The following is a 69,989-nucleotide window of genomic DNA, read 5'->3' on the forward strand; positions in this document are numbered from 1 at the left end:
TTGATTAAAAAGTGGCTTGTTCAGCTTTGGCTGGGTTCCAGCATACAAATCCTCAGGCAATTAAATCCTCTTGGTGCAGAACTGCCAAGAGGTCCTTAGGCATGTCCTAAGGAACATCCCCCTTGGTCCTCTTCTGGTAATAGGATAGCTACTTCCAAGAAAGAATTCAATAATTTCCTGGGATGGCAGCCTCTCTCCTCTATGTCTTCCATGGGCTCTGCCTATGTCTTGAATTCACCCTGTGGATAGCAAGAAAACAGCCCCAAAATGTAGTCACTTATCCTAAGCCTCATAGACTTAATGCTTAAGGTAATTATAGTTTCAACCTCTCCCAGGAATGGAATTTTAAACCAGTCAACCAGGAATTATCTGGTCATCACTAGTGACATAATCTGCATGGTGAACTTCTACAGCCCCCTAAAGGAAGGGCTTCCCTTGTAGCTCAGTCAGTAAAGAATCTGCCTGCAGTGCAGGAGACCCGGGTTTGATCCCTGGGTTGGGAAGATCCTCTGGAGAAGGAAATGGCAACCCACTCCAGTATCCTTGCCTGGAGAATCTCATGGACAGAGGAACCTGGTGGACTGCAGTCCATGGGGTCGCAAAGAGTCGGGCACGACTGAGCGACTAACACACACACAAGAAGGTGATCTTGCTACAACCAGTCCATGTTTGCCAGTATGTCTTCCCTTTCCCTGCTCCCTTCTGCCTATAAATGTCTTTTATTTGTACAGCTCCTTGGAGCTCCTTTCCATCCACTAGGTAGAATACTACCTCATTCATGAATCATTGAATAAAGCCAATGAGATCTTTAAAATTTACTCAGTTGAATGTTGCTTTTTCACAGCTCACAGGATCTGCTTTTCCATTACTGGATATCAAACAATGCTGGAGCCAATGGAGGGCAGGGCATGTCTAAGACAAGATTTATCAGTGATTTCCCTAACATCAGAGCCATAAATCTGGCCAGCAGACGGTTGCAGAAAATGTACAGAGCTCCAGGAATGGTCCCACCCCTATAAAGCTCAGGCCAAGTCAAGATAAGGGAGGCTATAAATCTGACTTGGCTCAATTAGTGTCCAGGCACCTCTGAGCACCATCTCTGCTACCAGCTCTGTCACCTGGGGGTGTTGCCCTCTTCTTATCTCTGAGGTCCTTCCCTCCAGCTGAGTGCACACGCGTATCTTTGTCCTGCTTCCTCTCTTCTATTCCACTTCTTTCACTTTCTCCAATTCTTGTGGTTTCTCTAGTGGCAGTGTTTCCTCTTACCTCTCTCCATGTATGTGTTCAGATCAGTTTGTGATCTTTCAGATTCTGCCTTTTTACCCATCATAGTCTCTCTGCATGCATCTTTAAAATATGTGTGTATATTTATATATAAATCAATTCAGAAAAAAATAAATAGTATACTGAAGATGACAAGTTAACTAAATACCTGGCTGCAATTTTAACCTTGAGTTTGGTTTTTGCTGGTGCTGTGAACACACAGCTTTGCTCTCTAACGGTGACCATCCTAAGGCCTCATGCCTTTCTTGACAGGTCCCTTCCAACTGGATAGCCACAGTCTATGCTAAGCGCAACCATTTGAGAGAGAAGCAGTGGCTTGTAATTAGAAGTTTGGGAAATCCTGTCCAACATGAAAGCAGGGGTTGAGTAAGGATCAGCTGGAAGAAGGCCAAATGGGAGGAGAGCAGGAGTGCACGCTCCCACCCAAGGGTTTGGTCTTCAGGTGGCGCTAGTGGTAAAGAACCCACCTGCCAATACAGGAGATGCTGAAGACAAGGGTTTGATCCCTGTGTCAGGAAGATCCCCTGGAGGAGGGCATGACAACCCACTCCAGTACTCTTGACTGGAGAATCCCATGGACAGAGAAGCCTGGTGGGCTATGGTCCACAGCACTGAAAAGAGTTGAACACAACTGAGGCAACTCAGCATGCATACACACACCCAAGGGTAAAGGGGCAGGTGGGCTTCTCGCTTCTCTCTCCAAGAAGAGTGGGAGGCTGAAACCACAGCAGCAACACTGAGGTTAGAAGGAGGGAGAGGTGATGTTAGGTGAGGGTCTCTCATTTTCTCCCTAGATAGCATCAAGTCCTAAAAGCCAGGAAGACTTTCAGGCCAGGAGCCTGAATCAACTCCACAATCAACTCCTCTCGCAGCCCCACAATACTTATAAGAATTCCTGCACCACCTCTGGAGAAGACAAGAATGAAATTCCCTCCTGTTGAATATGGAGAGGACCCTGCCTTTCTAATGTTATCATGGAAATCATAAGGAGAAAAGAAAAGCGACAGGGTGGCACAAGAAGCATGTGAGATGAAGCAGCAGCTGAGGAAAGAAGAGTTTGCCTTGTCTTACCAAACTGCACAGCTCTGACCTTTATCCCATCCTAGATCACAATGCTCCTCTGTCCTAAATGGGGGAAAAAAAAAACTCATTTTTCAACCCTCTCTTCTGAACTATATCAATGAATAAGCTGATTCATCCCTGTTGGGCTGCAACCGCCACCTGCCTCACATGGGGAAGGATAAACCACTGCCCACCATTCCAAGTTCCTTGAACACAATGGACAGTCATCACCTCATACCCAAAACAGAAACGTCCAGCATCTTTCCACTAACTCTGGATTAGGCCCTAATCAACCCCAGTCTTGGAGTTCTCATGCTGACCCCAACACATTCACTATATCATATCCTCCACCAAAACACCTCTGACGGGCCCAGTCTCCACTGGCCATATAATTTCAGTGTTTTTGATAACCTCAGAGATTATTTACCCAGTTCAGAGCCACTTCTTGCAGACTGGAACACCAAACCCAGAGAAGCTAAGTTGCTCATGCAATGTGCACACAGCCCCTTCTGGCAAAGGCAAGCCAGTGGCAGCCCTCTGCGGACAGTGTGGTCAGTGCCTTTCAGTCTTGGGTTACATCTTCCCCCTTTCACACTCAAGTCTCCTTTTTTTTTTTTTTTTTTTTTGCCACGTGGCTTTCAGGATCTTAGTTCTCTGACCAGGAACGAAACCCGTGCCCCCTGCAGTGGAATCATGGAGTTCCAGCCCCTGGACTGCAGGTAATTCCCTCAAGTATCCCACTTTAGATCATACATGACCTAGAGCCACTATATTAACATACAGTCACAATGTCTATTGTACTATGTTACGTACTGAATAAGACGGAGTCAGGAAAGACCCCAGGGGTGACATTGGACCAGTTCTGCATTAAGTCATAAGAGCCTTGCGGAACTTGGGTGGTGGGATTAATTCAGGCCTGGTTGGAAAGCTGGGAAATCAGAAAGGCCTTTGGTCAAAATTCCACATGAGCTGGGCCCCAAGCCACAGGCAGAAGTCTAATAAGTTAAGCAGGTGGAAATGCATGCACAGAGGAGCACGAGTATAAGCAAGCCTGTGGGGCAAACGTCTGGTGGAGAGTGCCATGAGCCAGGCCCTGAGAACACCGACATGGGGGTGACACAGGCCCTGGCTAAAAGAGCTCAGGCCAGATTCCAGAAGAGGGAAGCGTAGGGACAGGAGGACTGGAAGGTGGGGGCACGGGGGTGTGGTGGCTCTTCCTGCTATCACCTCCAGCCAAAGGCCAGAGGCTGTTTCAGATCTTGAGTTTCCTCAGCTCCACTAACCTCCCAGAGCCTTCTTGACTGCATCCCTCTTTAATGACCTATTTTTTACTGCCCTGCACCACCTATTAGCTAAGTACACCCCTGTATTCCTTACCTGGATGTCTGACCCACGGTATATTTTCTGTGTTCCTGGCAAGCCCTACCAGTGTTTGGCAATCTGAAAGATCCTGGTAAATACTTCTTGTGCTAAGTTGCTTTACTCGTGTCCAACTCTTTGCAATCCTATGGACTGTAGCCCACCAGGCTCTTCTGTCCATGGGATTCTCCAGGCAAGAATACTGGAGTGGGTTGCCATGCTCTTCTCCACGGGATTTTCCCAACCCAGGAACTGAACTTCCGTTTCTTACATCTCCTGCGTTGGCAGGTGGGTTCTTTACCACCAATGCCACCGGGGAAGCCCAAATATTTCTTAATAAACCACATGTACTTTCGCCAACCAGTGAAATGGTCCCCTTGTTCCCTTAGTTCAGGCTATGGCACAGTGTGGTGGGAGAAGTCAATGGGATTTCCCAAGACGGTAATGTGGAAAGAGGGTAAGGGAGGGAAAGGGACAGGACACTAGAAAGTAAAATAAAAGAAGTGAGCTCTGAGGTGAAACACTAGTATTTCAACAGGCACAGAACATGTGGTCTCAAACGACATGCCCCATAGCAGACTTGACCCAGCTTTCACCCAGTTGCTGATTCCAAGACAAGCCAGAAGGCAAGAGGCCCATGTGGGGACAGCTAGGGTTCAACTCGTGGGTATGGACCCCAGCCCACACCCCACTGCTCCCAGTCCCTGCTGCCCAGTGCCCAGGAGGCAAACGCTGTAAAGCTGCAGGACTAACCCAGTAATGCTGACAGAGCTGGAGACCCAAGAGCTCACTTTGCCGGCTTCCTGGTGGTTGCTGCCCCCTACTGACAAAGCAGGACTATAACAGCCCAAGAAGCCCATCTCCCCTCCACATGCAAGGCAGAGTAAGGCAGACTACAAAAATCATATCCAAATAGGGAAATCCAATGGCACCCCACTCCAGTACTCTTGCCTGGAAAATCCCATGGACGGAGGAGTGGGTAGGCTGCAGTCTGTGGGGTCGCAGAGAGTCGGATACGACTGAGCGACTTCTCTTTCACTTTTCACTTTTATGCATTGGAGAAGGAAATGGCAACCCACTCCAGTGTTCTTGCCTGGAGAATCCCAGGGACGGGGGAAGCCTGGTGGGCATCCGTCAATGGGGTCGCACAGAGTCAGACACGACTGAAGCGACTTAATAGCAACAGGGAAATCCAACCTTCAGTGGGATCTTTATAAAGGGCCTCCTGGTTTGGCACAAGATGGGAAGAGGGTTCCTTTTGTGAATTTCATTGCATTATGAAGCTTCAGAGAACTGCTAACATGGATCACTGACCTGGCATTGTGCTGAACACATCTAGATTTTCTCATTATACAGGTCATAAAACTGAAGCATAAATTTGAAAACTACCCCATGGAGATGAGGAGTTTCTAGGACTATAGATATAGATCCCTATCTCCTAACTGCAATATTAACAAAGTATAGATCTTCCTAGACCTACAATGGAGAATACATCCTGACAAACCCATAGTAAGTAGAAAATATCCTGTCAAAAATGCACTTAATACACTTTAACCTATTGAACATCATAGCTTAGCCTGCTGCTGCTGCTGCTAAGTCACTTCAGTCGTGTCTGACTCTGTGCGACCCCATAGACGGCAGCCCACCAGGCTCCGCCGCCCCTGGGACTCTCCAGGCAAGAACACTGGAGTACAACAGGGCAAAAACATCTAACACAAGACTGTTTTATAATAAAATGTTAAATACCTCACGTAGTTTATTGAATATGGCTGTTGTTTAGTCACTAAGTCGTGTCCAACTCTTTCCAACCCCATGGACTGTAGTCTGCCACTCTTCTATCCATGGATTACCCCGGCAAGGATACTGGAGTGGGTTTCCAGTTCCTTATCCAGGGGATCTTCCCGACCTAGGGACTGGACCCACATCTCCTGCACTGCAGGCGGATTCTTTACCACTGAGCCACCAGGGAAGCTCCTATTGAATACTGTACTGAAAGTGGAAAACAGACTGGCTGTGTGAGCACAGAATGGTTCTATGTGTACCAGTTGTCCAGCCTCATGATCATGCAGCTGACTGGGAACTACAGCTTGCGGTCGCTGCCCAGCATCACAAGAGTATCATACCTCACACCACTAACCCCGGGGAAGAAAATCAACAGAATTCAAATTTTGAAGTACAGTTTCTACTGAATGTGTATAGCTTTCTCATCATTGTAGTCAAAAAATCAAATAAAATTATTGTAGGTCAGGGACCACCTATAACCTGGTATAGATTTGGATCACGGCTGCTGCTGCTGCTAAGTCATTTCAGTCCTGTCCGACTCTGTGCGACTCCATAGACAGCAGCCCACCAGGCTCCCCCATCCCTGTTCTCCAGGCAAGAACACTGGAGTGGGTTGCCATTTCCTTCTCCAATGCATGAAAGTGAAAAGTGAAAGTGAAGCTGCTCAGTCGTGTCCGACTCCTAGCGACCCCATGGACTGCAGCCCACCAGGCTCCTCCATCCATGGGATTTTCCAGGCAAGAGTACTGGAGTAGGGTGTCATTGCCTTCTCCATTGGATCCCGGCAGGGAGACACAAAAGCACATTTATTAGGTGCTGGTTGCCAGGGAGACTGAGGCCCCATTGCCCACTTGAAAAGGCCAGAACTCAAGAGTCATTATCACTATGACCATGATGTAACATGGTACAAGAATGGAGAAGACTCCAGATCCCCATAACTTCATCTCTTGCTTACTTTAATATTCTTTGACCATCCTGATAGTTCTCAGGTTTTTCTCTTCACAGTAAAACTTCCTAAGAGCTGACTACACCTGCACCCTCCACTTTCTCACCTCTAGTTCCTTTTGGCACCTTCACTCAAAGGCTGAAGAGTTTGGACTCGACAGCAATGATCCCTAACCTTTTTGGCACCAGGGACCAGTTTCATGGAAGACAATTTTTCCACAGACTGTTGGAGAGGTGGATGGTTTGGGAATGATTCTAAGGAGTTGCCCAGCCTAGATCCCTCACAGGCACAGTTCACACTAGGGTTTGTGCTCCTGTGAGAATCTAATGCCACCACTGATCTGACAGGAGGCGAAACAAGCAGTAATGCGAGTGATGGGGAGCAGCTGTAAATACAGATGAAGCTTTGCTCATTCACCTGCTGCTCACTTCCTGCTGTGTGGCCTGGTTCCTAACAGACCACAGACCGGTACTGGCCCATGGCCCAGGGGCTGGGGACCCCTGCTCTAGAGTCCAGCTGCCTTCATTACCTTCTATAAGGCTAAGGGCAGACTGGGCACCCCTCCTATGCCTGTGTTCTCATCTATGAAAAGGCAATAGTAGTGATGTCTACCCCTTAATGTGGTTGTGGTGCTAAATGGGTCAGCGCATATGCCTGGTACGTGGGACACACAGTGCAATCCACTACTGGTACAACAGGGCTGGGGGCACATTTGCCCTGTTCAACCATTAGCGTTAACCCTCCTGTTCTTTTTCCGCTCTTGCCTCATCTGGTAGGTGATCTTGCATGGAAAAACTGGTAGGCATGGCCAGCCCTTCTTTTGGGGGCTCCTGTGAATGAGGAGCCTTACAGGTCCCACACTGCCATGGACTGCATAGGGAAGCATGACCCTGGACCCACTTGGCCAAGGACACAGGCCATATACTCAGAGCAGCTTTTCCAGTGATAAAGCAAGTATTTGGCACCTAGCTACCTTATCGCATTTCTCAATTAAGAAGTCAGGCCAGGAAAGGCAGTCTCACACCTGGACAGTCTTGTCAAAGGGTACATGGAGGCTCCTAATGGCCCATCTACCATCTGAGGGCACCAGGGTCACTCCTCTGCCCTCCTGTCCCTTTAACTGCTGGCCTTCACCTTGCCCTTAAAGGTCAAGATACCCATTTCCCACTCAGTCTCTCCCCTTCCTCCTCGTTAGCATCTTCTCCATCCCTCAGTTGACTTGCTCCTCAGCTGGCTATAAATGCAGGCTCACCTCTGGTAGGGCTCAGTTGAAAGCCTTCACTCCACCTCTGCACCTTTTGAAGTTCTTGTCTTTTCCCCAACCTGATTCCACTCGATGTTTCACAGGCTGCCGGTCCAAATGTACTCAAACTCTTCCTGACCCACAACAGGTCAAGCCCTGACTTGAGTCACCTTTTACCTATGTTAAATTTTAATTTCAGACAAATGACAATGTGTATGTCCTAAACACCGCAGGGAGGCAAAAATACTGTCTTATCTGGAACGCAAGTTTAACTGAGCATCCTGTATATTTGCTAAATGCCGCAACCCTACTTGTCCCTCCCCTTTATTTATGCTCATGTTCAGGACTGGCACCATCATCTCATCTGCACCACCGGTGGCTGACACACCCATACCACCCTGCAGAGAGCCCTTCCCGGCTAGCAGATCGGTGGTTGTTGGGGGGGGGTGGGGGAGAGTGTTTTCGGACACCACTGACCTGGTGCGCATTCACCCCAGCCCTGTGGCCATAAACCTTCCCTCCTCTCATGGCGGGAAGTTTGATCCATCTCATCCTTCACCTCCCAAGAGACCTTCCCTGACTACTCCATCAAAACGCACCTCGCTTCACCCTGCTTCTCCCTTCTCTCCATCTTCACCCCTTTCTCCTCTTCCCTCCCCTGAAAGAGACAATAAACATTACTGTTACATAAACTATTTTATTTAAATAAAATCAGGGGCAGACCCTTTCCCCCCATACACACAGGCACATGCATGCACGCACGCACGCCCACATCCTCCTCCATTTTCCCTCCACCCATGGCCACCTCAAACCTGGCAGTTCTCATCATGACCATCCTGTTTTAACCCTGGGACAGAGAGACAACCTCTATTTGAAGGCCCTGCCCCAACCCACCCCAGCCCTCCTCGTTGATGGCAGCGGCACACAGGCCTAGGCACAAATTCTCCTGTCCAGAGTCCAGCTCTCAGCCCTCCTGGGGTGGGACAGGAGGATTGGTTCCCCAAGGCACCCAGATCCAGTGTAGCTTCCCTGCCTTTCCCCCACACAGCATGGGAGTGCCATCAGACACCTGAAACTGCTCCCTATGGAGGGTGGGTTCCCTCACTGCAGGCCAACCCTGCCCTGTATCAGCAGAGGCTCTGCAGCCAAACCTGAGCATCCCCCAAGGGATTCTGGACTAGGTATGGTTTGGTTTCAGGAAGAGTGAGGGAGAGCAATTGAGCACCAAATTCCCTAACTCCTCCCGACAGAAGAATGCCAAGATTTGGTTCAGCATCCTCTACCCAGAAAAAGTAAACAGACCTAACTCCACAGCAGAAATGGGAAGAGCTTCAGCCATCAGAACCTCACTACATCTCCACCCCCCAACATGGACCCACTAGCACCTTGGCAATGTTGGACACAGCCCAGCTGGGGAAACACAATGCAGACGGGCGCCCATTTGTAGTGTTGGTTGACAATGGGACTGGGCTTCACCTTCCGACACCAGTATCCCTCAGGTCCTGCTTTGAGGCACAGGTGGCTTCGGTCATACGGAGGGAGCACTAAAGGGATGGGTGGTGTCTTCCAGAGGCACACAGTCTGCAGCATTTCTTACATGTTACCCATGAGCAGGCTGGGACAGAGGATGGGCTGCTGGAGGGTTCCGCAACATCCCAGGAACCACCTGGGAGATGAGTAGGCAGGAGGGGGACCCATCCATTCACTCAAGCTGGGGGGACCAAGATGCTGGGACCCAGATCCAGTGCCCACCTTCTCTGATGGTTTCCCTGTGCTGCCCAGACAAATTTCCCTGAGGGGGAAAAACCAGACAGAAGTCAGAAAGAGGGCAGCAGACAGACAGACTGTGAAGGACCAACACGGGGAAAGGAGATGTCAGAGCCAAAGACAAGCCTTCTGAAAGGGTAAGGCAAAGAGAGCTGCCACCTGTGGGGGCAGGGCAAGGTGAGAAAGCCAGGACATATACAACAGACTCAAGACAGCCAACCTGACCTCTCTGGGGGAAGTAAGGACCCGAGGAGAGGGAGCTGGGAACCTGCCGGGCCCTCCTTGGGCCAGTGGTGGTATGAATGCATCAGCCACCCTGAGCACCGGGCTACAGGCTGATACTGCGCTGGTGGCGACCTCCACGACCCCCACTCCGGGGACCCAGCTCCTGGCCATCTAGACTGGTGTGGTCCGAGAGACCTCGCAGGTGCTCCACGGAATCGCACTTCTGCAGGTCCGAAGCCACAGTGCGCAGGCTCAGCAGGCTCAGCGTGTCAGTGTCCGGGGCGGCGCCAGGCCCCAGGCTGACGCCTTCCTCCAGCCCTCCACCCTCCGCCCCTTCGATGATCCCGCTGTCCGCATCCTCGCCACCATCAGGCCCAGCCTCCGCCCCCACTGGAGAGGAACGCCTCTGGCCCGGGGTATGAGCAGGCTGGCCCCGGCGCCGCGCATGAATCTGCTCGCTGATCTGCTCCAGGTTGCGCAAGGCGACTGAGTAACGGGTCTTGGCCTGGGCCACCTGCTGCTCCAGCTCTGTCACCTTGGCCTTGTGCTCCTGCAGAGGGAGGGTCAGAGTCAGGTGACCCTTGGGGCAACTGTCTGAGGCCCCTGGAGCTGCCAAGTCCTCTCAGACCCACTGAGATGTCCCTTCTCCAATCTTGGCTCTGCTCATCCCCAACCACTAATCTGCAGTGCAGAACCAGCCCTACCCAGCCCCTCTTCACTCCTCTTCTTCCTGGGATCCTCCTTCCCTAGCAATCTGCCCTGGTCCTACCTGGCATTCCAGGGTCTGCCTCCCAGGTCTTCATTCCCATCCACTGTTCCCGTTCCCTATCTGGCCAATTCCTCTCCCCTTTCTCTCTGGTTTCCCCCAATTCTCACTTCTTCTCCTTTACATCCCTTCTCTGTCAGCATCCATTCCCCACCCCCACCTCCCATTCCTGTGGAATCATTCTGAGCATACTTGTCCCACGACACCGGCCTGGTGGATGGCCCAGAGAAAGAGACTAGTGGTGTCCCCTTCACCGGCCCTCCCTTTCTATGCCTGCTCCCTCTCATCTTCCGCCCCTCCCCCCACACTCAGCTACCTCCAGGATCTGGCTGAACTGGGCCTTGAGCTCAAAGTAGGGCCGGCTCTTGCCAATGGCGCGGCGGAGGGTCTTCTGCAGGGCCTGAACCCGAGCCTCGGCCTGCTGGCACAGCCGCGTCACGCGCTGATGCTCCCGCTCACCACGAAGCCGCTCTTCCTCTGCTTCGTTCACCTGGGCCAGGTGGGGCGGAGCACACACACCACTGAACACGGACCCACACTCCTGCCCCTATAGCCTGCCCAGTCTGTCACTCCAAATGGTAAACTGTCTACAGAGCCCGGAGAAGGCACTGAGCTCCCAAGGCACAAGAGAACTGTGAGTCCTCGCGCCTGCCTGCTGTTACCTGCGCAACCCGCCACCTCTCAGCTTTGCTACTGCCAGGAGGGGCCGAGGTCCTCAGCCCACTCACGAGCGTGCGGGAAATGTCCATCCCTCTGTGACACATCTGCCACATCGTGGTCCTCAGAGCTCACCCTTGGGGGTTGGGGGGAGGGAGGAGCCTCACTGGGAGAGCCACAGCTCTGCACTGGGCTCCCCAGGTTTCCATGTCCAAGCAGCTAACAGGGAAGGGCTCCAGACACCACATCCACCAAGACCAAGAAGTCGACCTCACACACACACAGCTTCAGCAAGCAACCCCTCCCCCAGTGCTGTGTGAGCTCCAGAGAAGTGGAACTCCTGCTCTCATGTGACCCATGGGCCTGGACTAAGGAGCACACAAAAGAGCTTGCGAAATGACCACTCCTCAGGAGCCGACACTTACTCCTGCAGAATAAATGATTGTGTCATCTCAAGCATTTTTTTTTAGGTGTGTTTTTTTTTTTTTTTAATGTGGACCATTTTTAAAGTCTTTATTGAATTTGTTACATTGTTTTATCTTTTGTGTTTTTTTTGGCCACCAGCCATGTGGGATCTTAGCTCCCCCGACCAGGGATCAAACCCACACATTCTGCACTGGAAGGTGAAGTCTTAACCACCAGAGAAGTACACCCCCCCCCACCCTACCCCCCCAAAAAAATTCTTGTGTTGAAATCCTAACCTTAATGTGGGCCCTCTAAGAAGTGATTAGCTCAAGAGTGGGGAGCTCTCACGAATGAAATTATCTGCCTTATAAAAGAGGCTTCAGAGAGCTCCCCAGGTCCTTCAGCCATGTAATAATATAGTGAAAAGACAACTGGCCATATGGGAAGCAAGAAGCAGGCCCTCAGCAAACACCAAATCTGCCTGTGCCTTGATCTTGAAATATTCTAGCCTCCAGAATATAAACTTTTGATGTTTAACCCACCCAGTCTGTTATTTTGTAGTAAAGCCAATGGACTAAGACACTTGCTCTTTACAAGGTGAAGGTGGGAGACTAGAACTGATACCAGGGATCCTCCCACTCCCCAGACCCCACAGAAGCGAAGCGAAAGTCTCTCAGTCACATCCGACTCCAGGCCAGAATACTGGAGTGGGTAGCCTTTCCCTTCTCCAGAGGATCTTCCCACCCCAGGTATCAAACCCAGGTCTCCCACATTGCAGGTGGATTTTTACCACCTGAGCCACAAGCAAATCCCATAGAAAAGACTGGAAATAATACACAAATTATAAAAGGCACGCTGGCAGAGCTCAAAACCAAGAAAGGAAGAATATTCAGAAAATAGAAACAAAGGATCACAGCTAAACATAACAGAGGAGAGTTGAATCCAGAACATTCAGGAATGAACTACTTGAGTCACTCCCACATCTGGAGGCAAAGATTCAAAAGCCGAGAAGGACCTTCTAAGTCAAAAGGAAGTATATATGGGACACAAGGAGGCCAAACAGGGCAGAGAGCTAGGACCAAACTTTTCCTAAAACAGAATCAAAACTGAGGGAAGGCAGGAGCAGGAGAGAGACAGAAAGGAGTGAGGAAGGTGACAGGATTCAGGGAAAGCAAACGAAGTACCAGAACTGGCAGAAGGGACCAGTTGGCACTGCCTGGCTCACCTTGCAGGTGGCGTGGTTGAGCATCTCCTGCCATGTGGGGTCCAGCCGGTTCTTGTCAGCCATGACGCCCTGCTCAGCCACAAACACCATCTCCCGGGCAGCGTTGTGCATGCTCACAGCCCGCTCATACCGCAGTGCTGCCTTCTGCGTCTCCTGCTGGGCCTGGGAGGGAGGGTGGGGAAGGACCTCAGGAGACTGAGCTGCAAAGACCCCTAGCTGCCCATGGACACCCTCCCTGCGCAAGGACAAGAGAAGGAAAAAGGCCCACTGTAAAATGTTGGCTTCACCTCCCAAACTGCACTAAGGATAACTGCTGAGGAAGCAAAATTCTACAAAGAATATGTTCCAAGGGTAAGCTAAGAGAAGAAATACATGTAGAAATAGAAGGATACTGCCAGTGGAGGGCAAAGCTTAAAAAATCCAGCACTCTCCAAGGCTGCTGGACTTCTGCCCTAGGAAGAACAAAGAAAACTCCACACCTTTTAGTTGGAAGGTGGTTAGTTGATGGTTGAGACCATCAGCTCCAGTCCAGCAGATGAGCTGAATGAAATAACCAGACAACTGCCTGGAGACAGTCATCATAACATAGTTACCAAACAAAACACTAGAAACAAACCTAAGTTTTCAGTTATAGGAAACTGGTTAAACAAATAATAGTTCATCTAACATAAGAAAATCTTAAGTTCCTAAAAGCAATGTCATGGATGGGTAATTCTTGACATGGAATCATGTCCTCAAATAATAAAGAGATAAAAACAGTGATCCCATTTTGGCAGGATATATTTTAAAAAAAAAAAAATTTTAGCAATTATTTGTGCTGTATTAATCGCATTTCTATTTTTCTATGTTTCATGATGTTTTGATATCTTGGAGGTCTTCCTGGCCCTTCTAGGGCTGCTTGACTTCTAGAGACAGTGAACTACTCTGTGAGCACACTTTGTATATGCAAATCCACCTATCTGAAGCCCATCACCTACTTTATCTAACTCTCTTAAGCCAGTATTTCCCCTGCTCTACTGGAGAAGGAAATGGCAACCCACTCCAGTATTCTTGCCTGGAGAATCCCATGGACGGAGAAGCTTGGTGGGCTACAATCCATGGGATCACAAAGAGTCGGACACAACTGAGTGACTTCACTCACTCACTCACTCCCCTGCTCTAAATCACTGAAAGGCTAGGTACCAGAAAACTAAAGACCTTCCCCATAGTCCAGAGCCTGCCTCTGTTATTCAAACTGGCCAATCCTAAATTTTCTCAAAGCTGCCTACCCTGTCTTACCTACTCCTTCCCGTGAAAACAACGATAAGGGCTCTACAATAAAAGCTCTGAGATAAGCTTTCCCCTCACATTTTCTGCCTCCTCACCCACTCAGGTGCTTCCCCATGTAGTCCTGAATAATCTGACAGGGGGTGCCATTGCCTTCTCCGTCTATTCTCTTAGGAACTAAGTAATAAACTTTTTTAAGGCAGTTGTCTGTGTCTGTCACCTTACCATACTTGACTAAAACAACTTTCAGGTACAAAAATCACAAAACATGCATGTGGTTGGATCTGGAGAGATTTTGGTTCTCTTATCTTTTTTCATAGTTACAAGCTACACTTACAGCCTTCCAATAGTGACCCCATATTATTTATATAAAGAAAAATTTAAAAAGAAGGAAGTAGGGTAAAAGAGTGGAGAAGTAAGCAAAGAGAGCATGAACCAAAGGGGATAAAAGAGGAAAAGATAACTAGAAAAGGTGCTCTGTCTCACACCCCATACAGAGACAGAAGACTACAGGGCCAGGCTCTGCATGCAGCCCCCCACCCCAGAATGTGGGTCAGCTGGCCATACCTCCTTAGCCAGCCGCCGAGCTTCGTAGTAGGGCCTGGCCTTCTCGATGCAGCTCCCTAAGTGGGAGCCCTGCGTGTTGAGCTTCCTTGCTGACTCCTGCAGGATCCTCCGGTAGGTGGTCCTGGCCTCCTGGCAAAAGAATAGGGACACAGGCAGAGGGAGGCATGTGCATGGGTCCTAACCCCTCTTGTTTTTCACACATGCCCCTTCCCCTGCCACTGTACTGAAAGAGGACAGAAAATGATGAAAGCACCTCTGGAATCAGCCCAAGAGTGTGAGGAAAAGGAGCATCACTCACATCCAGCTGCAGCTCCACTTGGTTGATTTCCTCACTGGCCTGGTTCAGATGCTCCAGTTCCTCCTGCCACAGAGAGAGGCAGAAAGTTAGAGCAGCAGACAAAAGCAGCCTCATATGAACCAGGCAGGGCAGGAACATGGGTACAGAGGGAAAGCCCAGCCAAGTAGGGAAGGGAAGAAATGGAACAGGTCACTGTCAAATGGCTTCTTGTCAGAGATCTAATAACATACAGCCTCTTGTAATCCTCACAATTCCTCCTCTATATCACGCAGTAAATCCCCATTTTAAGGACAAGAGAATTGAGGTTCAGTATGGAAAACTCCTACGCACACAACACAGTGGCAACAAGTCTGCTGCCATCAGACTGCACCACCACCTCCTCCTCCTCCTCCAGCCAGGAGTCTCCTCAGAGCTAATGGTCTGTCCCAGGCAAGGAGAAACCTCTGGACCCTACTCACCCAGCACATTTTTACTACATACTTACACACTCAGCACCATGAAACCTAGAATTTAGAGCACAAAGATGCAGCAACAGGCCCTTGGTCATGTGAGGAGCCATAGAGAGGAGGGCATGATAAGGGCTGGGAACCAACAGCAGAGCAGGTGACCAGAGCAGGCAGGTTGTCAGGAGAGAAGCCAGAGAGGCTGGGCACAGGGACAGGATACTCGGACTTCTCCCAATGGCAGGGGCAACCTCTCAGAGCTTGATGCCCCCAGTGGTTTAGGAAGGCAGACTTGGGCAATGTAGGGAAAGCTTGGAGGGGCCAGAGAGACAAAAGTGGAGGCTGTCTCAAGTACTCCAGGTGGGAAAGGAGAGGGCAGATCCCTGGGAAATCCAGGATGCAAAATTATTAGGACTTCGTGAACAATTAAGGTCAAGATCAGGGAAGAACACATGGTTCTAACTGCTTGGGCGGTGGTGACAGAACCCCAGGTCCCCACACAGTAGATCCTATGGCAAGGAGGGAGAGCCTCAGGAAAAAGTTCACCAGACACACTGGCCTGAACTCCCCACTGGCCCCAAGCACTGGCAAAAGCAGCAAAAACCACCCGTGCGTTTCAGTGGCAGGGAGGGTGCTGGCCTGAGTATCCTCCCCTCCCCTTGGTCAAGTTCCTGGGGCCCAGGGAGCCAATGACACTCCCGAGGAAGAGCAGTGCCTAGAGAGATGCCTGGTGCTCAGCTATAGCTTCCTCCTCCAGAAGCCCTGGACAGGCCACCAGTAGCCAGCCTGGTGTCTGCCTGCTGCCCATGACCACGCCCTACACTCCACCTGCACCTGGAAGTGAGGAACGCTGCCATCACTGCTCCCGTATACTTCATTTGGCCCTTTCAAAAGCCCACTGTGTGATCCCCCTTTAGTCCTTTTATTTCTGTACCTCACCTCAAGCTCTAAAAGATTTGAGTCAGCAAGTAAGAATGCAAGAAATCAAGTTATGTGCTCTAATTACAGAATAAGATAGAACACAGAGGAGGAAACATGCAACAAAACCAGGAACAATGATATGAAAATACGCATACTCCCAACAATGCAGACTCTGCCTCAGAGAGGACACAAACTTGTCTCTAAACTTTTCAGAACAGAGATATCTGACAGAAATAGAATGTGAGCCTTATACGGAATGTTTAGTTTTATAAAAGCCACATTTGTAAAAGAAAGAAAACCACCAAGATGAAATTTTAACAGTACATTTAACTCAATATATCTAAAATAATAACACAGTTTCAACCTGTTATCAACATAAAATAATAATTACCAATATTGGAACTTTTTATTTTAAACCATGGCTTTGAAATCCACATGCATCTGACCTTAGAGCACAGCTTAACGTGGATAGTCGGATGTGGCTCCTGTACTGGTCTGTGTAGATCTAGAAGCTAGTGCACAAGATCCACTGATTAGTCACACAACTCAGTGCTCACAAGGTAACAACTGGCCACTGTGGAAAACAGGCCGCCGGCATGGCTCAGAGGACCCCAGAGAAAGCCTGGGGCAGTGCCAACACCAGCCGACACACACACAGCTTTGAGTTTCACAGTGCCTTCCTGACAGGGACGTCCCCTTCAGCTAATGAGATCACCACAAAGAAACTGTCAGAAAAGACAATTCCTGTCTGGGTGAGAGGCAACCAGGCCCTCTTTGGGCTCTGCTTTCTGTGGCTGAACTTGGCCCACAGGGAGTTTCAGATAATCTAAGGGAGGAGGTGACCAGTCCTTTCAGCAGTTCCCACTGGAATACTCTCTAGCTCATCCCATTCACATTTGACAGATGGGGCAGGGGCAGGGAATCAGGGATGGAGTTGGGACCCAGGACTGGACCTATGATCTGGCTTTCCTGCTACTACTGATTACATTCCTAGGACTAATGATGTCCTTAGATGGATACCTCGAAGACAGGAGTACCACCACCTAAGGAAACCCACAGTCCTGGTAAGATAATAGTAATTTTGGGGGAGAAGAGAAAGAGGTGGGTAAAAGGCACCCTGTAATGTTCCTCTGAGCAAACCAAGGTCTCAGACAGGATTCCATTTGGTTCCACAGCCCAAAGCACTCCCAGACCCTGACAAGACCATCAGAGGAGTGAATGGCAAGTCATCGTCACTAGAAAGAAAACGAAAGACTTTGGCTCTTGGTCTACAGAAGCAGGCATGTATGTCTTTCTGTACTGAAACTTGTACCCACAAAGCACCTCTAGCAATTTTAAAAGGCTTCCTATTGACTCTGAGGTCTGCTCCTCAGAGGCACAAAGCTCTAACAGGACAAGGAGACTGGGGAGAGAGCAGGCTGGAGGGCAAAGGGTTAGGGGATGGGGTAGCCAGGCTGAGGCAGACCGAGGGCAAAGCACAGCAGGAAGCCAACAAGCGCCCAAGGCTCTGCTTTGGACCACTGGCAACATATTCCATTTGGCCTGCTGCACCAGGGACTCCTGGCACCTGACTGAAATCGAATTCGAGGAGGATGAAGTCTGAGTCAGCATTCGCCATCCATCAGTGAGCCTGCAGCCCGCAGGGAGGGTGACCTTCCCTGAGCACACCAGGCTGATGCCCAGGATGCCAGACCACTGAGTCAAAGGCATTTAGGAGACAGATGCTCTTGCCCAACTTGTGCAAGCCATTAAAACACTCAAGGCCAAAATGAAGTATAATCTTATGAACTCTGTTGTACACCCGAAATTTATATAATATCCTAAATCAAATATTGGTATATCTTGATTTAAAAAAAAAAAACCCAAGTCCACAGTCAGTCAGGAGGATTAGGGTGATACAGGACCTAAAGACTTAGAAATAAAGTAAAAATGACCTCCAGAGCAAGCTAAACTAAACATTTCAGACAATCCAGAGATTGCAAAGTCACTCTGAGGAGGAGGAGGTGAATGAAAGCATCTACTTACCTGAGGAAAGAAATGTGTCCATCACAAAGAGGGCTGAGAAAGGTCATAGGAGAGAAGACCCAGGCCCATCCCAGTACTACCCTCCTCTATTCCTTCCTGTCACTGGGACCCTACCTCTCAGAAAGCTAAGCCCCAGCCTGGATGCCTCAGAAAAACTGTGCTGAGGTCAAGGCACAGAGAGACATCCAGTGTACTTCCCTGGGGTGCAGCACACTTCAGGTAGGCCTACAGCTGGCAGCCACCTGGCTTCCCTCCAACTTCCAGAAGGATTCCAGACAACTTCCAGGCAAGAAGGCACAAGCTGTCTGTCTGCCAAGAATCCCCATTCCCCATGCCAGAAAGAGCCTGGGCCTAAGGGACCATTTCTGAGAGTTCCAGAAAATACCTGAATAGGGTCTCCATCCTTGGGCTATCCTTGGATCCGTGGATTCACCCAGGCCACCAGTCATAACTTCTCACCCCAAACAAGAGGAGAATGTACATGTCTGGCCGAAGCTCAGGAACGAGTGTTTCTAAACTCCCCTGGGAGGTACTGATGGATTTGTGGGAAGAGACCCACTGAACGCACCAATCTATTTAAAGTGCTAAAATATAGGATCAGGATAACATGATCTTGCATACTGTCAACACTACAAAGAAACTCAAAAGACACATACCCAATGTCTTTCTCATCTAGAAGAGCCCAAACCCGGATCTGAAGGCCACCAGCCTTCACCATGAAAGGCGCTCCTCACATCAAGCTGCCTCTTCCACCCAGCAAAAAGACGCTGCATCTCTGCTGAGGCCAGAGCACTAGACCAGCCTCATCAGCGAGGAAGGCCTCTACAATAAGACCTTGCCTCCCTACATAACCTACAACATTCCACAACGTGCCTCCTGGTTTAGCAACAGGGACTAGGGTCCTTCTGTCCGTCTTGCTTCATTAACACTTCAGGCTCACTCAAGGCAAGGTGAATCTTACTCTCGCTCAGTATTCTCTGACCCTCGCTGCTGCTGCTGCTAAGTCACTTCAGTCGTGTCCGACTCTATGCGACCCCATAGACAGCAGCCCACTAGGATCCCCCATCCCTGGGATTCTCCAGGCAAGAACACTGGAGTGGGTTGCCATTTCCTTCTCCAATGCATAAAAGTGAACAGTGAAAGTGAAGTCGCTCAGTCATGTCCGACTCTTCGCGACCCCATGGACTGCAGCCTACCAGGCTCCTCCGTCCATGGGATTTTCCAGGCAAGAGTATTGGAGTGGGGTGCCATCACCTTCTCCGCTGACCCTCACAGAGTTCACCAAATACAACTGTCGATGATGATGGAAATGTTCTACATCTGCCCTGCCAGCAACACCTGAGGAACTCCATTTTTTTAATTGATTCTTAACTGAATGTAAGTATCCACATGCAGCTAGTGGCTACTTTATTGAACAGTGCAGCATTAAAGTTGCCCTTTAACACCACCACCTTTGCCTGTGTAGGCAATGGAAAACTACACAGGAGCAGAAGCGACTAAGCAAAGAAACCACAACTTATTCTCCTCTGCAGCTGAGCAAGGAATGATGCAAAGGGGAATATGAAGAATGTCAACAGGCCCTCCTCCCTGACAAAGAGATCTCTTTCTCAAAGCAAGACCTATAAACTTTCATCAAAGATAGGCAACAGAGTTTGTGAAAGAAAAGAATCACAGGACAGAGTTAGAGCAGAGCAGCAAAGAGCTGTGCAAATAAGCTACACCAAGCCTTCATCTTACAAATGAAGAAAAGGCGGCTCAAAAAGGTTATGTAACTTACATGAAAATCACAAATCATAGGGCTAGAGGATGCTTGAATCTCAGCCCAAGGCTTTTTTCACTACGACTTGTGTCCTAGGTGGACAATATATCTATATAGAACTAGCAGGAGAAATTGAGTTGTTTTCAATGCAATGCCCATGAAACAGAGCAGAAATAAATTACTGACTCATGCCAGTAAACAAATGGCTCACCACTGCTACACTATCAGCACAGACAGTCTCCCCACACACGTCCCAGGAAACTCCACCAAGAGAAAGCAGGAAGGATGCTAGGACTAGCTTTGAAACCTTCCTGACTCACTAAAGTAACCTAATAAAGGTCTGTTGACAGAGAAGCCCAGGAATGAGAGCGCTGGGAGGCTCTTACTCACCTGCAGAGGTGTGAATCACTGCCACATCAGAATCTGGGGGATGCTATCATACCAAACAGCAGACTCAGGCCCCAAACATACAGGAACACCCTGGCTCTCACCTGTCTAAACAGCTTCTCCAGGGGACTCTTCCCTGCCACTGTCCAGAAACACAAAATCCAGCCTCAGCCAGTCATGTATCTACCACGTGTGCTGCCTGTCCTCTCCTCCACTGCCTCCTTCACAAAGTTCTGCCCCTCTGCTGCTGCTGCTGCTAAGTCGCTTCAGTCATGTCTGACTCTGTGCAACCCCAGAGACGGCAGCCCACCAGGCTCTCCCATCCCTGGCATTCTCCAGGCAAGAACTGGAGTGGGTTGCCATTTCCTTCTCCAATGCATGAAAGTGAAAAGTGAAAGTGAAGTTGCTCAGTCGTGTCCGACTCTTCGAGACTCCATGGACTGCAGCCCACCAGGCTCCTCCGTCCATGGGATTTTCCAGGCAAGAGTACTGGAGTGGGTTGGTATCTGCCCCTCTACCAACTAGTAAATGCTCCAAGGCAACAGATCAGCTCTTCCACTCGTTTGATTGACCCAGCATCCTCAAAGCAAGAAATGTGTATTATGAAGGACTGACCACACCTGATATAACTCTTTGCACACATCAGATTTCTTTACAGGCCTAAGCCTGGTGCCACCTTTATAAGACATGAAGAGTCTCACCTTTCACAAATAAGAATGTCCCTGGGAGGCACTGATAGGAAAGCAGGAGAGGGGAAAAGATTCAAAATTGCCTCCAATCTCAAAGCCATCTTCTCTCACATCCCATTTACACTTCATCTCTGAGTCAACGGCCCCTTAGCATATTTGGAAAAGAAACAGCAGTTTTACTTTCTTTTGACCTAAAGTGTGCTTCCTACTGCCAATTTGTCACTTCAATTTATCAGTAAAGCCAGCAGCAACACATCCCAGGCACTCAGGCCCAGCCTCTCTCTGTACTCCCACCGTACACAACTCTTTCAGCACTGTGACACTACACTGCAATGATTTGTTGACAATCATTGTTTTCTTTTCCTGCCCCAGTGCACTGGGAAAAGAGTAAGTCTAACTCCTCACTTATCTGACAGTTCTTCAGGAAAGCTAGAATCTAATTTCCCTATCCTCCCCCAGCTCAGTCTCCTCACCTGTATTCTAGGATCCAGTTCTTCTTCTTCTCTTGGGGACAATTTGGATTCACTGCTGTTGCTTCCGCCTCCTCCAGGCTCCTCTGCAACTGGGCTCCGAGGGACTTCATCCTCTACAACCTCAGGCCGAAGCTCCCCCTGTGGGGTCTCCCGCCCCCCTGGAATCTGCCTGAGTTCAGCCATGCTGGCAGGGAGAAGGCACAGCCCTAAGCATAAAAGAGGACTGACATGCTGGGACCAGGGCCCCAGCTTGGGGCTTCTTGGGCTCTGGGTGGCAAGAAGGATTTCTCTTCTCAGAGAGTGGAAAACGAGGGCACAGGAAGAACCTCAGACTCGGTTAGAGGCCGAGATTCAAGTGGCCAGTGGGGTCCCAAGAGCTATAGCTTTGTATATGCAAAAGTCCTTCCCTCCCCGTCACAGGGAGTCCACCAGGAGAGACCCGGAGCAATAGCTCCGAGGCGGGGGGCAAAGGGGGCCTGGATCCTGGGCCGAGGCCTGCGAGGAGGAGCACCATTCGGGAGGGCGGAGGCAGGCGCCTCCAGGCTGTGGTGGCAACTGGAGAGAGAAGGCTGGGCCTGAGCAGAGGCTGCTGGCTAAGAGTCTCTGAGGAGCTGCAGGGGAAACAATGGCCAAGTACATAGTCAGCATTCGAACGTCGGTTACCAGCCTCTTTCCACCCTTCAGCCCCCCCAGGACTTTACTACCTTCCTCCCACACCTCCATATTCCGACCAACCCCCTCAACTCCTTTCCCGCGTCTCAGGATCTCTGGCCCCAGCCCCTCCCCCACCAGCGCCTTCCAGACTTTCCTCCGCATCCTAATCCTCTCCATCATTTCCCCCAACCCTTCCCCAGCCCGCGTCATTCCACCCCAGTAAGGCTTTGCAAATCACCTTTTAACCCCCAGCCCCACCCCACCTCCTCTTCTCTCTCCAATTCTGCGGACAACCCGAGCCTCGCATCTCCAACCCCCGCTCTTCCCAAATCACAAGGACCCTGGCCGCAAGCCTCCTACACAGCCAGGCGCAAAGCCCGCCCTCTGTTCGACTTTACCTCAGTTTACCTTCCCGTGCGCGGATCTCCGCTGCAAACAATCTTCCCCCGCCCTCCCCGCAACAAGCTGGTCCAACCAAATACAACGAGGCCGAAAGGAAGCGGAAATACATCATCCTGTTAAAAAAAACGCCCTTCTTCCCTTTCGCCCCTCCCTCTCATGCTCTCCTGCTAACCAGGTTACGTCTGGATTCCTCAACGCTCATCTCCGCCTGGCCTCCGGTTTCCGTACAAAATGGTGTCTCACGGCGCTGACTCTCACCTTACATTGCCTCCAGCCCATCCTCTACCACTGATAAATGAAACTGAAATATGGGAGGGTTGTGCCGAGAAAAACTACGGAGGATAATGAAAGTCGAGGGACCCTGGTGAGTAGGGAAAGGTTGGAAATAAAACAGAGATTAGACAATTGCCTCAAAAAGAGTGGTTGCCATCTTGCTTTACGGCGCCGGGTTCTTGCTGCACCCAAAGCCGTTTCCGGCCTCGCCCAGGAAGTCGAAAGTGGGCTTGTGGGCGTCCGGCAGTGGTGGCGCTTGTCTGAGTCCGGCTTCCTCGGACTGCGCTCCGCGGAAGAAGGGTGGTTTTTTCAGAAATGAATCCCCTTATTCAAGAGAAGCCCGTGGTTCCCTTAGTTAGTAACAAAGTCTAAATGGCAGCTCTGATATGTAAATCTCTTGCCGGCGTCCTTCCCCTGGCTCCCTCGCTGCACTTCGCCATCACCTCCCCGAGCCAGGCTCTGTCCCACTGAACGTCGTTGCAGTGGTATCGCCGATTAATCCATGAGCACTGATTAGTAGTTTAGTTATCTGAATTCAGTGCTCTCGTGCACTCTGTTCAGAAGCCCACGAGGAAGAGGAGTTTGTTACATGGTTTTGTGTATCAGTGAAAGGACCTGACCTAACGTCACCACTTCAAGTGTCACCAGGAGAGACCTGCAAGGAAGGCTTCAGGTTGGAAGGTTTACTTTTACTAAAGATTTAACGTCCTCTGAGGTGAAGAAGGCAAATTGGCTGAATTTTCCTTCTTCCCTTGTGCACCCCTCCCTCCATCCCCTCCCCCCATGAACAACCATGTTAAAAAAAATTTTTTTTAAGTAGACCCAGATATATTTTTTAAGTAATTTAAAAGTGATTTTCTTCCCCCAAAATTGGAAATATTAGTTTTTAAATTCCAGAATTGACTTTTCTGCAGTGAATCAGTGAGACCCTAAGTAGCAATTCTAATCTGATAGATAATAATGTCTCATATCATACTCCTTTTTGTTATTAAGGTGCCATACAAAAACCATGAAAATTACATACAGAAATCAGAAATTATTAATTGTCTGCTAGTTTCTTTAATTTTGTAAAACTGGAGTTTCACTGTAATAATTCAGTTTTACCTACCATCTTCTGTGTGTACTATCCTGAATTTTCTGAACCTTTCCTATTCAGCACTGATATAATATCTATAATCTTTATATCTTGTCCCACAAATTCTTTTCCCTATGTGTTCATTCCTGAACAGTCATGAGTTTCAAGTCGTCATATATCTCTTGGGTTTGGTGGGAAAACACTTTGAACACACATAGTACCCAGACTGCCCCTAGATCACATCCTGAAGTTCAGGTGCATCCCTGATGTCTCCACTGGCCTACCCTTGGGTTAACTCTCACTCACTGGGAGAAAAAGTGATATCATCATGTATACGTGCATGGTAAGTCACCTCTGACTCTTTGCTACCCTGTGGACCATAGCCCACCAGTCTCCTCAGTCAGTGGAATTCTCCAGGCAAGAATACTGGAGTGGATTGTCATGCCCTTCTCCAGAGGATCTTCCCAATCCAGGTATCGAACCAACCTCTCGTCTCCTACTTTGGCAGGCAGGTTCTTTACCCCTAGTGCCACCTGGGAAGCCCCTAATTGTGTATGGATTGTAGTGTAATCTGCAGAAGTTTTTCTGCTAGGTTTGGATAATGTTTCAGGTGGGAAGAGGTTAGGGAGCACTGTGCACGCTTGTTTTATTGAGGCCAGTATAAACATTATAAGTTAATTTTTTTTTTTAGCAGCACTATCCAGTAGACCTACCTGCAGTGATGGAAATATTTTATATAAGCTCTGTGCCATATGTAAGCCACTGAGCATTTGAAATGGACCTAGTATTATTAAGTAAGTGCACTTTTAAGTTTAATTTAAATAGCTGTGTGTAGCTATTGATTCCATTATTGGATAGCACCGTTCTAGAGCATGCCTCTCCTATGTAATCTTTTCCAGGCAGGTAGTGAACCTCTAACAAAACAAATGTCTCTCAGTCTCCACTCTCATTTGTCTCATCTCTATTTCCTCACCTCTTGTTTACTTCTGTAGTCTGACTTCTGCTCCTGCCACAGAAATATCAGGGATAAGCTCTGAGTATCACCAAGTGACTGACGTCTGACAATGGGTTGTTACTTCTCTCTCACTCTTCTTTAGCTTCTGAGTCACCCTTGTCCTCAGTTTCCTCTTTTTCTCTGACCTATTGGTTAATTCCTTTGTATAGTATGTTTACTCAGTGTCTGCTGCATGCCAGGACTTTATTTGTATATAGCTTATAGTCTGTGGTGTCACTTAATAAATTGGTGATATTCACACTAATCAACTCAGAAGTATGTTTTACTTTGCAACTTGGTATACATATATGTATGTACATATATTCATAACAAAAGTTTCAAAAGAATTTCAATTTTCAAAAGAAGATTTTTGTTTGCGGCTGCAATACGTCTTTGTTGCTGTGCGTAGGCTTTCTCTGGTTTCGGCAAGAGGGGGCTACTCTTCCTTGGATTATGCAGGCTTCTCATTTCAGTGGCTTCTCTTGTTGCGGCGCGTGGGCTCTGGGTGCACGGGCTTCAGTAGTTGCATCATGCCCAGTTCAGTAGTTGTGGCACAGGGGCCCAGTTGCCCCGTGGCGTATGGAATCTTCTTAGACCAGGATTCAAATCCATGTGCCCTTCATTTGCAGGTAGACTTACAACCACTGGACTACCAAGGAAGGCCCAGGAAAAGGTCTTTACTTAATATGCAAAGCACATTAATATTTGTTTTACTGTTTTTTTAAATGCTGGTGGAGACCTATTCTGTTAATTTCATGAGCCACTCACAGTTTGAAAATCCTGCCCTAAATGTGAGTTCTTCCCAGGCCCTGATACTAGCCTCTGACCTTCTTCTGTAGCCTAATTTCTCTGAAAGCCCTCACCCAAGTATATGGCTCTGACTCTACCCATGGCTACTGCTCCTTCCTTGCAACTCTGTCTCTACCTAGCATCCCCACAGATCAGAATCTGAGATCCAGCCGCTTCTCAGACCAATGGCCAGTCCATGGCTGCCTCTCACTCATTGCACACAAGTCTGATGCCATCCCCTTTTCCCAAATCCTGCTGCTTCTCCTATATTTAGTTGGCTGGTGAATAATTTTAATCATCAACCTGTTTACTCCAAACCTATATTACATCCTAAATGAATCCCGCTGTCTTCACTCAGCATCACATTAAGTATCTCAGTATCTGAAGGAGAGACACCTCCTCTCCATTTCATTGCCATTGCTTCAGCTTAGAACCTTCTTACCTCCCATATAGATAATATACTCAAGGATCTTCTAAATTAACTCTATAGAAGAGAATTTGGAGCAATGATAACTAATTTCTGTATCCACGCTGTTCGGTATAGTAGCCACTAGCCAGGTAAGGGGTGCTTGAGAACTTAAAATGTGGCCAGTGCAACTGAGGAACTGAAATTTTAATTTAAATTTCGATAGCCATATGTGATTAGTGACTAATACATTGGACAGCACAATTTCAATGTTCTCCCCATTACAAGTGTACCCCCTTCCAGTCCCGGACACAAATAACTAACCCCTGTTGTCTAATGAATGAAATATGAAAGTCATATAAAGATGTTAGTAACACAACCAATTACTAGGTAGTATCAAAAGTCATCTCTTTCTCAATGAAATAAAAGTTTTCTCATTAATTACTTTTAATTTCTTCAAATACTATTACCTTCATGTTTAAAAACTACCCTTTTTTAGTTTATTTTTTTCACCAATAGAAACTACCTTCTATGTTGATTTTTTTCTTACTATAAGTCAAATATTTAATAAATAACACCATCAATTGCTAATTGATGTGTAGTGATAGAAAGCAGATCAGTAGTTGCCTAGGGGAGTGGTGGATTACAAAGTGGCACACAGAAACCTGTGGGTAGTGGATGTGTTCTCTATCTTGATTGTTGTGACGATATAATTTGTGTATACGTATGTCAGAAGTTTTCAAACCATACATTTCAGTATCTGAAATTTTGTATGTCAATTATAAAGCTGTTTTTTTTTAATCTGGCTAAATACTTGCTGCTCTTAGAAATACATAGTGTAGAGTCCACTAATACAGATGGATAAAAGGCAGAGCCTTTGCTCAAATCCCAGAATTATTTCTACCCTTGTTAAATCTACTGGGTCTTCCAGAAGTAAATTCTTTTCCCTGACTTGCTCATATAATTTGACAATAAAAACAGCAAACACTTATGCAATGTTTATCTTGTACCAGGCACCAAGTTCTGAGTAGTTTATATCTATTCATTTGATCCTCTTGACAACCAACTGAGGTATATTGCACCTCCATTTTTATAATTGAGGGACTAGAGGTTAAATAACTTGATTGAGTTTAGCAGAGAGTTGGAGAGAACAGATTGGAAATGCAGGTTGGAACAGATAGAAAAGGGCATTAACGTCATATCAGGAGAGTAAATTTTATGTAATGATTAATGGAAACCTTTGACAGTTTTTTATTAGGAGTATGACACAGCCAGAGATTATTTTAGGGAAATTCACCTAGCAGTTCACAGCCATATTCCCCAGTGCTTAGAACACCACTTGGCATAGGGTAGGCCCTCCATAAATATTTTGAATATTTATGGAACCATGTTCAGAGTTGTCCCATTTGTTGATATAAATTTGTAGGGAAAGACAAACATTTGGATTCAATATTTTCAAACTGACAAATAATCATTTGTCATAACATCATTGACATAACATCATTCTTGACCTTCTAACTTTCTCTCACTACACTCATTATTACAGTTCCAATTATCATTTCCATCTATAATGACTCCCATAAGAAACAAAAATATACCTTCCTGTATTTCCCTTCATTGTTTGAGTTCTTCCCTCCATCGCTACACAAAAGAAAATTATGTAATCCAACTCTTTCATATGACAGTGTGTCAAACCTGTGCACAGCCATCATGCACAGGTTTCTCTTTTCCAGGTTGAATAGTCTCAGCCCATTCAATCACGTATCGTATCTGTCACCATCTTAGTTACCCCTCTGGAACTGACCAGTGTCACTTAAACACATGACATCAATACTGACCAGTGAGTCCAGAAATATCCCAATTAGTTCATTTCCATGGCTTGAAAAGCTTTGGAATTATCCTCAGATGGTAAAGAATCTGTCTGCCTTGCAGGAGACCTGGGTTCAATCCATGGGTGGGGAAGATCCCCTGGGGGAGAGCATGGCAACCCACTCCAGTTTCTTGCATGGAGAATCCCGTGGACGGAGGATCCTGGTAGACCACAGCCCGTGGACTCACAGAGTCAGACACAAATGAAGTGACTTAGCACAGCACACAGTCATCCTCAACACAGTGCTACCTTAAAATGTATGGTACCTTACATCGGGCACATTTTTCATTTCTGCATCCGCCTCCTCTGTTGCTTCTGGTTCAGGTTGTCATCACCCTAGGCCTGTGTCTGTTTTCCACTTCCTTGCCTCCTGCTGCCAGACATGTACTCCCTATTCCATGCTGCTCTACATGTATCAGCAGACATTCATTGAGTATTTGTGATGAGCAGGCCCTGTGCTCATGCTTCAGGGCATATTTTTCAGGGGAAAGCCTTTCTCTTAACTATGGGAAAGAAGGGCATTCCAGCATAGGCATCTCCAGGTTTATGGAGATGGCATTTGGCTAAACTTTTAAAAATGGGTGGAATTCAAAGCAGAGTTGAATAGCATTCCAAAACCACCAGAACCTAGGGGGAGATGCATGGAATAGATTCTTCGTATCTTTCCAAAAGAACCAACCTTGCTGACACTTGATCTCAGACTTCTAGACTCCAGAACTGTGAGAAAAAAATTTTCTGTTGCTTAAACCAGTCGGTTTGTAGCACTTTGTTACAACTACCCTAGAAAACTAATACAAGTCCCAAACTAGAAATAACCCAAATGTTAATCAACTGTATTTAGTGGAACAGGTAAATAAATATGGTATAGGTATACCATGGAATACTATACAGCAACAAAAGTGAACTAACTATAACCACACTTAACAATATGAATAAACCTTACATGTAAAGTTAAGCAAAATGAATTAGATTCCAAAAGAGCACCTATAATATGATTCTATGTATCAATGAAAAGTGAAAGTGTTAGTTGCTCGGTTGTGCAGGACTCTTTGCAACCCTATGGACTGTAGGCCACCTGGCTTCTCTGTCCATGGAATTCTCCAGGAAAGAATACTGGAAGATTCCCTTCTCCAGGGGATCTTTCCCACCCGGGGAAGACCCCACCTAGGTCTCCTACACTGCAGGCATATTTTTACTGTCTGAGCCACCAGGGAGTCAAAACTAATTTATGTTGTCAGAATTATGGTTACTCTTTACATGGGAGGAGAGACGAAAAGTGAGCCAAAGGGTTTTGGGGGATTCTGGAAATATTCCATTTTTCTTTTTATTTTGAAATATTCCATTTCTTAATACAAATGCTGGTTGCCTGGGTTTATTCAGTTGTTAACAAGCAATGGGAAGGGCTTGAAGGATCTAAGTGTATACAAACGACCACACAACTGCACTTATCTCACACACTAACAAAGTAATCCTCAAAATTCTCCAAGCCAGGCTTCAACAGTATGTGAACCAAGAAATTCCAGATGTTCAAGCTGGATTTAGAAAAGGCAGAGGAACCAGAGATCAAATTGCCAACATTCACTGGATCATAGAGAAAACAAAGACATTACAGAAAAACATCTGCTTTATTGACTACACCAAAGCCTTTGACTGTGTGGATCATTAACAAACTGTGGAAAATTCTTCAAGAGATGAGAATACCAGACTTACCTGCCTCCTGAGAAATCTATGTGCAGGTCAAGAAGCAACAGTTAGAACCAGATATGGAACAATGGACTGGTTTCAAATTGGGAAAGGAGTACATCAAGCCTGTATGTTGTCTCCCTGTCTGTTTAACTTACATGCGGAGTGCGTCATGTGAAATTCTGAGCTGGATGAAGCACAAGCTGGAATCAAGATCTCCAGGATCAATAACCACAGATAAGCAGATGACACCACCCTTATGGTAGAAAGCGAAGAACTAAAGAACCTCTTGATGAAAGTGAAAGAGGAGAATGAAAAAGTTGGCTTAAAATTCAACATTCAAAAAACTAAGATCATGGCATCCAGTCCCATCACTTCATGGCAAATAGATGGGGAAACAATGGATAATGTGACAGACTATTTTCTTGGATTCCAAAATCACTGCAGATGGTGACTGCAGCCATGAAATTAAAAGATGCTTGCTCCTTGGAAGAAAAGCTATGACAAACCTAGACAGCATATTAAAAAGTAGAGACGTTACTTTGCCGACAAATGTCCATCTAGTCAAAGCTATGGTTTTTCCAGTAGTCATGTATGGATGTGAGTTGGACTATAAAGAAAGCTGAGCACTGAAGAATTGATGCTTTTGAACTGGTGTTGGAGAAGACTGTTGAGAGTCCCTTGGACTGCAGGGAGATCAAACCAGTCAATCCTCAAGGAAATCAGTCCTGAATATTCATTGGAGGGACTGATGCTAAAGCTTCAATACTTTGGCCACCTGATGCTAAGAACTGACTCATTGGGAAAGACCCTGATGCTGGGAAAGATTGAAGGCAGGAGGAGAAGCAGACGACAGAAGATGAAATGGTTGGATGGCATCACCGAGGGAATCGGCATGAGTTTGAGCAAGCTCCAGGAGTTGGTGATAAACAGGGAAACCTGGCGTGCTGCAGTCCATGGCGTCGCAAAGAGTCGGACACGACTAAGCGACTGCACTGAGCAGAGGAGAGGGGCAGAAGCTCTGGATGGGTGACAAGATATGCGGCACTAAAGTGACGGTGAAAGGAAGATTAGAACTGGTGAAGAATGATCCTGAGTGGCATCATCCGGAGCCTGATAGGCAGCCCTGAGGGCAGACGATCACATTGCCAAATGCGTTTCTGGAAAACAACATTAACAGCACATCTCAGTGGAACAAGACATTGAACGGAGAGCTCAGCCAGTATGCTTTTGTAGAGACAACTGGAAAGCCGACTAGCAGTACCCCCCAATATTGGTAGTGCAATCTTGGACGGGTCATCAATTCCTTGGCAGGGCTATGGTGAGGATTAAGATGACAGGTATCAAGTGTGGCCTCTTTGTAAGAAGTCACTAGCTTACTGCCGGGACTTTCGGACGGGTGGCCCCCAAGGTCACTCCACCCCGGGACACCCCTAGCCAGGCTGCGTCACCTGCGGGGATATCTTTCTGCGTCCACGCCTGCCCCTGTGAACCGCAGAAACACAAAAGCACACACCAGGCCTTCGCCACTAGGCCCTGAGGCTGTGCACGGGGCTCAGAGCCTTTTGATTGGGCGGGAAGAGACCCGGGGGTGGGAGGAGGCAGGGATTGGTTGAGCCCAGGAAGAAGGTGGGGCCTTGACATCGGAGGGAGGCGGGCCAGGAGTCTCCTGAGGCTCTGTCTATTGGTCCCGCCCCCTTACTGGAATTCCGCCCCGTGCAGGTAAGGCCGACCGTTAGTGGAGCCGTCTTACGTCTCGTAGTTTTCCCAGCAACCGGTGACGCACCGGCGTGAGGCAGGCCACTGGCCAACCCGGGAGAGCGGGGCTGGAGCGTGATCCTCAATCCCGAGGCACCTCCCAGTTCCCCCAACTAGGCCGCCCCGCGCTCCTTCCCTCCCTTCCCCGCCCCAGTCCCGCAGTCCGGGAGGCGGGGGTCAGCGACCCAGCTGAGTGGGAGCCGCGCGGTGTCCGAGGAGCCAGTCGGCGACCGGTGAGGGGACCAAGGGGCGGGAGGGAGGGTTAGCGTGGGGCAGCGATCCCCAATTGTCGCCCGGCTTTTTCCCTCAGCTTCGCGCGGCCAGCGTCAGCCGCCGTGAAGAACGCCTCCCTAGCAACTAGTGACGCAGAGGCCCAGCGGAGCAAGGGATTGGCCGGCCCGCGTCCGCTGCTGCCGCGCGGCCTGCTCCTCCCAGGCCTTGCCCTCCGTCTGTCCTCGCCAGTCTTCCCGCTGTGACCTTCGTTGCTGGAGGCCCCAAGACGCAAATATCACCAGGCTGAGTCCGAATAAAAGGGCAGCGGCAGCCTCCAGGTCCCGACCATATTAAACGCTCCTTACTCTACACTACGTTTTTGGTGCCCTGTCTTGCCCTTCGCGTGGGCTGGCGCCTAAGGCAAAGAGTTGAGGTGGGCCCAGGGATGGGAAATTTCGTCCAAGGAGAATCTGACCAGCAACTCATGACGAAAACTAACTGAGGCGCCCGGGATTGGCTGCGCTGCGGAGGGGGGCCCGTGAAGGTGACCTGCTCAGGTGCGGCGTTCCTCATTCCTCGAATAGTTGTTCTCAGCTCCCGTTAAGTACTAGACACAAAGCCTTAAAATGAGTAATCAACGTCACTACTTACTCTAAACCCACGGTGTTTGTCGAGGGTCTGCGAAAGCCCCACGCTTCTCTAATCCCATTAAGTAGGGTTCTTTGCGGGGGTTGGGGGCAGTCGGGGAGGGGGAGAATTTGAAAGATTTTGCAGAACGTTTAGGATGTTTAGGAGGTAGGAGTCAAACCCCTTTTTCAGAGTTCTTCAAAACTGTCCTGGGAAGAGTAAATCCTAAAAACTCAGCAACTGCCGCTCTCAGACTTTACACCTACCTCTTTTCATAGGAGACGTTATAATAGTTTCCTCTACTGAGTTTTCTCAGGCAGGAGTGTTAGGCACACGACTCCCCTGTCCAAGGTCACACAGCCAGCCATGGAAGACCCAGAACTTGGATACTTGCCTCTCTAGTTCCCCTACAAAGGTTGCAGTTTCCACTTAGTAAACCAAGGCAGAGTATTTGCAGTGTATGCAGTGGATAGGGCTAAGGAGGATAAGATGACTAAAGAGAGGCACTCTCCTCCAGGAACCTAATGCTTGAAAGAATAGCATTCCAGACTAATACATCATTTTTAAAAAGCATTAGATGCCTTATGTGTGCCCAACTTCTTGCTAGGCCCAGGAAGAATGCAAACCACCTTATAGTCCTTCCCTCATCCCGCTTCTGGGCTCCTCTGGCTCTTCTGAGCTGTAGTCTTGCCCGTGTGTCAAAGGAACATAGAGAATAAACTATACTGCTATGTTCTCTCCCTGTCAACATACATACCTTCTCCACACTTCCCAGATTTCACAGAAAAAAATCTTTGTGAAAAAAAAATTTGCAAAAGAATCTGCTTGGATCATGATCAGGCTTGGGCAGTTGAGGGGAATGGAGAACTGTCGTTTGTTTCCACCAATTCTTTAAATATGTCAGACTGGATCTGAAGCTGGAAGAGACAAGGTCTTTTAAAATACTGGACCATGTTTCTATTAAGGGAAAGAGGAAAGTGAGGAGTGGCCACTCTGCTGCTCTGGATTTCATACCCCATCCTCACTTAGAAAAGAGACCGAAACCTTTCCTAGTGGACTGGGAATCACTGTTTAATGTTACTTTCACTGATTATTCAAAATAAAGCCAAGGAGGGGGCTGGAGGAGTGGAGGTGCTCAGTAGGGTTTCTGCGGAGGGATTATTGGGGCAGAGCACTGAATGAAGAAGGGAAAGGCTTTCAGGCAGAAAGACCTACCAGTGGAAAAGACCCAAATTAGGCTCCAGAGGGCAAGGGAAACTTTTCCATCCATCCAGTTCCTCCCCCCTCCTCCTCCCAGCCGTAAAAAGTGTATCATTTGCTTCATAATGGATGTAAAATTTCATCTGCCTCTAGGGGTATTTCAGAGTCCTTGAGACTATACTGTCATTAAGGCTGGGGCAACAGAACAGACTTTAGGGCTGGAACTAGGGTAGGGTTTAAGTATATAGAGAGAGGCCAGCGAAGAATCTTCTCTCCCATATGCAGCTACCACTCTCCAAACCACTTCTAAGGCCAACAGTTTCCTTTCTCATTACCAGGATTGCAAAGAATTGAATGCAAAGCACAAGTGAGCCCCAGTCCCATGGCAGCCTGTGAGGTCACCAGGGACTTCTGATCTGCTACTATCAACTGGCCGGGGCCAGAAGGGTTGGAGACTATCAGGGAGAATCAGACAGGTCTCCTGGCCTGCCATCCCTTTCCTGTCCCTGGACCCACTTGCCGCCTGAGGGGCTCTAGAAAAGCTCGCACCGCAGGGGAACCTTAGGTCACACAGGGGTGCCCAGTAGTACCCAGCTCAAAGGACTGGTGGGAGGAGGAAAGTGGCACATAGATAGGAACTTACATATGAGAGCCATTCCATAATGATGCTAGTAACAACTAGGAGAGTAGCAGTGATAGGCTTTGCACTAGTCACAACCCCAAGTCCCAAACAGATCTACATGGCACTATAGATATTCACTTTCCCGAAGAGCAGTTGGACCCTCTGGAGGGTGTGGCCAGAACCCTACCTCTTAGGAGAAGAGAAGAATGTCCAGCTTCTCTGGTTCTAAGGGTCCAAGAAGTTAGTGACCTTTCCATGCAGTCCCTCCAGGGACTGTGAAGTGGGGTAGCCTCCCTTTGTATGTGTTCCAAGCCATTTGGCCACATTTGTAATCATCACTTGTCTTAAAAACAGGTGAAATAAATTATAAAATATATTTCATTATTTCATTTAACCCAATACATCTAAAATTTTATTTCAACATACAGTCAGTATTAAATATTATTCATGAGATATTTTGCATTATTTTTCATACTAAGTCTTTGAAGTTAGGAGTGTACTTGGCCCTTATAGCACATCTCATTTGGAACCAACCATATTTCAAGTTTCAGTTGCCACATGTCACTTGTGGCACAGCTGAGGCAGCCCTGAAACCCACATCTGCATCCAACTCTGGCTTAAAGATGGAGAAATTTTGAGATGATCACTCACCTCTTCACAATGCCCCAGAAATGTTGGCCTGGCAGAAAAGAGAACCAGGGAGGAAAATCTTTATTTTGACTGAACAGTACAACTCAGAAGAAAAAGAGCTACACTTCTCTCACAGAAGATTGTTAGTAAATGTACTAAATCCTGATTTAGTCCAACAATCATGTGAACCATTAGATATGACATGAAATGCTGGCAATATCTATTAAGAAACAACTACATTTTGTGGTAAACGAAACTCAAATTTATTGTAGTTAAGTTTTGCCATTAGCTTATCTTCTTAGTACTTGTCTTATATTAGTTACATATAATAAATCTGTAAGTATTAAATGCTTAAAAGCTACTAAAATTGAACAACTAGGATTTTTCATAAATTCACACATAATTACCCCCTTCCCTCTTTAAAGTTTCACTTGTCCCCAAAGTCAAAGAAATTTGGTGGTATAATACTTCAAAACTCATCAGGAAAATGATGGTTAGGACAGTCTGGAAATTGTTCTGTTGGCAGAGTAATACTTTTTTTTTTTTTTTTTTTCAGATTTTCTTCCAGGCATAGACCCTTTCCTTCAAGGGCAAGCTCCAGTATGGGGTAAGGTGAACAGAAGTGAAACTTGAAGGATACACCATGACACTCAAGCACCAAACCTGCACCCTAGACCAGGGTCTCTTATTCCGTGTCTGTAATGGGGCAAAATGGTATCTTTGTTTATGTCATTTATGTGTGTGTGTTTATGTCTGTGCATTTGTCTTACCTTCCTTGGACATGTACCCTTGAAATCGGTAGCCTGGTAGAGGGTTTGATCCCAGAAATTTGGCCTGAGAGGTGCCAGGGTCTCCAGAGACACTCAGGTGAGGGGGAACACTCACTAGGACATAAGCCCTGCTTTCCTTGGCATTTGGGATCAACCACTGACCCTTGAGAGGTTTTAGTCACATGAGAGCAAACATTCCTTTGATTTTGACTGGTTAGAATCAGCAACCCAAGCAAGTGTCTGGACTGAAAACTCCTTCTGGAGAACCAAGAGACTCTCTCTAAAATCTGTTCTCAGGTCTGCAGAGGTCTCTTGCTCCTAATTACAGATTTTTTTTAAAACTCTTTGAATAAGACGACCAGGATTTAAAATATTCCAGTGCATCCCTCCCCCACCCCATCTCCTAAAACAAGTATGGGCTGGGGCAAGTTGAGGGGATGTCGTAGATGAAACATAATTTAGAATGTAAATAAATGCTGAAGGTGAGTGAGTGGTCTGTGATACTCTTCTTGTTAAATTTTTTATACTTGAAAATATCCGTTTAAAAAATACCTCTCTTCCAGGAAATGTTCCCCTCTTCTCTCTTCCTGCATCTGTCCTCTCTGCTCAGTTTAAAATCACATTGTCCCTCTTATTTTACCCCTCTTGCAGGGCACAGCACACCCTGCTCCAGAGGCACAGAGAGAGAACATCCTACATCAGCCACTCCTGCCCAATAGTACGGACGGGAGCAGACGCTTCAGAGCCCACTCCTGCAGGTCTGTAGCTTTAAAGGCTTTTTTAAATTGAGTCCATTTGCATCCAGAAGATTAGAACCCTATCTGTGGGGTGTTTTAACCACAGCTCTGGAAATTTAGAGTTGCCATCTGCTAATAAGAAAATGACTGATGACTGTTGTTTACTTCCTATCGCTGATCTGTTGGGTGACATGGCTGTAATTGATAGTGACTATACCTGTCTCCCATGTCCCACTGAACTGAACTGAACTGGGGACAGAGCCATGGGTCTTGAGGCAGGCAGTGGTAAGGCCAGCCAAGTTAGGAGAGCAACTCCATGTGTGCTTTAGATAGAGGGCACAGGAAGATCTGTGCACAAATGCTGATCGTGCTCATGGACAGCCATCTGGGCCAACTTGTCAGAAGGATTCAGGGATACCATTTGAGATAAACAGAATAGCAGAGCAGATTTCATCCCCATAAAGGGGCTTCTTTGCTACTTCAGGTTCTCAGATCCTTGGAGCTGGGGTAATGAGGAAAGTCTGCAGAATGTTTGCAAACAACTTGGATGCCCTGAGAATTAGAAAGGATTTTCCTTCTTCCTTCCTCGCCCTCCCTAGAAATTTGAAAGGCACTTCAATAATGGGCTACTCTTGTGGCTCAGCTGGTAAAGAATCTGCCTGCAATGTGGAGGACCTGGGTTCGATCCCTGGGTTGGGAAGATCCCCTGGAGAAGGGAAAAGCTACACACTCCAGTATTGTGGCCTGGAGAATTCCATGGACTACAGTCCATGGAGTCTCAAAGAGTCGTACACGACTGAGTGACTTTCACTTCACTTTCTTTAATAATACCATAAACTTTTGATAATATTCTTTTACCCCTTTCCTGGGTCCTGAGTTGCTTTGCTTTCTCAAGGTTAGGCCAGGGAACTTGGAGACTGTGCCCTGGTGTGGAGTGACTGCTTATTAGGTGCTATCCAAAGCCAAGGAGCAATACTTCAGTTTTCTCAAATACCTTCCCTTGCTCAGGTCCCAGCCATTCCTGAGCCTGTTGCCTGGGCTGCTGCTGCTTGAGGGGGTTATGCTTCACCAATTTCAGTGTAGGCCTGGCTCAGTTCACATTGGTTACTCAGGAAACCCTGAGTCTTTGGAAGGCTTTGATTGGTTTAGGCCTAGGGGACTTCTCATTGCCCTTGGTCATTTCCTAGTGCATCACCAGGGCCAGGATCCCTGGTCTAAGGCTATAAAACAAGCTGGACATGCTTCCTCCTCTTCTGAGCACTGTACTGGAGGCAAACTTCCCTCTAAGTCCCTCCTGCCCTTCCTAGTGGCACAAGGACACACCCCTCCCTGGCCTATATTTCTCAGGCTCCCATGGTTTTGCCTCCTCTCTTGGAGAATGGAACTGAGGAGATGACCTAACTGAGGGAAAACAGGGAGCCTGTGCTTGACCCTCCATTCCCCAAGGTGTAGCTGTCATAGATGTTGCTGGAGCTCACAGTGACCTTCTCTCTGCAGGGCTCATGGTACATGGTAAACCTAGCTGCAGCCCACCTCTGAAACAGCCGCAGCACCTGCCATGAGAAAAGGAACCCTGGAATCTACAGACCAATTTTCCAGGCCTCTCTCCCTTCCCTTTGCTACTGTTCCCTTTCTATGCCTTAAAAATAACTCAGATGGAGAAGGTGGACTCCAGACTGTGAGTGGCACTCTGCACCCTGAGGGCTCCAGACCTGGCCCTCACCATGTTCGCTGCCTCAGAGGTGGCAGCAGGCAGGCCTTATGGGTGCAGTGAGTGTGGCAAGAGCTTCCGCTACAGTTCAGTGCTGCTGCGGCATGAGCGCGTCCACAGTGGTGACAGCAGCTTCCGCTGCCTAGAGTGTGGCGAGCGATGCGCAGAGGCCTCAGACCTCCGTGCACATAGACGCGCTCACGCGGGCCAGACGCTCTACATCTGCAGTGAGTGTGGCCAGAGCTTCCGCCACAGCGGCCGCCTTGACCTGCACCAGAGCGTACACAGGCGGCGCATCCGCTCCTGCCGCTGCCGAGTTTGTGGTGGATGCTTTCCACACCTCCCGGCTCTGCTGCTGCACCGGCGCCGCTGGCACCCTCCTGAGAGGCCCCAACGCTGTCCGCTGTGCGCTCGAGCCTTCCGCCAGAGCGCGCTGCGCTTCCACCTGGCACGGGCGCACCCATGGGGAACACCTACCGTGCCCGCTGACACACTCCACCGCTGCACACAGTGCTCGCGGGCTTTCCGCAGCAGCGCTGGACTTCGGAGCCATTTGCGTGTCCACGCAGCCAGGAGCCCCAGTGACTCCATACCTCTGCAGCCAGGTGCTCCGGACACACACCAGTGTGGTGTGTGTGGCAAGAGCTTTGGCAAGAGTTCCACGCTAACGCGACACCTGCAGACGCACTCGGGTGAGAAGCCTTTCAAATGCCCGGAGTGTGGCAAGGGCTTCTTGGAGAGCGCTACACTGGTGCGCCATCAGCGCACACACACGGGCGAGAAGCCTTATGCCTGCGGCGACTGCGGGCGACGCTTCAGTGAGAGCTCCACGCTGCTGCGCCATCGGCGCAGCCATCAGGGAGAGCGGCCACATGCCTGTGCCACATGTGGCAAGGGCTTTGGGCAGCGCTCAGACCTGGTGGTGCACCAGCGCATCCACACAGGCGAGAGGCCCTTCCCATGTACTGAGTGCGGCCGCTGCTTCAGCGACCGCTCAGACCTCACAAAGCACAGGCGCACACACACAGGTGAGAAACCCTACCGCTGTGAGTTGTGCGGCAAGTGCTTCACATGCATCTCCAACCTCAATGTGCACCGGCGCAACCATGCTGGCCACAAGCCCCACAAGTGCCCTGAGTGCGGCAAGGCCTTCAGTGTGGGCTCCAAGCTGGCACTACACCGCAAGACGCACCTGGGCGAGCGGCCAGCGGAATGTGCGGAGTGCGGCAAATGTTTCAGCCACAGCCGCTCCCTGTCACAGCACCAGCGAGCTCACAGGCGTGCTCGTGCCTCCACTGCTGCTGCTGCCGCTGCCACTCAGCCCAAGGCAGGCACTGCGCTCATAGTTGCTGGGCAAGCAGGACAGGAAAAGCCAGGGCTTTTTTTGTCTCAGTTGAGAGAGACTTGTTGAGACTTCTCTGGACTGGGCTAGAGGAGCACTCATACAATGCCACAGGGACGGTGGGACAACTCGCAGACGGAGGTCTGTGGAAAGACAGCATGGCCTATCACCTTTCTCCATCTCTCTCGGTAGGACTTCACCTGGCTTCTCGCTGCGCCCCTACACCTGCGTCCCTTCTCAGCTCTTTGCCTGTTCTCAGCCCTTCCTCCTTCCCCTCTGAGGTGCAGGTGCAGGACCCCATGCGTAGAACAGCATCCAAGTATTGGTGTGTCGCATCCCTGCTGCTGTGCTCTCAGGTCTTCTCTTATTCCATCTCCTTTTTGCAGCCTGAGTCCCCTCTACCTTTTCTTTCTGGTACTTTTGGTATCCTGTCTCTTCAGGTAATGACTGTAGATGTGGCTAGAGTCACATCCTACCAGCCTTGTGGTCTTCTTGCCTCTTCCTGTCACTTGGCTGTTAGTCTCTTGCTGCTTTTTCCCTCAGCTTCTGAGAGATGGGAAATTTGCAGAGAAACGGTGGGAGAACTCACTTTTCTGAACGATATCTCCACATCAGAAGAACTCAGAGACGTGCTTCACAGCATGTAAAGGTGGGCATGAGGCCTCAGCATGGCTGCCCACCTGTCTCATGGGACAGACCTGTTGGTATACAGATCAGGGTGCTTCTCAGGGTAGTGTTCTCCAAGTAGGGGACAACAGCCTGGGACCTGAGTCAAGACCACATGGGTCCACAAAGCTGGGCACTACCAAGTGGAATAAGAATGCTATGTACAAATCACACTTGGAACCATGGGAAAACAGCTCCATAGAGGCCATAGTGCAGGGTTGAAAATTCCCTGGAATTGGCCTTTTTTCTTGCAGGTGGTGAAATAAAGAATTGTTTGAGTTCTAGATGCCAAGAGCTCCCTTTGTTAAACTTGAGGCTGCTGTATTCACAGACACCAAGAGTCACCCAAGGAACAGGCCCTTTCAAAAATCAAGGTCTCTGGTCCCTTGCCAGGCTACCTCAGCAACCTTGGATGTATAGCCCCCTCATTTTTGCACTGGAAGGCAAGACTCTTCAGGGGCCCCTATACATCTGGTTGTCTTGGTTAACAAAGAATACAAATGTGGCCCAGAATCACATACCGCTAATCCTTCTCCAGGCCATCCCTCTGGAATGACCTAGTGATCACACCCTACCTTGCTTGAAGGCAAAAGCATGTGTGACTCTCCACAGAAAAAAGGGAAGCCAAAGTGAACTGGGAAAGAAAGCTGGGTCCTCACAGTGGGGGCAGGTGGGGAACTGCAGGGAGAAGAACAGGGCCTGCACTTAGGGTACACTCAGGCACATTCCAGCAGAGCCTGTTTCTAAAAGAATCAAGATTTCTGTACCTCACGTGCCAAAATACTCACTCTGCCCATACAGGTCTATGTAAAATACTGGGTTTATTCTGTCCTTTAGGAAGACTCAAGTAGCCTGGCTCCCCTAAAATCCGGTCTTGCCCCTGCCCTGCATTCCCCATCACCCTAGTTCCTGGACACCAGGCATCTGGCCCTTCTTGCTCCTTCCCAGTCCCTGGGACCTGGATCCCCAAATTCTGGGGAATGCTCGCTGCTAAGGGAGCAGCATGGGAGCCTGAGGAGCCAGAGAGGACCTGGATCCTTCACTGGCCCCCACGGATGCAGAGGCCAAGATGCTGGAACAGGACTCCCCTGGACCAGATAGTTCTTGTGGGGCCAGGAGCAAGGCCGGGTGGCTTTTGCTGCGATGAGCTGCAACACTGTCTGGCTTCTCAAAGCGCTTGCCGCAGAACTCACAGGGGAATCGCAAGGCAGCCACTGTCTCTGCATGCTTGCGCCGGTGCCAATTCAGGGATGCCTTCTGGCGGCAGGTGAACCCGCAGATCTCACACCTAAACCAGGGGGAGAAGAGTGAGGGAAGGTGCCTCAGCCCATCTTGAGCTCCCCAGGGGCTCCTCCTGGTCCCAGCTTCCCAGGTGTCCTTCCAGCACCTCCCCACTTCACCCCACACCAGGCTCCCTTCCCCCACTCACTGTAGGGGTTTCTCTCCAGTGTGGATGCGCCGGTGGATGACCAAGTTGCTGCTGGTGCGGAAAGACCGGGCGCAGAACTCACAAATGTAGTCTCGGGTGTCTGTGGGCACATAGGGGATAGCCAAGCATCCATCCCCAAACTGAGGGCCTCCTTGGCCCACCCCTTCCAGTCCTCCAAAGGAGCACTGTCCCTATTTAGTCTGCATGTCTCACTCCTCCCAGCCCCACAACAGTGCCCCGTGACCTGACAGACCCCCTGTGGGCACCAAGAACCAATCCCCTCTCCTTTCTCCCTGGACCTGCCTGCCAGCTCTAACAGCACCTGCCCACTGCCCATCTCTAGCAGTTCTCACAGGCCTGGTACATTTCTCCTACACCTCCTGCAGCAGCAGAGATAGCCATCCTTTTCAATGCATCCTGTAGTCTTCTGCCCAACCACTGCTCTGTATGTCCTGCCATCAGACCACACACACGTACCTATAGCCTTCATCCCCATCACTAACTTGTACTCCACACAACTCCCGCTCCAGGCTCTCTCCTCAGTCACTACCACTGATGTCAATTTGTTCTCTACATGTCCAGCCCTCCACTCTCCTGGTTTCCAGACCCTCACTAACCTGGCCCCCCCACCCTCCTCAGCCACCACTCCCAGGTTCTGCACCATCACTGCACCATGTAGAAATCACAATTTCAAGCATCCTAGTTCCAGTCATCCTTTGTGCTGTCACAGTAATCCCACAACTCCAGGCTGCCAGTTCAGTGGCCCACTGTCTCCCTGCCTTCTCTGACCAGTCCATTTCCAAGGCATCTTCATGGCCTTCCTTCACGTCACTTGTCTCCCTCTTCCTCAGCTATATTTTCCTGGTTAAAACCCAACTCAGAATAAATACAACACTTGGTTGCTCCAGACCTGCACATGTGTGTCGAGCAGGGCAGACAACCTACAACTCCCCACTGCCCCACCTTGGGCTCTACTTTCATACACAACTACAAGTGTCGAGCCTCCCCACTGCCCTGCCACAGTACCTCTGCATTTCCTTGGTCAGTTCACTCCCACTTTCTAGAGTCCAGAAGGGCATTTTCCACATGACCTCCTCTTTCTACCAACCTCACTCAGCAATGACCTCATTTTATAAGTCACCCAGAAGAAAAGAGCCAGGGAAGAATGCCCACATCCTCCCCTCACCTAATCCACCAGGCAACTTGCTTTTTGTGCCCATATATGTGAATAGTCCCTGCTTCCCTGTGGCTGCCTTCCAACTGTGCCCAGACACACCCCCTCCTCACTGACTTGAGGTTGCCCAACCCTGGCATCAGCAAGCCTTTCCTCTCTGTGGGATCATCTGTGTATGATCCTGCCCTCCAGCTTATACCTAAATCTCTGCTTGCCTTCACAGCAAAACTCCAAAGAGTTGTCCATACTTGCTGTCTCCACTTCCTCAGCTCCTCTCTGCTCCAGACCCACCCCCTGCTGGCTGTTATCTCCCTTGTCACATGCCATTTTGTCATCTGGTCAAGGATAGCTTTCCACTACCCTGTCTGATGGCCTGTCCACATCCTCATCTCACTCAGCTCGGCAGCACTGGCATAGGTCACCCCTCCCTAGAGCGCTTTCTCCACTTGGCTCCTCAGATACTGCTCTTCAGCTGCCTCCCTTGCCCCTCTGTAGCTGACCTTCCCACCTGCCCTGCTCAGACCTCTTCTCTACCTATGTTCACTCTCTCCCTGTAGAAACACTCCACCCACAGCTCTAAACACCACCCAAGTGCTCATGATGAACATTTTTTTCTTTTTTACCCAACATCTCTGAACTTCAGATTCATGTTTTCTGGGACACCTGATTAGCATGTCCCAAATAAAATGTCATGTCCCTTTCCTGAAACCTGCTTCTCTGTCATTTTCAGGGAATCACATTCCCTTCTACCCAGTTGCTCAGGTTCGAGTCTTCTTCCAAGTCTTCCCTGACTCTACAGTCCTACCCATGGACAATCTGTTCTACCCACAGTAGCCCTGGCTCCATCTTCACTCGTCAGTCTCACTTCTCACCGACTCGACTGTCCAGGTCACCATTACTGTGCTGCACATTACTGCAGTCCCTCCATTCTTCACATGGCAGTGACAATGCTCCTTTTAAAGTCAGTTGTGTCCCTCCTTCCAACATACTGGTGCCCATCGCATGTGGCCAGGAGCCAAGCCATCGTGAAGATGGTCTCGGAGCCCTCTACCACCTATTTGACCTCTCTTCCTTCCTTTCTAATCTCCTGTCTTCCTCTCCATTCCTGGATCATGCTTGGAGATGCCAGTTTAGGGTCCTCTCATGAGCTGCCTATGGGTGTGGCTAAGCCTCCATTCTCTCTTCACTTAGGTCTTTCCTCAAAGCACCTTTCACAGCTCTGTGGCCCAGTGCCAGTAGAGTGGACATCTTACAAGGTGAGTACTGTCTGCTTTATTCACTGCCAAATCCCAGCACTTAGAACAGTTTAAAACAGGCAAGATCTCAACAAAAAGAGAGTGCAGGATGAGTGTGTGAATGAAGAGTTATCCCAGAGCAATGTGACAAAACCTGCAGATAAGAGGTGATGGGCCTCGTGGGGAAGGTGAAGGTACCCACAGGAGTAGGTGACAGGACCCACAGTGGGGAGATGAAAAGGCATTTCCACCACTCACCACTGTGCAGCTTCACATGCTCCTTCAGGTGTTTCTTAAAGTTGAAGGACTTCCCACAGGCTGGCTCTGGGCAGGAGAAGGACTTTTGGTGGATGTGCTGGTATTTCTTGTGGTGCTAGGGAAGGAAGCACATGGCTTTCTCAGGGAGACCACCAGAGCTGACCCAGCAGGCAGGCTCTTCTGCCCTTTTCCTTAACAGTTCTTGTCACTGCCTCACCTATAGTCCAGTCCTCACCTATACGTGAGTACCCCAATCCCATCCCTTCCTGATCCCACCCTGTCCTTACTCTGCCCTGCCCTCAACTTCCATTATCTCATCTCCTTGTCACAACCTCACCCTGCAATGCCCAGTTCCCTGAACAAAATGCAATTCTACTGACATTCCTGGTTCCCTAACTATACATTCGCATCTGCCAGGGATGGGAACACATTTTGGATGGTTATAATTATTCTCCTTGATATCAATACCAATGCCCAACAGTGTCCCTCAGATGACCTACATTTTACTAACAGCTCACCATGGGGTTATATAATTTTCTCCTAAATGTGCTTTGGAAACACACACTCTCTCAACTTAGAACACTTTTAAGGGTAGTGTGTTCTTCAACCTTAACTCCCCAAGTATTTCTAGGAAATATTTCTCTTTTTATCTGGTCTAATTTTCACATTCTGGCTCACTAAGCTGCATGGGCTTTCCCTTTCTCCATAATCCCATTTCCCCATATTTAAACTACTGCTGGGAGCTACTTCAGTCTCCTTCATTAACAGAATCAAATATGTCTGACCAGCCCTGCTGTTCTTATCAAAAGCCTAGAGCTTTGCAACCACATGGGGACCTTCCCCTTTTCCCAAATCCCATCCACCCAGGCCTCACCATCCATCTGGTCTAGGGTCCCCCAGCCTCAGAACCCTGTGAGAGCTCTCGCTGAGTGTGGGGCTTGGACTCTTCCCTCTCTGTGCCTCAAACCTCTCCTGTAGCAAGGCTGAGGACAAGACTGTCTCCTAAACCTTCCAGGGCAGGACCACCGACATAAGCCAGCAGAGCGAGGCAGTCCAATGGACTGAGGAACCCTAGCACCAGGACACACTAATGAGAAGCCTGGGGCAATGCTTAATCTTTCTGTGTTCCTCGGTTTCCTCATCTGCAAAGCAGGTATAGTATCAGCGCCCACTCCACAGCAATGTTGAGAAGATCAAAAGATTCAAGACATATCAAGTACTTAGAACAGTCACTAGCACCTCCAAAGCCTGAGGAATGCCACCATTATCTCCATGTGGTCAACAGAGGGCCTGTGCAACAAGCAGTATGGCAGCAGCTGTGCACCTAAGGCTTGGTTTCCTGCCTTATCTACCAGTCATCTGGATTAGTGATTAGAACTGTAGGCAAGCTCTGCACATCCATCCCAACCCTTCTCTCCCTGGTTCTGAATTCCCTCCACACCCCAGGTTTCTTTACCTCAGTTTCTCCTTCAGCCCTCCTCCTCCACCCATGAGGCTACACAGAATCCAACCTGTACCCCTCACATCCTCACATTCAAATACTGCCGGTTTGAGAAGATCCTTCCACAGCCAGGGAAGTCACAGGGCAGCAGCTCTCTTTTGGCAGCTTTCCTGAGGAAGGAGAATAGGAAGCGGGAGGACTTGTGCAGGCTCTCCTCCACCTCCCTCCTCACCCTTCCCTACCGGGGCCCCTTTCCCCAGTCCTACCTAATTCTCTTGGGGCCAATCTGAGCAGTGTCCTCATCCCATGCCGAGGCCAGAGCAGACTGAGCCTGACTCCCAGGGCTATGGGCAGCAAAGAGGGAGCAGAGGGCCTCGAGGGAGGGCCATGTCCCAGGATGCCCCTGCCCTCTGACTCAGCCATCAGGTTACCTGGCCGGGGGCTCAGTCTGCTGGTCTGCTTGAGGGGTCCCCCTGAGCTCTGGCTGTATCCTGACTTCTACAGGCCTAGGCGCTCCAGAACCCAATGAGGATGCTGATGAGGATGGCGAAGCAAGAGGAGCTGGGACAGCTGCAGGGGCTGGGGCTATCTCCCCATCCTTAAGTGCATGGGTGACAGGGGAAGGGAGTGGTTTGGGGACATCTGGCTCACTGCTGAAAGGAGAATGAAAAGGAGGAGGACATTATCTCATGGATCCTCAGCCAGCCCCAGCCCAACCCCAATCCCTAAATTGCAAAGATCCCAAACTCACTTTCCACCCAGTTCAAAATCTCTAGTTCTTTCTGCCTTCCCCAAAGCCTACCCTGCCCTCTCCACCAACAAGCCACTCCCTGAAGTCTGCAAAACAAAGCTCCAAGAGCCCCCCACCCCGGCAACCCCCCATCCCCACCAACTAGCCCACACTGTTCAGAATCCTCCCTCAGCCCCAACTTGCTCATCTGGGGAGGAGCTGTAGGTCCAGGGACTAGCATCACTGAGCATCTCCTCTTCATCCTCCTCTTCCTCTTCCCCATCTTCTCCAAGGGATGGGAAGGTCTCCGGTGAGGGTCCCACCCCCCTGCAGGTCCAAGGAAGGCAAGTGTGAAGTCCTGCTCCCTCCCTTCCATTGTCCACCCAGGTCTATCTTGTCCCCCGCTGTTCCCCAACCCCAGACTCACCTGGGCATCCTGGCCTCCTGAGCCCTCTCATCACAGTTAGATTCCAAACCTGTTGGCATGGGTAGTGTCAAAACGGAAGGAATTCTGTACTGGAGGGATGAGGACAGGTGAAGTTCTAAGGCCTGAAGTGGTGGGAAGACTCTTAGGAAGAAGAAGAGGGGGCACAGGCTACTGGAGTGGGAGGGACTGTTTGATTTTAGAGATGGTACATTTCACATGGCGCAAAAAAAGAAACAAGTATAAAAAGGTACACTGTGAAAAGTCTCCTTTCCAATCTGTACCCCAGCCACCTCAGTCTTCCTACAGGTAACCTGTTTTCCTATATGCCCTTCCAGAAATTTTTATACATTTATAAGTACATACAAATAAATTCCTTTTTTCTCTTATTTATCCACCGATGGTAACATATGATACATCCAATTCTGTATTCTGCTTTTCATACCTAAAAATATATTGAGGATATATTTCCTTATCAGCATAGTTTTTCCACTGAGAAAGGATCATTTTTGAAGAATGGTGTTCTAAGTTACAGAATAGGGTTCTGAGTTCCCCTCTTTTTTTCTCCATAACTCTTCTTTCCCCCAGCCTACCTGCAGGCTCCTGCCCACTCCTGGCCTCTGGGCACCAGCTCCTCTCGTCAGTACTTGGAAGAGGGGTCAGATTTGGCTCCTCTGGAGATTTGGGGCCTGAAGAGGGGCCCCAGGAGAAGGTGTGACCAGCTGAACACTCCCACACAAGCCCCCCATCTTGGCCCCCAGGTCCCCGCAGCCCAGGCACCAGGCTGCACTCCCGGCTGTGAGCGTGAGATAGAAGCACCAGATACTGCAGTCCCTTGGGGGCAACAGGCTCAGGACCTAGAGCAATAAAGGCAACAGTCAAGGTTGAACTGGGAGGCCCTCTCCTCTCATCCTGGAGAGCCACATTCAGACAGCCCTGTACCCCAACCCCCTACTCCCTTCTCCACAGGTGGCCCTTCTCAGCTGTCCAACTCCCCCCATCTCTTCCCAAACTCACTCAAGGCTCCCTCTGATCCAGTCCCCATAGGGAGGGTATTTCTAGGTCACACCACTCCCTGTTGCCCCCTCTTCCCTCTCTGGCTCCTAATTCTCTACCCCTAGCCATTCCCTACCCACCTGCACAAAGCACACAGCCTGAAGAAGTGTACCTGCCAGGGGGACAAGAGGCAGGTCAAGTGAGGGCCCATGTGACCAACTGCCCTCAGCTCTGGCCACTCACACACTTAAGGGGTCCTCTATCCTCTGCGGACCAAGAGGTGGGGGAAGACCGTGGGAGGTCACAAACCACACTGGCCTTGCTTCTGAAATGAGAAATCTGCCAGTGGGAAGGAGCAGCAGGACTACACTTGGTGTCGGGGAAAGGGGACGGGTAAGGTGCTGGGTGTTGTAGCCTGGGTGCCCTCCCTCAGAACCCCTGACCCGGGCCCTAACCGGTCCAACAGGAACTTGGCCAGCTGCGAGTGCAAGGAGAAGCCCAGCTGCTCCTTGAGGAGGCACCACTGTTCCATATGGCCACCCAGGCGGATGCGGCACTTGCTGCGGCGCGCATCCAGCTGCCGCCGCTTCTCCCGCCGCTTGCGGGACGCGTCCGCAGGGGAGGCCGCCATGAGCACCAGGGCCTGCGGGGTGGAGGAGACGCTGATCGGATACGGCTCCAGAGGCCCCAACTCCACCCTCTGCCGGGGCCTCAGTTTCCTCATCGGTGAATTGGGGCAGAACCAAACCACTGCAACAGCATTCGCCGCCACCGGGCCCGAACCACATCTGCTTACCTGTCAGGGCGTGTAAACTAGTGCTGGGGGGTGGTATCGCGGGGGTGGGAGGTAAGGGGACAGCATCAGAGTCAGAATGGCCTGATCCCCGGCACGCTGAAGTGCAGAACTGGAGCTATGGGGTAAGAAAATTTCAACTAGGGCGGGGTAAAGGGTAAGGTAACAGTTTTATATTGAAAAAGGCCTGAGTCTTTTCTGGTAAATGAGGGAAGAGGTTGTTTGCACTGGAAGAGCTCCTCACAGTTGGGACGACTTGGGTAGAGCCGGGGCGGGGGCAGAGGGGGGTGGTCTGGAGGGCACCCCCCACTCCGTTCTGGGCCGCCCCACTGAACACTCACACTGCGTCGGATGGACCAATTCCTAAGGCAGCTCCCCGGCCGCCCAGAGCTCCAGCCGCGACCCACCCCTACCCCGGCCTTACCTGAGCGCCCCCACCCGCCCTCATCCCGACTGCGCCTGCGCCTCCCCCGTGTCGCGCGCAGGCCCGGAGAGCGGCGGGAGGACAGGGGCCCACCTCGCGCGCGCCGCCGGTGTTTCTCTTTTAAGAGGAACTCGTCCCTCTTCGCGTCGGTGACTCCAGCCTGGCACTGGCGCCGGGCTTTGAGGGGAAGCGGAGAGTCGAAATCTGCCTGCGCGCGCCTGCGCATTGGCCGCTCAGCGCAACGCCTGCTGGGAGCCGTGGTTCCCATACACACTGCTCAGGCTCCTGGCTGAACCGTGCAAAGGTTATAAAAGGGTCGCTGCCCCGGCGAGCTCCTGTGTTTGGTGACCAAAGGCTTAGGGAAATGGAGTTCATAGGGCCAAGCCCTCCTCCCGTGCGCCGACCCCAGCCCCTTCAAACAGCCCAGGGATGTGGCCTCTGCAACAGTTCCTACTTTGTAGTTGATCTTCTATTCTCCCTCCCAATTCCCTGTTCCCCGACAGAAGTTACCTGGAGAAGGGAATGGCAACCCACTCCGCTCTTCTTGCCTGGAGAATCCCATAGACAGAAGAGCCTGGCAGCCTGCATCCCATGGGGTCGCACAGAGTCGGACATGACTGAAGTGACTGAGCACGCACGCACGACAGAGGTCATCTGAAAAGTTGCCCAAATTTGCTGTGGACTATTCTGCACTTCCGTTCTCTCTTCAGGTGACTCTAGTGGAGCTTTTCTGCCTACCAAGCTACTAAAACGGCGTTTGTCAACGTCACCTGGGGCAGTCGCTTTGTTAAAGGCAGTGGTCTGTTCTCTGCTTCTCTGCTGCTGCTGCTGCTGCTGCTGCTAAGTCGCTTCAGTCGTGTCCGACTCTGTACGACCCCATAGACGTCAGCCCACCAGGCTCGCCCATCCCTGGAATTCTCCAGGCAAGAATACTGGAGCTGGTTGCCATTTCCTTCTCCAATGCGTGCATGCAGGCTAAGTCGCTTCAGTCGTGTCCAACTCTGTGCGACCCTATGGACAGCAGCCCACCAGGCTCCTCTGTCCACGAGATTCTCTAGGCAAGAATGCTGGAGTGGGTTGCCATTTCCTTCTCCATCCCTGCTTCTCTACCCTTAAAGCAATATCTGACAATGTAGATATTTCCCTCTCTGACCCCTCTCCCCTCACACAAGTTTGGCTTCTGTGACTGCACACACACCTAGTTTTCCTCCCTCCTCACTGGCTCTTCCTTTCCTTTGTTGGATCCTCTTCAGAGAATCAGTTTGGGGTTTTCCGTGGACCAAGTCCTCTCTCTTCTGGACTTTTTTCTTCTTGTTTGATTTATTTGGCCCCTTGGCTTTAAAGGGCTTCCCTGGTGGCTCAAACGGTAAAAAGTCCACCTGCAATGCAAGAGACCCAAGTTCCCAGTAAATGTTGTCATCATCCACCCACTTGTTCAGAACAAAAACCTCAGAATCATCCTTGACTACACAAAAACCTCAGAATCATCCTTGACTACATCATCTAGTCCTGCTGATACTATCTGCAAAAATTTGTTGTGAATCCGATCATGTCCAGCTTTTTTCACTGCTAAAACCTTACTCCAGGTCACCTGTATTAGTTTTCTGTAGTTGCTGTAACATCTCCACAAACTTGGTGGTTAAAAACAACAGACATTTTTTTTTACTCATAGTTATGAAGGCCTCAAGTTAGTATGAGGCTGTCATCAGGGCAATATTTCTGCTACAAGGATTCTAGGGGGAAATCCTTTCCTTGCCTCTTATAGCTTCTGGTGATGAACTGGCAATCCCAAGCCTGTGGCCACATCATTCCAATCTCTCTCTAGTCATGTTGCTACCTTTCCTTTTGTCTGCATCAAATCTCCCTGTACTTCTCTTTTATAGGAACATTTGTGAAGGTGTTTGGACCCACCTAGAAAATCCCCAAAAAATAAAATCTTAAGACTCGATATTAAAAAAACTAAGATCATCTGGGCCCATCACTTCATGGCATATAGAATGGGAAAAAGTGGAAGCAGTGACAGATTTTCTCTTCTTGGGCTCAAAAATCACTGCAGATGGTGACTGCAGCCATGAAATCAGAAGATGCTTTCTTCTTGGAAGGAAAGCTATGACAAACCTAGACAGCATATTAAAATGCCAAGACATCACTTTCCTGACAAAGATTCATATAGTCAAAGCTATGGTCTTTCCAGTAGTCATGTAAGGATGTAAGAGTAGGACCATAAAGAAGGATATGCACAGATGAATTGATGCTTTTGAACTGTGGTGTTGGAGAAGACTCTTAAGAGTCCCTTGGACTGCAAGGAAATCAAACCAGTCAATCCTAAAAGAAATCAACCCTGAATACCCATTGGAAGCACTGATGCTGAAGCTCCAATACTTTGGCCACCTGATGTGAAGAGCCGACTCATTGGAAAAGACCCTAATGCTGGGAAAGATTGAAGGCAGAAGGAGAAGAAGGCACAGAGGATGAGACAGTTGGATGGCATCACCAATTCAATGGACATGAACTTAGGCAGAGTCCAGGAGAGAGTGAAGGACAGGCAGGCCTGGCATGCTGCAGTCCAGCAAAGAACTGGAATCGACTTAGCAACTGAACAAAAATAACAAAGATAATCTACCAGGAGCCATCACGGGAGATCCCACCCATGACAAGGTCATGTGGAAGAGAACTGTTAAGCAAGGCTTCAGAACTCAAGGGGCTCCCTAGGCTTTCTCGAGCACCTACCCCCAAACCAGAATCGGTCTGTTTTACTATTTCATGACTTTCACCATCTCCTCTGACATTAACAGGGGGCTAACCCTGACCACTTTTCTCTGGAGAAAATCAACTTAGGGCTATAGCTAATAAGTCTCCTGGACATGAGAGGAATATTTCAAATCAAACTCCCTCTGTTAGCATTCTAGCTTGCTTGGCAGGTCTATCCAGACTCTTGCAGCTACGCATATGATTATGTACAGCCTCCCAACTATGAGAGGCATGAAAAGCCTAAAACATAGAGCCTTTTAAAGAGTTAAAAGTTATTAGAGTAGTGCTGGCGTAGGATTTCATTATTTGGCCAATGCTTGTTGCTAAGTTCCCATATCTCTTAACCACTGTGCACCTGGGAGTGCATTAGTTAACATAGTTGGAATGTAAGAAAAACAAGTGTAGCCTTGAATTTAACCACATCAGACTTTTGAGCTAATTGGTTCTTTCTTGTAACTCACTGCACCTTTGCTTCGTGAGAATGTAACTCTGTTTGATGTTTTCTGAGGCTGACATAGATTAGAAATATAAAGAAAAAACACTTTGAGGGAAAATAAGTTTTCTGGTTGAGCAGCCTTTATCAAAAGAGGGTCATAAAATGTTCACAGGCCTCCAAGGCCAGGAGATAATGTACACAATATTGTTTATGGGAAAGGTTTGCAAAAAAATCCTGGTTTCGATAAAGACAAAACAGATGTAATATTTGGGCTGACTGTACGAATTTGCATCTTTCATTTCCCTCTATGTATAAGACAAGGTATAAAAGTACCTTTTAAAAATAAAGCTATTGGGACTCACTCTAAGAAGCTTGGTCACCCTGCGTCAATCATTCTCTCTCTCTCTCTCTCTCTCTCTCTCTCTCTCTCTCTCTCTCTCCCTCTCCTCCCTTTTTTCAGGCTGATCCCTTGGAACATAAAGGCTCCCTGCGTTCACTTTTCTGCCTGAGCTTCTGACTTTATTAGCTTTCTGTGTAAACCAAGGAATATCAGCCTCTTTCTCTCTTCTATTTTCTTATCGACAACATTCTTTCCTTATCTCTCTCTAAATCAATCGCCGACACCGTTTTTCCTTCAGGTTCCCCTGGATCCTGCGGGAGCTGGACCCCAGCAATAATCCAAATAATCTCTCAATCCCAATATCCTAAAACAATCACACCTACAGAGTATTTGCTAGATTGATCTGCTTCCTTCTGCTGCCACCCGCACAAGGCAGGAAGGAGGAAATCTCCTGCTTAAAACATTTCATGGTCACCAGTGTACTCTTGCCTGGAAAATCCCATGGATGGGGAGCCTGGTGGGCTGCCGTCTATGGGGTCGCACAGAGTCAGATATGACTGAAGCAGCAGCAGCAGTGCAATCCAAAACCCTTACTATGACATCAAGGCCTGTGCGGTCTGACCTTTGGCTGTTGCTCTGGCCTCCCCCACATTTCCTTACTTTGTCCCACTTTTTTTGTTGTTTTGTTTTTACTATTTCTCAAATGTACCAAACACGCTGGAGAGAGTCCCTTGTCTCTGGAATACCCACTCTCTATCTCTTCATATGGTTGTTTTCCTTCTTATTATGTAAATCTCAGCTCCAATATCACCTACTCAGATCCTTTTTGTCATTTTCTGCCCACTGTTTCTATTTCCTTCTACTTCCTTCACAGCACGTCTAGTTCTCTGAAATTATTGGCTTGTGTGTTTGTTGTTGGTATATGATAATTGTTGGCTATCTCCAGCTCCTCCTCTGCGGCCTACACAGTCAAAATGACATGGTATCCAATCATAAACTACCCTTTAGGATCAACCCAGTATGTCCTGCCTATATCATACTCCTGAATTATGATACCAATGACTCGACATGGTATTTGTCTGCCTAATATAAGGTTGGAGGAAAGATCACTCACATATTCCAGATACTTTACTAATTAATAAAGATTCTTCATTAATCCAAGGAACAGGACTCCACAGGGAACAAACAGAAAAAAAATTTTTTTTTCTTTCCCTTCATGGTCCCTTAGTAGACATCTGTAAAATCCTATTTTCTCTTTCCCATGAATGAAATTACAAACAAGTTTAATAATTCTTGGTTACTCTTAGATAATAATAATAAAAAGTCCCTTGAGACTCAAGCACACTCTTGGTTCTGTCAGTCTGATATGGTTCAAAATTGCAAAGCTCTAAACCCCTTAATCCTCCAATAACCCTCTCCAAACAAATCCTTTTTTTTCCCTCTCTCAATCTCTCTTCAGTTTCTTACATCACTGAAGTAAGGGATGAGTCAAGCCTCTCAATAGTCACCCTTCTTTGTAGGTACTGAAGACAAGCACTAACTCTTTGGCATGGATGGGAAGAGGATATTCTCTATATTTCTTCTCTGCCTTTAGTTTTTAGCCCAAACTGCTTTCAGTATTTAGCCCAATCTAATAATTGCATTTTGTCACCCCATTTCAAAAGTTATGATTAAATGTTAGCTTTTTGTTGCTTTAGCTCTGTTGAGTTACACAGACTTTACAGCCTCTTGAAACTGCCAATTGTTTTTTTCATGTTAAGTTCCTAAGTCTCCCCATGAAGAACTTGTGAGGAGGCTTAGGGGTTCATGTGGGGGGACATTACATTTATCCTCATGACATTTGTTTTTTCTGGATTCTAGGTGGCACCATAGCTTCCTTTTTATCTCCTGCTTTGGGAAAAGCTCTATCTGATATTAGTACTGTACCGTCTGAGTTCTCAATATCTTCTTTCTAAATAGAAAAATCACCTTCCACTCCCCTGGTTTAAGGAGAGCCAAATTGCTACAGCCTTGATCTGAAGTCCTGACTCAAAGTGGAGAAGGGGGACTTCCCTGGTCGTCCAGTGGTTAAGAATATACCTTCCATTGTAGGGGGGTGTGGGTTCCATCCCCGGTCAGGGAACTAGGATCCCACATGTCTCAGAGCAACTGAGCCCACATCCTTCAACCAGAGAGAAGCCTGCACACGCAACTAAGACCCAACGCAGTTAATAATAAATAAACTTAAAAATAATGATAATAAAGTCGAGAAGGAGCACTCCACAGGAAGCTTATGCCCTAAATTTCAGGAGACCCACCGACACTATTAGCCCTATTCAGGCCCCAAGTCTATTCAAGAGTCTTACACCCCCACCCCTTGTCTCTCTCTTACCCAATCAGCGTCTGGCATCTGTTTTCTTCAGCCAATTACCTTCTGCAGGAGTTCTATCCGTTTGTCTTCTCCTTGTTCATCAGTGGGCGGTGCCTTTGTCCTGAGCCCAACCGCGCTAGAGTCGCCTGCCACTATCTTCTGTGACGGCAAGAGGGCGGGCCGGGTAGATTTATAAGAAACCAGCCGGGTGTCTGGAAACCTAGGTCGCAGCCCAAGAGGGCTGAGGACATGTACGGGAAGAAAGCTGGCACCCAGGAGACTTATCCTCCGAAATGTTGAAGCCGCACGGGTGCTTTCCGCCGCTGCGGCAGGGGGCGCGGCGGAACACACAGCGCCGGTCGCGGGGAGACATTGTGTTGCAGATGCTGAAGCAGCCCCTGTCCAGGGACGCCGTGGTGATACTGCACGTGGTGAAGCGGGATCTTTTCAACCAGATGGCGCGCGAGGTGACCCGACTAAGTCAGGAGGGTGCGGACCTACGAGGCGAGCGCCGGGCAACCGGAACTGCTGAGATCGGCTCCACCCTCTGGTCGCTCCTGTCCTGGAGAGTTGCGCTTCGTGCCCTCACCACCTCCTTCCTGACGCGTGGCGGGCAGGTGGCCCGCGCGCTGCCCGCGCTAGTCCGAAGGAGTGGGCTCCTCTTGGGGTCCCCCTAGGACAGGCCCCGTTGCCAAGTGCTTGCGAAAAATCGTGGATTTACAGACATAGCTAGCTTGTCATCCAGGCTGTAGCAGAGATACGTGCTCCTAGATCTTTGGTGTGTTGCTGAAGAAATGAAGGTGTTTCCAGAGTAAATACCAGGAAAGGAAGGAACACTGGAAAATCAGGCAAAAATGTCATGGACTCGGGAAAAGTTCCAAGCAAACGTGAGGTTAGAACCCAGGCACCTGGACCAACCTTATACCTCACCACGCAATGAAGATGGAAATAAAGAGAAAATCTGAACTTGTCGTTTTATAAGCTGCTTTGTGGGGTGGATGTGATGGGTGAGGAAAGCTCAGATAAAGACAGGGTTCCTGTAAGTAGAAGAAATGTCCTGTCTCCTCCTCTCCATCCCTAGAGGGGCTCCCTCTAGTTATCTTCATCTCTCTTAGTTATCTTCATCCACTGTACCAGGATGAGCTGTTGCACTTGTGTATTCAAACGTAGATGAGGGATGAAGAAGCCAGAATGGCAAGTAGAGGGTGCTGATAAAACACTAGCCATCCAAGTCAAGCTTACTAGCAGAAGAGGAGCCTAAAATTAGGACGGAAGGGTAAGGAAGAGTCTTTCCCCACCCCTAGACAGGCCCCCTGCATGTTTCTACTGTTTCCTGGCAAGCTAGGACTCCATTTAGAATTCCCTTTTGCTTTTCTCTCATCCTACTTCACATCATGGGTTTATTCTTTCTCTCTCATCTCTGTCCTCTTATTCCTATTTTTTCTCTCCACTTACTGTCACTTCTGTTTTACTTCAAATTACTCATTTTCCTTCCTTTCTGGCGCTCAGTTTATTCTTGCCCCCCTTTTCTTTCTGTCTTCTCACCTTTTCCTTGTCTGTCTTTCATCTATTTTCTCTGTACCTAGACAGTTTTACATTTGGGCTGAAAATGTAAAGCCCTATTTATCTAAAAGGCCTGGTGAGTGAGGAAGAGAGGTAACCAGGAGTAAAATAATGTGAAAAGTGTGTTTGGTAGGTGAGGATATGTGTTGAGAAAAAATTTAGTTGTGAGGCCTGTCTCTGTTTATTCGAAACCTTGCCCTGGGGTGTACAGACACCCAGCATGATGTCTAAAACAAAATGCTTGCTCCTCAGCCATCTCCACCAAGAAAACCCAAGTCTGGCTACAGCATCTGTTGAGATGACTATTTCAAGATAATTAGTTAAAGTCTTCATATTCTGAAGACATTAATTTCAGACTAGAAAGCAAAACTGAGTTCCTGGTGAGCACTGGAGAAAGCAAATAGGATCCGAAAGCTGCTTGGCAGCAAGAAGTGAATGGTGTTCAAGTAGCATACATGAAAATTTTTGGAAACAAATTAGGTGGTTCACATCTCCACTGAGACTTAAAAATAAGTCTATATTTTCTTGATACACTCTAAGATCATGTCAACAGAATGAACAATGACATGGGCGGGGGGCTGTTGCTCATGAGGAATGGCTTCTAGCAAACGTTCCCTTGCCATGTACCCCACTGTAGTACAACATGGAGAGAGCAGGAGAGATGGCAGAGCACTGTGGGAGGCTTTTTGGAAGTTATTATAAGACTCTCTTTGTAACCTGAGGATCTAGACCTATTGAGTTCCTTTTGTTTTTCCATTGCTAAGTCATGTTCAACACTTTGTGACCCTATGGACAGTAGCCTGCCAGGCTCCTCTGTCCATGGGGTTTTCCAGGCAAGAATACTGGAATGGGTTGCTATTTCCTTCTCCAGTGGATCTTCCAGACTCAGAGATCAAACATGCATCTCCCTCATCTCCTGCATTAGCAGGTGGATTCTTTACCAATGAACCACCAGGGAAGCCCACTGAGTCCCCTACTTCCTGCCTACACCATATACTGGGACCTAGGAGATAGCAGATGTGATAGTGGTGAGTCCTCCAGGATGTCCAAAGCCATTAGTAGCTGAAGGTCTGGGCCTTGCTGATATATTAAAGCTCAGTTTATCTTGGAAGAATCTTGTCTAAGGGGTGGGCAGGATACGGGAAAGAAATGCAAAAGGAGAGCAGAGAGACAACTGGGAAGCTTGAGGGAAGGACTCTAAGGCATTAAGGAGACAAAGTTCCAAGAAAGATCAGAATGAAAAGACCCCCTCTAAATTGAATGACTCTGACCCTTCATTATTGTTCCATCCTCCACCCCATAAGTCCTACCCTGACCTATGCTGGCACCACCTCCTCCTTAGCCTGCCCCCAATTCTTGCTCTGCCAATTAGCTCCACTTAACCCAGCTCCCTACAACAAGGTAAGAAGACCCCATAAGTCCCATGGCATTGTTATCTCGTATTTGTGTATCTACTTCTAGGAGGTCAAACAGCAAGAATGCAGCCCCATGAAGCTAGAACCAGAGCCATAAAGAATTTAAATACAAAAATAAAACTAAGTCAGTGCTTTTTCATTACAATTATACCCTATCAATCATAGACAATGTCAGTGATAAAACACTTCTCCGAGGTAAAATCTCCTAATAGTCTAAATTCTAAATAACTGTAGCTTTACAGTTCAGTTTGTCTATCTCAAGATCCTTATGCATCAAGCTTTTAAGTTGCTCAGTCATGTCCAACTCTTTTGTGACCCCATGGACTGTAGCCTGCCAGTCTCCTCTGTCCATGGAATTTCCCAGGCGAGGATACTGGAGTGGGTTGCCATTTCCTTCTCCAGGGGATCTTCCTGACCTGTGTCTCCTATATTGGCAGGCAGATTCCTTACCACTGAGCCTCCAGGACTTCAAGTAGCACATTCTTATTTGTCCTTTAATAAACATATTGGGCTTCCCAGGTGGTGCTAGTGGTTAGGAACCTACCTGCCAATGCAGAATTTAGCCAAATAACTTTAAAGCTTTTCTTAATCCTGCCCAGACAGTCCTAAAAAATGTCTCTTCTTGCTACCTGGTAACATTTCAGCTCCTCTCAGAAGGTATTCTAGGTATTTCAAGTATCTTGCTCTAACACCACCTCTCTTTCTAGTTCACTCCTGGTCCACTCTTGACCTTACTGGAACTCCAGCCAACACCTGTCACTGACCCACTCCACCTCTCTCCTCCCTCTTCTCTTTGCCCAGCTTCCAGTCCAGGTTCTACCACTGTAGCCATTCCCTGGGCACACACCCTTATGTCCCTGTCCCCTTTCCTTCAGACTTAATCATTTGGCAAGAAGCCTTTGCTATTGTCCTTGTAGCATTTATATGGAAATATGAGACCAACCCTTTCCTGGGCACAACAGCTTGCCACTTCCCTACACCTCCATCCCAGCCATGTCCATCTTTTCTATCACCAATTTTCTCACAACTTTAGGGATTCTTAAGCTGAGATTCCAGTGGAGAGAATTTAGATACCTATGAGTTTTAAAGGGAAACAATTTATATATCTATCTATCTTCAAAAAACTCTGGCTAAAATCGAGCCTCTCCTTCCATTAACAAAGGAGACAGCAAACCACAGTAGTATTAGTAGGACCTACTGTCATGCGTAAAAATCAAAGATACTTTCATACCACATTACAGTTGCAGGTATTTCAGAATGTCATTTATACTTATCACTAACTCAAAACGCTCTGTATCTTGTTATTTAATGTGTTAATAAATAAGCACACATATTACTATAGCACAAATTAATTTTAGTATTTTTATAACAATTTCAACATAATTAGTTTCCTTTGTAACCCCATGTACTTTGTCTTATGTATTTAAAAAAATGTGAGGGAACTTTCTTGACATGATCAAAGGCATATATGAAAATCCCACAACTAAGAACATGGCCAATGCAGAAAGACTGAAAACCTTCCCGGTTAAATCAGAAACAAGACGAAATGTCCATTCTCACCATTACTATTCAATATTGCACTAAAAATTCTTGCCAAAGCAATTAGGCAAGACAGAGAAATAGAAGGCATCCATATTGGAAAGGAAAAAAGTAAAGCTTGCTGTCATTACATATGACATGATCCTGTATGTTAAAAATCACACACACACACACACACACACACACACACACACACACACTACTAGAGCTAATAAACAAGTTTAGTTTGGCAAAACTGTAGAATACAAGATCAAAACACACAATATTCAGTTGCATTTCTGTATACCAGCAATACCATTTACAATAACTCCCAAAGGATAAAATACCTTTATATAAATTTAACTAGAAAGGTGAAAGACTTTTTACATTGAAAACTATAAAACATTGCTGAAACAAATTAAAGGCTTAAATAAATGGTATGATACCCCATATTCATTGCCTGGAACACAATATTGTTAAGAGTCAAAACCACCCATAGTGATGTAATCTGTAACAAAATTTCTGTTGTTTGTTTTTTTTTTTTTTTTCAGAAATAGAAAAGCCAGTTCTCAAGTGCATCTATAATAATAAGGGCCCTTGAATAGCCTCAACACTCTTGAAGAAAAAGAACAAAATTGAAGGACTCATACTCTCTGATTTCAAAACTTATTACAAAAATATAATAAAGGTTATCAAAAGCAGAGTGGTACTAGAATAAAGGAAGACATATAGACTGCTGGAACGGAACTGAGACACCAGAAATAAGCCCATCGACCTAGGGTCAATGAATTTTGAACCATGGGGAAAGAATAGTCTCTTAAACAAATGGTATTAATACAGCTAGACATCCACATACAGAGAATGAAGTTGGATCCCCTACCTCATACACACCAAAATTAACTTAAAATAGATCAACAACCTAAATATGAGATAAAATAATGAAACTATTAGGAAAAAACTAGGGATAAATCTTTATGACCTCAGATTTGGCAGTGGATTCTCAGGGTACCAAAAGCATGAGCAACAAAAGAACAGAAAAATTACATATAATCAAAATGAAAAAATTTGTGCATCAGGAACATTATGAAGAATGAAAAGACACGGCTTCCCTGGTGGTCCAGTGGTTAAGAATCCACCTTGTAATTCAGGGGACACTAGTTTGATTCTTGGTCTGGAAAGATCCTATGCCGTGTAGCAACTAGGCCCAGGTGCCGCAACTGCTGAGCCCACACTCTGGAGACTGCGAACTGCAACTACGGACCTCACACACTGCAGCTATTGAAACCTGTGTACCTAGAGCTTGTGCTCAGCAATAAGAGAAGCCATGGCAATGAGAAGTCCACGAACCACAATGAAGAATAGTTCTTGCTCACCACAACTAGAGAAAGCCCATGTGCAGAAAATAAACAAATCTTTTTTAAAAAATGAAAAGACAACCTACAGAATGAAAAAAAAAAAACTTGCATGTCATATAGATAATAAAGGTCTAGTATCCAGAATATACAAAGAACTCTTACAACTGAATAACAAAAAGACAAACAACTCAGTTTTTAAAATGGGCAAAAGAATACACATTTCTCCAAAGAAGACACAGTAGTGAAACACAAGCACATGAAAATATATTAATCTTTAAAAGTCACTCAGTGGTGTCTGCCTCTTTGCAATCTGACTACAGTCTGTGGAATTCTCCAGGCCAGAATACTAGAGTAGGTAGCCTTTCTTTTTTCCAGGGGATCTTCCCAACCCAGGGGTTGAACCCAGGTCTCCCACACTGCAGGTGGATTCTTTACCAGCTGAGCTACCAGAGAAGCCTGAAAATATTGGATTGGGTACCCTATCCCTTCTCCAGCAGATCTTCCCAACCCAGGAATCAAATCAGGGCCTCCTGCATCACAGACAGATTCTTTACCATCTGAGTTACCAGGGAAGCCTATATTAAGCTTTATGGAAATGCAAATCAAAACCATAGGAAGAACCACTTCATACCCGAGTGGCCATACTTTTTTAAAATGGCAAGGGGGAAATAGGAGAAATTGGAACCCTCATATGTGGCCATTGGGAATGTAAATTGTTCAGCAACTGTGGAAAATAGATTCCCATGACCCAAACAGAATTACCAATGACTCAGAAATTCTATTCCTAGTTATTTAGCCAAAGAGTTGAAAATAAGTACTTAAGCACAAGTACACACACGTTTATGGGAACACATTCACAACGGCAAACATTGCTCAAATGTCTGTCAGTGGACAAATTGTGATATATCCATACAATGAAATATTATTCAGCCATAAAAAGGAATGAAGTACTGATATATGCTTCAATGTGGGTCCATACTTCCTTCGTGTGTGTGCTCAGTGAAAGAAGCCCTGCATAAAAGATCATATAGAATATGATCATATATAAATACCATTTATATGAAATAGTCAGAAGAGAAAAATTCACAGAGATATAAAGCAGACTGGTGATTGCCAGGGGCTAGATGAAGGGAGGAATAGGGAATGCTGAGGACTGAATCACCCAATCCCAAATTTACATGTTGAACCCCTACTCCCCAATGTGATGATATTTTAAGATGGGGCCTTTGGGAGCTAATGAGATTTAGATAAGACCATAAGAGTGGGCCCTCAGAAGCATAAGAACATAAATTATTATTCCACCCAGTCTTCAGTGTTTTATTACAACTGACTAAAGCCCAAGCTGACTGAAACAGAGTAACTGCTTAACAGGTACAAGGTGTCCTTTTGGAACTTAAACAGAGATAGTGGTTATACAACATTGTGAATGTATTAAATGCTACTTTGAATAGTTAATTTTATGTTATTTCTATTTCTTTTCAGTTTTTTTTTTAAAAAACAAACCCACGGGAAGTAGACCTCACCACATGGCCAGAGAGGTCCAAAGAAATGCTGAGGAGAGAAACAACACTGGATCGTTGCCATCAACACAACACACCATGTGATGTCTGTTTTCAAATAAATCGAAACCTTGATTCTGTGGTCTCCTGCAGCTAGCATTCCATACTGCTGACCCCCTTTAAGGCAGAACACCTCCCAAAGGGCATCAGTATGTCCTGTCACCACCTCCAGTCTCTCCTCCAACCTCACCAGAACCCTGACCCACTGGGTTCTCAGCTTACTCCCCTTGGCAGCACTAGACTTCCGATCACTGTTTTTCTCCTCTACCTTCTTTCTCCACGTGGCTTCTGCAAACCACAGTCTTCTCTTTTTCTTTCTCACTGGCCATTCTTTCTCAGCCTTCTATGCAGCTTCCTCTTCTTTCTCAACTTACTGGAATGTCCCAGGGCTCAGTCTTGGGCCTCACTTTCCAAGTGAGCTCATTCTATTTTATGGCTTTTTTTTTTTTTCTTTTGCCCTTTGCATATGCAGTATCTTGGTTCCCTGACCAGGGATCCAACCCGTGTTCCCCGAAGTGGGAGCACATAGTCCTAACTGCTGGACTGCCAGGGAATTCCCTGTTTTATGGCAGGGATACAGATAAGTACAGTTTATTAGCTAATGAGTTTCCACTTTTATATCTCCCACAGTACTTCAGATGCTTGTATCTATCTGCTGCTTGACACCTCTAACAGGCATCTTAAACTTGAAGATCGAAAACCATACTCTCTCTCCACAATCTGCCTCCTCCCTGGCTTTCCTATTGGCCAATTAATGGCAACCCACTCCAGCATTCTTGCCTGGAGAATCACACGGACAGATGAGCCTGGTGGGCTGCCGTCTATGGGGTCGCACAGAGTCTGGACATGACTGAAGCGACTTACCAGCAGCAGCAGCAAACACCTCTTAATACATGCCACTTCTTTCCTTCTCATGCATCAACAAATCTTATTGACTCCACCTTCAAAATAGATCCAGAATTTGACTGTCTATCACCATCTGGCCTGCTGCCCCATGGTCTGTCCAAGGGAGCTTGCAGTAGCCTCGACTGTTCTCTCTGCTTCATTCTTGTGCTCTCCCATCTACTCTCCATGCAGGCCATATCTTGCCAACCTCAGCTCTCCTCTTCACTCAGTGTCAATACACAGGCTGGACCCAGTCCCTGCCACGCTGTCTGTTTTGTATTCTTTGCTGGACTTTGCATCTGCTCTTCTCTCTCCCCACAGATATTCTACCTGGTCATTCACCGACAGTCTACTCAAAAGCCACATCCTGAAAGATCTTCTGAACCACCTACCTCTCCCCCTGCCCTTCTTTCTCTATTTTTCTTCACAGTACTTATTACTCCCCCACATATAATTATTTTGTTTACTTTCCATCTTTCTTTGCTGGAATGTGAGCTTCTGAAGCACAGATAAATATTTTGTTTTCTTCTCTGCTACATCCACGGTCCTTACCCCCCAGGCTCTCAGGACTTTCTGGGTGAGCTAGAAGGAACGAAGGCTGATTAAGCACGTTGAGGAAAATTCAGCTAGCTCACTGGGGCACACGAGAGACTGTGAGGTAAGATCAGACTGGCCAGAAGTTCCTAAAGGCCAAGTAGACCACCAGAGAAATTAGAATATTAATGTCAGGGTTGTGGAAAACGTCCCTCCCCTTCTCCCAGTGCTTATGTCCTCCCTTCAGTGAAGGCTCTAATGTGAAAGAAAAGATTATCTAAAACTTGGAAATAGAAAAGATATTATTAGTGACAAAAATTTCCCAGTTTGACCAAAATTTAGTCAGGCTCTCCTCTGAGCCCTCTTTTCAACTAAACCTTGATCTTGGGCTTCCATGCTCTGCCTCGTATGGTCTAATTTTAATAAGAATCCTTCTAGGGTACTAGTGAGAATCCCCTTACCTTTAATATCTGATTACCCCCCACAACTAAACAAATTCCTCATCCCTCTCCCCATCTTCCAGGTAATATATGATGACCCTGGCCTGCCTTCAGCAGAAATATTATTAAGTCAGTTTAGCAAGAATCTCTCTACTCTTGATGTCTCCTCATAGCCATTTTCCATCCACCAATCCCACCCTGCTCCTTAGCTATAAATCTCCACTTTTCCTTGCTGTATTTGGAATTGAGCCCAGTTCTATCATATAAGGTCTCTTTTCTCCTACTACAATAGTTCTTGGATAAAATGTGTTCTTACAGCTTTCACTGCTGTTCAGCTTTGTTTCTCTTGGACACAAGGTATCCTTACAGTGGAGTGCTTGGCATTGCCTAGCACTTCTTTTGGGGATTATCTGAGTCCATGTGCACCTTTGACTGGCTTCTATTGACTATTTTAGAGTTCTGTATGGGTAGAAATTAACCCGTAGAAAATCGACAGTGATGCAAAGGGTTTCTGTGTGGGAGCAAAGCTAAAGATTCTTATGTATCAAAATACAAATAAAATTTGTGAAAAGTGGCACCTGATTTATTTCTGGTAGAAAAAAACAACCCCAGGGTAGAAAGCACACCTTAAATATCATACCCTTGATAAATTAACCCATCTCACATCTGTTAGCAATCTCTTTTCAAATTCCCTTGTCTGACTATTAAAAAAAAATCTCTTCAAAATCTCCTTTGAATTGGTTATAACATCACACCCTCATTAATGAGTTGAGTAAAATCTTTATACGTGCATCACATATATTTGCATGGGAATCATGAGTTTTACTTTTTGAAAATTATTTTTAGAAAAAGGCAGTGAGATCTTACTTGACAATCACAGTCTAAAAATAGACCTCCACCATGTCATTGCTCTGCTCTCCTTTTGTTCTCACAGCCTGTATGTTCCTTTGGGCTGACTATCCCCTTCACTAGCAGTCAGTTTGCCAGGGTAGGGACCTCCTCCTTGTTCACGGCTGTATCAATTTCCAACAAAGGACCATCTAGTCAAAGCTATGGTTTTTCCAGTAGTCATGTATGGATGTGAAGGTTGGAACATAAGGAAAGCTAAGCGCAGAATTCATGCTTTTGAACTGTGATGTTGGAGAAGACTCTTGAGAGCCCCTTGACTGCAAGGAGATCAAACCTAAAGGAAATCAATCCTGAATATTCATTGGAAGGACTGACGCTGAAGCTGAAGCTCCAATACTTTGCGACCTGATGCAAAGAACTGACTGATTAGAAAAGACCCAGATGAAGGCAGGAGAAGGGGACGACAGAGGACGAGATGGTTGGATGGCATTACCAACTCAATGTACACGAGTTCAAGCAAGCTGCAGGAGATAGTGAAGGACAGGGAAGGAAGCCTGGCCGTGCTGCAATCCACAGGGCCACAAATAGTGGGACAGGACTAATCGACTGAACAGCAAAAACGTATCGATTAAGACTCAGTGAATAAAGTAATGAATGAGTGATTGAATGGTATGTACTCTGGAGCACAAGAAGTGGGACTTTCCAGCTGATACTAAAGCACATTTGCTATCTTTGCACTCTTGTTAAATCTGCCCCCAGCCCTGAAATCTTTTCCAACTAGGTCTGGCTTTGGAATTTCATGTTTGTCTCTACAGCGTTCAGTTTTAGCAAAAATCCTGCTAAGTATGTTTAACCAGAATGCCCCATCCTTGATTTTTATCACTCAATATATAATGGGGTTCCTGGTCCTCCATCAGGCGATATCTAATACCCTGGTCTACCTTCAGCAAGAACCCAGTTAGATATCCTTTCGACAGAATCCTTCCCGCCCCACGCCCTTAGTAATTTTTCATCCACTGAATGCACCCTACCGCTCTCTGGCTATAAATCTCCAGTCTCGCTTGTTGTCCTCAGAATTAAATCCAATTTCATCTCTCCCACTGCAAGACCCTGGTGCAGTAGTAACCATACATATCTTGATTCCCACCCCCCGCACCACCCATTTAATAAAGTCTTCCTTACAGTGCTTTAAGGGGTGTCATGAATGAGCAATGTTTTTCTTTAACACTGATAGCCCCCCATTATCTCTAGCCAGGACTGGGTGACTTGGTAGAGGAGGAGGTGTGGATCTTAAAAGGATGGGTATGCCAAAGACAATAAGGCAGAAAGCCCGAATAATTTTGAAACAACAACAGCAATCACTGTTGCTTTTTCTGTGGCAAGCTATTTCCATATGCTTTCCTTGTATTCACTCAACTAGCCAGTTTTCCCCAGCTAGAGCCAGGCATGTGCTGCGGGAGCCCGGGATCTGACAGTGGCGGTCGCCCCGTGGGCAGAAACCTGGCACTTTCTTTCTGCTTTTGCTACTATAGTTTCCTTCCTTTGCTGGGTCGGATGGTCACTAAACCCTTTGGTTTCCTAGCGGGATTGTCCTTGCTTCTTGACTCGATTTTCCTGCCAACCGGAGGGGCTAGGCAGTCGGCGGGAACTGCAAACCCGGCATTCTCCAAGAGCTCCTCCGCAGCCAGCCGCAGGCGCCCAGCGCAAGGTTCTCCTCCGCCCTAACCTGGTGGATCCGCCGACAGCCTGCCCAGTAAAGCAGAGCAACGCATCAGGCTGTCGCAGAAAGCAGGCCGTTCAGGAACACTTTCCTACCAGCGTGCCAGGATGGCCGAGTGGTCTAAGGCGCCAGACTCAAGGTGTCTACCTTCCCCAAGGGCATTCTGGTCTCCGAATGGAGGCGTGGGTTCGAATCCCACTTCTGACAGGCGCGTTTTTGCAACCTTTCGGGAACGTATCCAAGAGCATTTCCCGTTACGGCCGGTGGTTTGGTTTTGTTTTGTTTCTGAGACGGCGGCCATATTCAGACTTTACGTTGCTTCGGTTCTCCATTATCTGTTTTCTTCGGCTTTGCAGCGGCCGAGAGACTGGTCAGGTGGAAGAGGGAGGCTGTTTAAATACCGGAGGTTCAAACAACCGCATTCAGCAACCCAGTTTACGTCACATTTTTTATAGTTTGTCTAGCTTACTGTAGAGGGCTCTCTTATGTGTTCCCTGGTGGTCTAGTGGTTAGGATTCGGCGCTCTCACCGCCGCGGCCCGGGTTCGATTCCCGGTCAGGGAAAACAACTTTTTTTTTTTCTTTCAACTTGACACCAAAAATACAATATTGGCTACCTTTCTGTTTAGGAGAACGTAATTACCAGAGGTGAGGATTATTCTGGTTAACGAGTGCCAGCTGTCTGTGAATCACTGTCCTATACCTAGGATACCTTAATTAAGAAAGGAAGAACGGGGCAGACAGCACTAAATGATCCCAAAAGAAAACTCTGGTGCTGCCACAAGTGCCGGGTCTTCCAATGCCCAGGGTTAAAAAAAAAAAAATCTCCCCGAATACTCAAAATTATTAAAATGACCGATGTCACCTAGAAGGGGCTCACTGCTCACGATGACTCAGGCAAGTTTCACTATAAAAAGGAGTCTGGAAATTCTTCCCACCCCCACACGTACCTTTTATTTTGAAAGTAAGCTGAAATAAGTAAAATAATGACACAACGAACACCGGTGTTCTTTCTACCTACATACGACATAGGTTAATATTTTGCCACATTTTCTCTTTCTCTCTAGACGTAATCAGAGCTTCCTCAGTCTCCCACCCGTTTGAAAGTTGCGTACATTATTACACTACTCCATGTCACACCTGAGAAAAATCAACTTCAACTTGTCATCAGATGCCAGTCCACATTTGAATTTCCCCTAATTGTTCCCAAAATATCTTTTATAGCTGTTTTTTAAATTTTTTTATTCTAGAAATTTCCACTGCTCATTTTTCTATTGTGACTCCTGTGGAAAATAATCTATTTTAATAATAAAAACTCTTCAGCCACATTTAAGTTCTATCTTCTTAGTATTTGTATAATATTTTGACCCTCTATGCTTAATTTGTTGTTTTTGAAAGTATTCATTTCTCCCTGGGTGTCTTTTCTAGACCTCCAGGCCAGGCTGTTAGGATATAGCCTGCCTCCATATTAATTACAGCTTGGCTCACCAAACTACCTTGAACAAATAATTTTGCCTCTGCTTTTCTCTTTCTTAGCTGTTGGCTTTTTGTTTTTTTTCTTTCTTTCTTTCTTTTTTGGTAATTCAGCCTTGTGTGAAGTATAACATAGCAAATGATGACTAATGGTCAGGTTGAGCTGAGTGCAAGTCCTGACTGGACTTTTCAGAAGGCAAGCTGTCTATTTTCTCTAAGCTTTAGTTTTCTCATCTGTAAAGCTAGCCAATCAAAGGACAAATAAGAAAGAGAATGAAATTTCATCTAACCTTTAAGTTTCATTTTGAAATTTTCCCTCATCTTTAAAAGGAATTGGAAGGAACCTAAGTATATATATTTATGTTATATGTGTGTGTGTGTGTGTGTGTGTGTGTGTGTGTGTAAAGAATTTTAAAAAGCTGGGAAGACATATACTAAATGTAACTGATTTTCTATAAGTGGTAGGATTATGAATTTAAATTTTCTTTGTCCTAATGTCAGACATTTGCTGATTTTTCTACCATGAGTATATACAATTTATTAGTAGAGGAATAATACAATTTATTTGAAAAATTGCTCACATGTTACACAAAAATCAATTTTAAATGAGTCATAGATTTAAAGGTAACACTTAAAACTATAAAACTTTATAAGAAAACATAGGAGAAAACCTTTAAGACCTAGTGCTTAGGGAAAAGTTCTTAAAAATGACATGTAGGAAAATATTAAATTGGACCTCATCAAACTTAAAAACTTATTCTGCAAAAGGCCTTGTTAAGACGATGTAGAGACAAGCTACAAACAGAAAAAAAAATATTTGCAATCCACATCTCTGATAAAGCAAGACGGAAAGAGTCTAGCAATTTTTTTTTTACAGAACCAAACATGCAGTTATATTTACACAAAAACCTGTACACAAATGTTCAAAGCAGTTTATAACAGCCAAAAAACAGGAAGCAACTGAAATGCCCTTCAACAGGTGAATGGTTAAACAGATGGTAGTACCACCAAGCCATAGAATGCTACTCAGCACTAAAAATAAATGAGCTACTGATGCAGGATATAACTTGGATATACCTCAGGGAGTTACGCTGAGTGAAAACGTCAATATCAAAAGGTCACATACTTCTTGATTTCATTCACATAAAAATTATAGTGAATGAGAAATTATAGTGATAGAAAACAGATTACTGATTGATAGGACTTGGAGATGTTGGGAGGTAGGGAGTGGGGCAGAAGTGACTAAAGAGGCATAGCAAGAGGGAAATCTTTATGTTGGTGAAATAGTTCTGTATCTTGTTGTGGTTGTAGTTAGAAGAATAAGCACATGTGAAATAATAAAATACCTAGGAATAAACCTACCTAAGGTAACTCAATGGACCTGGGTTTGGGTGGACTCCAGGAGTTGGTGATGGACAGGGAGGCCTGGCGTGCTGCAGTTCATGGGGTCGCAAAGAGTTGGGCATGACTGAGCAACTGAACTGAACTGAACTGAAGGAGACAAAAGAGATGTATACAGAAAACTATAAGACACTGACGAAAAATAAAAATAAAAGACAACATTAACAAATGGAAGATATATCATGCTCTTGGATCGGAAGAACCAATATTGTGAATATGACAATATTACAAAGCAATCTACAGATTTAAGGCAATCCTCATCAAATTGTCAGTGCCATTTTTTCAAAGAACTAGAACAAAAAAGGTCACAATTCGTATGGTAACATAAAAGACCCCAGAATAGCCAAAGCAGTCTTAAGAAAGAAGAATGAAGCTGGAGGAATCAACCTTCCTTATTTCAGACTGTACTATAAAATTACCACAAGGGCTTCCCTTGTGGCTCAGCTGGTAAAAAATCCACCTGCAATGCGGGAGACCTGGGTTCACATCCCGGTATCTAGCCTGGAGAATTCCATGGACTACAGTC

At 47.3% G+C, this 69,989-nt stretch overlaps 3 protein-coding genes and 2 non-coding genes across 28 annotated transcripts; 3 read left to right on the top strand and 2 right to left on the bottom strand.

Moving 5' to 3' along the window:
* Positions 1-8,353: 8,353 nt before the first annotated feature.
* SH3BP5L (SH3 binding domain protein 5 like) lies at positions 8,354-22,685 on the bottom strand. 2 transcript variants are annotated; one of them, XM_027970116.2, is made up of 7 exons: positions 22,612-22,685; positions 21,550-22,160; positions 14,853-14,915; positions 14,555-14,683; positions 12,722-12,883; positions 10,751-10,924; positions 8,354-10,218 (listed from the first exon to the last, which is right to left on the bottom strand). In XM_027970116.2, the coding sequence occupies exons 2-7, from the start codon at positions 21,730-21,732 to the stop codon at positions 9,772-9,774; spliced, it is 1,158 nt and encodes a 385-aa protein (XP_027825917.1). In that variant the 5' UTR covers positions 21,733-22,160; positions 22,612-22,685; the 3' UTR covers positions 8,354-9,771. The 2 variants fall into 2 exon arrangements, with proteins under 2 accessions (XP_027825917.1, XP_027825916.1); XM_027970115.2 differs by having other exon boundaries at positions 22,602-22,685.
* A 63-nt stretch (positions 22,686-22,748) lies between these two features.
* ZNF672 (zinc finger protein 672) lies at positions 22,749-40,255 on the top strand. Of its 10 annotated transcripts, none has more exons than XM_042250422.2 (4): positions 22,749-22,969; positions 35,302-35,352; positions 36,167-36,273; positions 37,750-40,255. In XM_042250422.2, the coding sequence occupies exon 4, from the start codon at positions 37,977-37,979 to the stop codon at positions 39,372-39,374; it is 1,398 nt and encodes a 465-aa protein (XP_042106356.1). In that variant the 5' UTR covers positions 22,749-22,969; positions 35,302-35,352; positions 36,167-36,273; positions 37,750-37,976; the 3' UTR covers positions 39,375-40,255. The 10 variants fall into 10 exon arrangements, with proteins under 10 accessions (XP_042106356.1, XP_012033779.1, XP_042106355.1 ...); XM_012178389.5 differs by lacking the exon at positions 22,749-22,969 and adding an exon at positions 23,102-31,417; XM_042250421.1 differs by lacking the exon at positions 22,749-22,969 and adding an exon at positions 23,102-23,551.
* A 518-nt stretch (positions 40,256-40,773) lies between these two features.
* On the bottom strand, positions 40,774-55,282 carry ZNF692 (zinc finger protein 692). 14 transcript variants are annotated; one of them, XM_042250410.1, is made up of 14 exons: positions 54,774-55,282; positions 50,074-50,254; positions 48,455-48,569; positions 48,114-48,301; positions 47,799-47,830; positions 47,256-47,519; positions 46,666-46,714; positions 46,443-46,565; positions 45,940-46,161; positions 45,775-45,852; positions 45,600-45,678; positions 44,068-44,182; positions 41,401-41,500; positions 40,774-41,259 (listed from the first exon to the last, which is right to left on the bottom strand). In XM_042250410.1, the coding sequence occupies exons 4-14, from the start codon at positions 48,287-48,289 to the stop codon at positions 40,962-40,964; spliced, it is 1,536 nt and encodes a 511-aa protein (XP_042106344.1). In that variant the 5' UTR covers positions 48,290-48,301; positions 48,455-48,569; positions 50,074-50,254; positions 54,774-55,282; the 3' UTR covers positions 40,774-40,961. The 14 variants fall into 14 exon arrangements, with proteins under 14 accessions (XP_042106344.1, XP_060272392.1, XP_060272388.1 ...); XM_060416409.1 differs by lacking the exons at positions 50,074-50,254; positions 54,774-55,282 and adding an exon at positions 48,969-49,043 and having other exon boundaries at positions 47,256-47,351; XM_060416405.1 differs by lacking the exons at positions 50,074-50,254; positions 54,774-55,282 and adding an exon at positions 48,969-49,043 and having other exon boundaries at positions 45,940-46,158.
* Positions 55,283-66,691: 11,409 nt separating this feature from the next.
* TRNAL-CAA (transfer RNA leucine (anticodon CAA)) lies at positions 66,692-66,797 on the top strand. Its single transcript has 2 exons — positions 66,692-66,729; positions 66,752-66,797. It is a non-coding gene; the product is annotated as a tRNA-Leu (tRNA).
* A 284-nt stretch (positions 66,798-67,081) lies between these two features.
* Positions 67,082-67,153, top strand: TRNAE-CUC (transfer RNA glutamic acid (anticodon CUC)). The gene has a single exon. It is a non-coding gene; the product is annotated as a tRNA-Glu (tRNA).
* The last annotated feature ends 2,836 nt before the right edge of the window (positions 67,154-69,989 follow it).

The sequence above is a fragment of the Ovis aries genome, chromosome 5 (genome assembly GCF_016772045.2).
Source record: "Ovis aries strain OAR_USU_Benz2616 breed Rambouillet chromosome 5, ARS-UI_Ramb_v3.0, whole genome shotgun sequence".
Lineage (NCBI taxonomy): Eukaryota > Metazoa > Chordata > Mammalia > Artiodactyla > Bovidae > Ovis > Ovis aries.

Excerpts from the sequence above, each read along its gene's own strand:
- ZNF672 (XM_042250422.2), top strand. The coding sequence starts at position 37,977 with ATGTTCGCTGCCTCAGAGGTGGCAGCAGGCAGGCCTTATGGGTGCAGT.
- ZNF692 (XM_042250410.1), bottom strand. The coding sequence starts at position 48,289 with ATGGCGGCCTCCCCTGCGGACGCGTCCCGCAAGCGGCGGGAGAAGCGG. Across the intron at positions 47,520-47,798 it reads AGGCTGTGTGCTTTGTGCAG|GTCCTGAGCCTGTTGCCCCC; the intron begins GTGGGTAGGGAA and ends TTATTGCTCTAG. Across the intron at positions 46,715-47,255 it reads GAGTGGGCAGGAGCCTGCAG|GTTTGGAATCTAACTGTGAT; the intron begins GTAGGCTGGGGG and ends CCATGCCAACAG.
- SH3BP5L (XM_027970116.2), bottom strand. The coding sequence starts at position 21,732 with ATGGCTGAACTCAGGCAGATTCCAGGGGGGCGGGAGACCCCACAGGGG. Across the intron at positions 12,884-14,554 it reads CTCGGCGGCTGGCTAAGGAG|GCCCAGCAGGAGACGCAGAA; the intron begins GTATGGCCAGCT and ends CCTCCCTCCCAG. Across the intron at positions 10,219-10,750 it reads AGTTCAGCCAGATCCTGGAG|GAGCACAAGGCCAAGGTGAC; the intron begins GTAGCTGAGTGT and ends CTCCCTCTGCAG.